The 72,089-nt window shown below is 44.7% G+C and overlaps 1 protein-coding gene and 1 pseudogene across 1 annotated transcript; both read left to right on the plus strand.

Annotated features, from left to right (window-relative positions):
* Positions 1 to 32,029: 32,029 nt before the first annotated feature.
* On the plus strand, positions 32,030 to 37,185 carry LOC141078402 (gastrula zinc finger protein XlCGF66.1-like; the record flags this gene model as incomplete). The annotated part of the gene is made up of 4 exons (XM_073565140.1): positions 32,030 to 32,179; positions 32,309 to 32,488; positions 32,572 to 32,695; positions 37,181 to 37,185. Coding segments are annotated over 4 exons (459 nt in total), but the record flags the coding sequence as incomplete, so codon positions are not given.
* An 8-nt stretch (positions 37,186 to 37,193) lies between these two features.
* Positions 37,194 to 60,460, plus strand: LOC141078392 (uncharacterized; annotated as a pseudogene).
* The last annotated feature ends 11,629 nt before the right edge of the window (positions 60,461 to 72,089 follow it).

Genomic DNA, 72,089 nt, shown 5'->3' on the forward strand with positions numbered 1-72,089 from the left:
TACTGTGAGAAGATTATACTGTGTGTGGTGGGATGGTGATACTGTGAGAAGATTACACTGTGTGTGGTGGGATGGTGGTACTGTGAGAAGATTATACTGTGTGCGGTGGGATGGTGATACTGTGAGAAGATTATACTGTGTGTGGTGGGATGGTGATACTGTGAGAAGATTATACTGTGTGTGGTGGGATGGTGATACTGTGAGATTATACTGTGTGGTGGGATGGTGGTACTGTGAGAAGATTATACTGTGTGTGGTGGGATGGTGGTACTGTGAGAAGATTATACTCTGTGTGGTGGGATGGTGATACTGTGAGATTATACTGTGTGGTGGGATGGTGGTACTGTGAGAAGATTATACTGTGTGTGGTGGGATGGTGGTACTGTGAGAAGATTATACTGTGTGCGGTGGGATGGTGATACTGTGAGAAGATTATACTCTGTGTGGTGGGATGGTGATACTGTGAGATTATACTGTGTGGTGGGATGGTGGTACTGTGAGAAGATTATACTGTGTGTGGTGGGATGGTGGTACTGTGAGAAGATTATACTGTGTGCGGTGGGATGGTGATACTGTGAGAAGATTATACTGTGTGGTGGGATGGTGATACTGTGAGAAGATTATACTGTGTGTGGGGGGATGGTGATACTGTGAGAAGATTATACTGTGTGGTGGGATGGTGATACTGTGAGAAGATTATACTGTGTGTGGTGGGATGGTGATACTGTGAGATTATACTGTGTGTGGTGGGATGGTGATACTGTGAGAAGATTATACAATGTGTGGTGGGATGGTGATACTGTGAGAAGATTATACAGTGTGTGGTGGGATGGTGATACTGTGAGAAGATTATACTGTGTGTGGTGGGATGGTGGTACTGTGAGAAGATTATACTGTGTGTGGGAGGATGGTGATACTGTGAGAAGATTATACTGTGTGTGGTGGGATGGTGGTACTGTGAGAAGATTATACTGTGTGTGGTGGGATGGTGGTACTGTCAGAAGATTATAGTGTGTGTGGTGGGGATGATGATACTGTGAGAAGATTATACTGTGTGTGGTGGGATGGTGATACTGTGAGAAGATTATACTGTGAGTGGGGGATGGTGGTACTGTGAGAAGATTTTACTGTGTGTGGTGGGATGGTTATACTGTGAGAAGATTATACTGTGTGTGGTGGGATGGTTATACTGTGAGAAGATTATACTGTGTGTGGTGGGATGGTGATACTGTGAGAAGATTATACTGTGTGGTGGGATGGTGATACTGTGAGATTATACTGTGTGGTGGGATGGTGATACTGTGAGAAGATTATACTGTGTGAGGTGGGATGGTGATACTGTGAGAAGATTATACTGTGTGTGGTGGGATGGTGATACTGTGAGAAGATTATACTGTGTGGGGGGATGGTGGTACTGTGAGAAGATTATACTGTGTGGTGGGATGGTGATACTGTGAGAAGATAATACTGTGTGTGGTGGGATGGTGATACTGTGAGAAGATTATACTGTGTGGTGGGATGGTGATACTGTGAGAAGATTATACTGTGTGTGGTGGGATGGTGATACTTTGAGAAGATTATACTGTGTGTGGTGGGATGGTGATACTGTGAGAAGATTATTCTGTGTGTGGTGGGATGGTGATACTGTGAGAAGATTACACTGTGTGTGGTGGGATGGTGGTACTGTGAGAAGATTATACTGTGTGCGGTGGGATGGTGGTACTGTGAGAAGATTATACTGTGTGTGGGGGGATGGTGATACTGTGAGAAGATTATACTGTGTGCGGTGGGATGGTGGTACTGTGAGAAGATTATACTGTGTGTGGGGGGATGGTGATACTGTGAGAAGATTATACTGTGTGGTGGGATGGTGATACTGTGAGAAGATTATACTGTGTGGTGGGATGGTGATACTGTGAGAAGATTATACTATGTGTGGTGGGATGGTGATACTGTGAGAAGATTATACTGTGTGGTGGGATGGTGATACTGTGAGAAGATTATACTGTGTGTGGTGGGATGGTGATACTGTGAGATTATACTGTGTGTGGGGGGATGGTGATACTGTGAGAAGATTATACTGTGTGTGGTGGGATGGTGATACTGTGAGAAGATTATACTGTGTGTGGTGGGATGGTGGTACTGTGAGAAGATTATACTGTGTGTAGAGGGATGGTGATACTGTGAGAAGATTATACTGTGTGTGGTGAGATGGTGATACTGTGAGAAGATTATACTGTGTGTGGTGGGATGGTGATACTGTGAGAAGATTATACTGTGTGTGGTGGGATGGTGATACTGTGAGATTATACTGTGTGTGGTGGGATGGTGATACTGTGAGAAGATTATACTGTGTGTGGTAGGATGGTGATACTGTGAGATTATACTGTGTGGTGGGATGGTGATACTGTGAGAAGATTATACTGTGTGTGGTAGGATGGTGATACTGTGAGAAGATTATACTGTGGGTGGTGGGATGGTGATACTGTGAGAAGATTATACTGTGTGTGGTGGGATGGTGATACTGTGAGAAGATTATACTGTGTGTGGTGGGATGGTGATACTGTGAGAAGATTATACTGTGTGTGGTGGGATGGTGATACTGTGAGAAGATTATACTGTGTGTGGTGGGATGGTGATACTGTGAGAAGATTATACTGTGTGTGGTGGGATGGTGATACTGTGAGATTATACTGTGTGTGGTGGGATGGTGATACTGTTAGAAGATTATACTGTGTGTGGTGAGATGTTGATACTGTGAGATTATACTGTGTGATGGGATGGTGATACTGTGAGAAGATTATACTGTGTGTGGGGGATGGTGATACTGTGAGAAGATTATACTGTGTGTGGGGGATGGTGATACTGTGAGAAGATTATACTGTGTGTGGTGGGATGGTGATACTGTGAGAAGATTATACTGTGTGTGGTGGGATGGTGATACTGTAAGAAGATTATACTGTGTGTGGTGGGATGGTGATACTGTAAGAAGATTATACTGTGTGTGGTGGGATGGTGATACTGTGAGAAGATTATACTGTGTGATGGGATGGTGGTACTGTGAGAAGATTATACTGTGTGTGGTGGGATGGTGATACTGTGAGAAGATTATACTGTGTGTGGTGAGATGTTGATACTCTGAGAAGATTATACTGTGTGATGGGATGGTGGTACTGTGAGAAGATTATACTGTGTGTGGTGGGATGGTGATACTGTGAGAAGATTATACTGTGTGTGGGGGATGGTGATACTGTGAGAAGATTATACTGTGTGTGGTGGGATGGTGATACTGTGAGAAGATTATACTGTGTGTGGTGGGATGGTGATACTGTGAGAAGATTATACTGTGTGTGGTGGGATGGTGATACTGTGAGAAGATTATACTGTGTGTGGTGGGATGGTGATACTGTGAGAAGATTATACTGTGTGGTGGGATGGTGATACTGTGAGAAGATTATACTGTGTGTGGTGGGATGGTGATACTGTGAGATTATACTGTGTGTGGTGGGATGGTGATACTGTGAGAAGATTATACTGTGTGTGGTGGGATGGTGATACTGTGAGATTATACTGTGTGTGGTGGGATGGTGTTACTGTGAGATTATACTGTGTGTGGGGGATGGTGATACTGTGAGAAGATTATACTGTGTGTGGTGGGATGGTGATACTGTGAGAAGATTATACTGTGTGTGGTGGGATGGTGATACTGTGAGAAGATTATACTGTGTGTGGGGGGATGGTGATACTGTGAGAAGATTATACTGTGTGTGGTGGGATGGTGGTACTGTGAGAAGATTATACTGTGTGTGGTGGGATGGTGATACTGTGAGATTATACTGTGTGTGGGGGGATGGTGATACTGTGAGAAGATTATACTGTGTGTGGTGGGATGGTGGTACTGTGAGATTATACTGTGTGTGGTGGGATGGTGGTACTGAGAAGATTATACTGTGTGTGGGGGGATGGTGATACTGTGAGATTATACTGTGTGTGGTGGGATGGTGATACTGTGAGAAGATTATACTGTGTGTGGTGGGATGGTGATACTGTGAGAAGATTATACTGTGTGTGGTGGGATGGTGATACTGTGAGAAGATTATACTGTGTGTGGTGGGATGGTGATACTGTGAGAAGATTATACTGTGTGTGGGGGGATGGTGATACTGTGAGAAGATTATACTGTGTGTGGTGGGATGGTGATACTGTGAGATTATACTGTGTGTGGGGGGATGGTGATACTGTGAGAAGATTATACTGTGTGTGGTGGGATGGTGATACTGTGAGAAGATTATACTGTGTGTGGGGGGATGGTGATACTGTGAGAAGATTATACTGTGTGTGGTGGGATGGAGGTACTGTGAGAAGATTATACTGTGTGTGGTGGGATGGTGATACTGTGAGAAGATTATACTGTGTGTGGTGGGATGGTGATACTGTGAGAAGATCATACTGTGTGTGGTGGGATGGTGGTACTGTGAGATTATACTGTGTGTGGTGGGATGGTGATACTGTGAGAAGATTATACTGTGTGTGGTGGGATGGTGATACTGTGAGAAGATTATACTGTGTGTGGTGGGATGGAGGTACTGTGAGAAGATTATACTGTGTGTGGTGGGATGGTGATACTGTGAGAAGATTATACTGTGTGTGGTGGGATGGTGATACTGTGAGAAGATTATACTGTGTGTGGTGGGATGGTGATACTGTGAGAAGATTATACTGTGTGTGGTGGGATGGAGGTACTGTGAGAAGATTATACTGTGTGTGGTGGGATGGTGATACTGTGAGAAGATTATACTGTGTGTGGTGGGATGGTGATACTGTGAGAAGATTATACTGTGTGTGGTGGGATGGTGATACTGTGAGAAGATTATACTGTGTGTGGTGGGATGGTGATACTGTGAGAAGATTATACTGTGTGTGGTGGGATGGTGATACTGTGAGAAGATTATACTGTGTGTGGTGGGATGGTGATACTGTGAGAAGATTATACTGTGTGTGGTGGGATGGTGATACTGTGAGAAGATTATACTGTGTGTGGGGGGATGGTGATACTGTGAGAAGATTATACTGTGTGTGGTGGGATGGTGATACTGTGAGAAGATTATACTGTGTGTGGTGGGATGTTTGCCGTGCGCGCTGGGTTATGTTCGCCATTTTTGCTGTGTTCATTGTGATGGATCTAGGCTGGTGTGCACACACACAGCAGCCCCGCCCTGCCCCAAGCTTTATTTAATTGTGCTCCTGTGTTTGAACCTGCATCGCTCTTCATCTATGTTTCCTGGTCGGGCAATGTGTGGAGGCTAAACCTGACATGTCTGCATTTAGACCTGGTTGGCCTTCATCTACACTTGCCTTATCTGGCTTCATGGGAGCGATCTAGATATGCTCAGGTACGGATTGCACTTAATGTGGTCTTGCTTTTAATGTATTTAGGAGGCCGTATGTCACAGTGTTTAAGTGTTTATTAAAAACGTAGAGTAGGACCCCCCACATGAGATTGCCTTGGCGTGGCGGGGTGGCTCAAATGAATTGATCAATTTTTTTGCCAAATATGTCATTTTGAATACAGTTAGATATTATGTGCATATGGACTCTATGCTATGCGTTCTATCCTTAAGCAGCGCTGGCTCCTCTCTTTTTTTTTTTTTGAAGAGTCTAGGTGGTGCACCAGGTCAGGTGACCTTGATGACGCAGTTTCCTTTTATTATAAAGGCCACAGCCCCAAAGGAAAGGGGTGCGGGGAGGAATCTGAGGTACCGGCCATGGTAAAGTGCCCGAGGCAGCTGGTTGTGGGACAGAACCCTGCTTACAGGGGCATAATGGCTGCATTACACTGTGTGGGGCCAAGAAAGGGGCCCTGTACTATGGGAACACTCCGTCTCCTCACTGCCTGTCCTCCATAGTGGGGTCGTATGTATCTATTACAGGAAACAGAAACGTGAGGATTCTTATACAGAGTCTCAGGGCAGAAGGGGTTAATGTCCCCTGCGCTCAGTAATGGGGAATCTCCACATACCTCCACCTGCAGAGCCACACTCCACATATATGGCTGCTCTGTGCACAGGACCTGTGATGAGGTCACAGGAGGGGAGGAGTCAGGGGTCACATGATCTCCGGAGTGAAGACGTGATGGGAAGTTCGGCTCTTTTTTAAATAGAAATCCGTTTTCCACAGTCCTCGTTTTAGGTCTTTGCCTGTACAGTGAGGCCTCATTATACCCCTGTATAAGGATCTAGTGACGCAGTGTAGACTGTTATTCAGCATTGCTGTCTCGTCAGATTGTCAGCTCTTGTGATCAGGCCTCTGCTCCTCGCTCCGGTCTCTCCTGTACAGTGAGGCCTCATTATACCCCTGTATAAGGATCTAGTGACGCAGTGTAGACTGTTATTCAGCATTGCTGTCTCCTCAGATTGTCAGCTCTTGTGATCAGGCCCCTGCTTCTCGCTCCGGTCTCTCCTGTACAGTGAGACCTCATTATACCCCTGTATAAGGATCTAGTGACGCAGTGTAGTCTGTTATTCAGCATTGCTGTCTCCTCAGATTGTCAGCTCTTGTGATCAGGCCCCTGCTCCTCGCTCCGGTCTCTCCTGTACAGTGAGGCCTCATTATACCCCTGTATAAGGATCTAGTGACGCAGTGTAGACTGTTATTCAGCATTGCTGTGTCCTCAGATTGTCAGCTCTTGTGATCAGGCCTCTGCTCCTCGCTCCGGTCTCTCCTGTACAGTGAGGTCTCATTATACCCCTGTATAAGGATCTAGTGACGCAGTGTAGTCTGTTATTCAGCATTGCTGTCTCCTCAGATTGTCAGCTCTTGTGATCAGGCCCCTGCTCCTCGCTCCGGTCTCTCCTGTACAGTGAGGCCTCATTATACTCCTGTATAAGGATCTAGTGACGCAGTGTAGTCTGTTATTCAGCATTGCTGTGTCCTCAGATTGTCAGCTCTTGTGATCAGGCCTCTGCTCCTCGCTCAGGTCTCTCCTGTACAGTGAGGCCTCATTATACCCCTGTATAAGGATCTAGTGACGCAGTGTAGACTGTTATTCAGCATTGCTGTGTCCTCAGATTGTCAGCTCTTGTGATCAGGCCTCTGCTCCTCGCTCAGGTCTCTCCTGTACAGTGAGGCCTCATTATACCCCTGTATAAGGATCTAGTGACGCAGTGTAGTCTGTTATTCAGCATTGCTGTGTCCTCAGATTGTCAGCTCTTGTGATCAGGCCCCTGCTTCTCGCTCCGGTCTCTCCTGTACAGTGAGGCCTCTTTATACCCCTGTATAAGGATCTAGTGACGCAGTGTAGACTGTTATTCAGCATTGCTGTCTCCTCAGATTGTCAGCTCTTGTGATCAGGCCCCTGCTCCTCGCTCCGGTCTCTCCTGTACAGTGAGGCCTCATTATACCCCTGTATAAGGATCTAGTGACACAGTGTAGACTGTTATTCAGCATTGCTGTGTCCTCAGATTGTCAGCTCTTGTGATCAGGCCTCTGCTCCTCGCTCCGGTCTCTCCTGTACAGTGAGGCCTCATTATACCCCTGTATAAGGATCTAGTGATGCAGTGTAGACTGTTATTCAGCATTGCTGTCTCCTCAGATTGTCAGCTCTTGTGATCAGGCCCCTGCTCCTCGCTCCGGTCTCTCCTGTACAGTGAGGCCTCATTATACCCCTGTATAAGGATCTAGTGATGCAGTGTAGACTGTTATTCAGCATTGCTGTGTCCTCAGATTGTCAGCTCTTGTGATCAGGCCTCTGCTCCTCGCTCCGGTCTCTCCTGTACAGTGAGGCCTCATTATACCCCTGTATAAGGATCTAGTGATGCAGTGTAGACTGCTATTCAGCATTGCTGTGTCCTCAGATTGTCAGCTCTTGTGATCAGGCCCCTGCTCCTCGCTCCGGTCTCTCCTGTACAGTGAGGCCTCATTATACCCCTGTATAAGGATCTAGTGACGCAGTGTAGACTGTTATTCAGCATTGCTGTGTCCTCAGATTGTCAGCTCTTGTGATCAGGCCCCTGATCCTCGCTCCGGTCTCTCCTGTACAGTGAGGCCTCATTATACCCCTGTATAAGGATCTAGTGACGCAGTGTAGACTGTTATTCAGCATTGCTGTGTCCTCAGATTGTCAGCTCTTGTGATCGGGCCCCCGCTCCTCGCTCCGGTCTCTCCTGTACAGTGAGGCCTCATTATACCCCTGTATAAGGATCTAGTGACACAGTGTAGACTGTTATTCAGCATTGCTGTCTCCTCAGATTGTCAGCTCTTGTGATCAGGCCTCTGCTCCTCGCTCCGGTCTCTCCTGTACAGTGAGGCCTCATTATACCCCTGTATAAGGATCTAGTGACGCAGTGTAGACTGTTATTCAGCATTGCTGTGTCCTCAGATTGTCAGCTCTTGAGATCAGGTCTCTGCTCCTCGCTCCGGTCTCTCCTGTACAGTGAGGCCTCATTATACCCCTGTATAAGGATCTAGTGACACAGTGTAGACTGTTATTCAGCATTGCTGTCTCCTCAGATTGTCAGCTCTTGTGATCAGGCCTCTGCTCCTCGCTCCGGTCTCTCCTGTACAGTGAGGCCTCATTATACCCCTGTATAAGGATCTAGTGACGCAGTGTAGACTGTTATTCAGCATTGCTGTGTCCTCAGATTGTCAGCTCTTGAGATCAGGTCTCTGCTCCTCGCTCCGGTCTCTCCTGTACAGTGAGGCCTCATTATACCCCTGTATAAGGATCTAGTGACGCAGTGTAGACTGTTATTCAGCATTGCTGTGTCCTCAGATTGTCAGCTCTTGTGATCAGGCCCCTGCTCCTCGCTCCGGTCTCTCCTGTACAGTGAGGCCTCATTATACCCCTGTATAAGGATCTAGTGACACAGTGTAGACTGTTATTCAGCATTGCTGTCTCCTCAGATTGTCAGCTCTTGTGATCAGGCCTCTGCTCCTCGCTCCGGTCTCTCCTGTACAGTGAGGCCTCATTATACCCCTGTATAAGGATCTAGTGACGCAGTGTAGACTGTTATTCAGCATTGCTGTGTCCTCAGATTGTCAGCTCTTGAGATCAGGCCTCTGCTCCTCGCTCCGGTCTCTCCTGTACAGTGAGGCCTCATTATACTCCTGTATAAGGATCTAGTGACGCAGTGTAGACTGTTATTCAGCATTGCTGTGTCCTCAGATTGTCAGCTCTTGTGATCAGGCCCCTGCTCCTCGCTCCGGTCTCTCCTGTACAGTGAGGTCTCATTATACCCCTGTATAAGGAGCTAGTGACGCAGTGTAGACTGTTATTCAGCATTGCTGTCTCCTCAGATTGTCAGCTCTTGTGATCAGGCCCCTGCTCCTCGCTCCGGTCTCTCCTGTACAGTGAGGCCTCATTATACCCCTGTATAAGGAGCTAGTGAGGCAGTGTAGACTGTTATTCAGCATTGCTGTGTCCTCAGATTGTCAGCTCTTGTGATCAGGCCCCTGCTCCTCGCTCCAGTCTCTCCTGTACAGTGAGGCCTCATTATACCCCTGTATAAGGATCTAGTGACGCAGTGTAGACTGTTATTCAGCATTGCTGTGTCCTCAGATTGTCAGCTCTTGTGATCAGGCCCCTGCTCCTCGCTCCGGTCTCTCCTGTACAGTGAGGCCTCATTATACCCCTGTATAAGGATCTAGTGACGCAGTGTAGACTGTTATTCAGCATTGCTGTCTCCTCAGATTGTCAGCTCTTGTGATCAGGCCCCTGCTCCTCGCTCCGGTCTCTCCTGTACAGTGAGGCCTCATTATACACCTGTATAAGGATCTAGTGACGCAGTGTAGACTGTTATTCAGCATTGCTGTGTCCTCAGATTGTCAGCTCTTGTGATCAGGCCCCTGCTCCTCGCTCCGGTCTCTCCTGTACAGTGAGGCCTCATTATACACCTGTATAAGGATCTAGTGACGCAGTGTAGACTGTTATTCAGCATTGCTGTTTCCTCAGATTGTCAGCTCTTGTGATCAGGCCCCTGCTCCTCGCTCCGGTCTCTCCTGTACAGTGAGGCCTCATTGTGCACCTGTATAAGGATCTAGTGACGCAGTGTAGACTGTTATTCAGCATTGCTGTGTCCTCAGATTGTCAGCTCTTGCGATCAGGCCCCTGCTCCTCGCTCCGGTCTCTCCTGTACAGTGAGGCCTCATTATACACCTGTATAAGGATCTAGTGACGCAGTGTAGACTGTTATTCAGCATTGCTGTGTCCTCAGATTGTCAGCTCTTGTGATCAGGCCCCTGCTCCTCGCTCCGGTCTCTCCTGTACAGTGAGGCCTCATTATACCCCTGTATAAGGATCTAGTGACACAGTGTAGACTGTTATTCAGCATTGCTGTCTCCTCAGATTGTCAGCTCTTGTGATCAGGCCTCTGCTCCTCGCTCCGGTCTCTCCTGTACAGTGAGGCCTCATTATACCCCTGTATAAGGATCTAGTGACGCAGTGTAGACTGTTATTCAGCATTGCTGTGTCCTCAGATTGTCAGCTCTTGTGATCAGGCCCCTGCTCCTCGCTCCGGTCTCTCCTGTACAGTGAGGTCTCATTATACCCCTGTATAAGGAGCTAGTGACGCAGTGTAGACTGTTATTCAGCATTGCTGTCTCCTCAGATTGTCAGCTCTTGTGATCAGGCCCCTGCTCCTCGCTCCGGTCTCTCCTGTACAGTGAGGCCTCATTATACCCCTGTATAAGGATCTAGTGACGCAGTGTAGACTGTTATTCAGCATTGCTGTGTCCTCAGATTGTCAGCTCTTGTGATCAGGCCCCTGCTCCTCGCTCCGGTCTCTCCTGTACAGTGAGGCCTCATTATACCCCTGTATAAGGATCTAGTGACGCAGTGTAGACTGTTATTCAGCATTGCTGTCTCCTCAGATTGTCAGCTCTTGTGATCAGGCCCCTGCTCCTCGCTCCGGTCTCTCCTGTACAGTGAGGCCTCATTATACACCTGTATAAGGATCTAGTGACGCAGTGTAGACTGTTATTCAGCATTGCTGTTTCCTCAGATTGTCAGCTCTTGTGATCAGGCCCCTGCTCCTCGCTCCGGTCTCTCCTGTACAGTGAGGCCTCATTGTGCACCTGTATAAGGATCTAGTGACGCAGTGTAGACTGTTATTCAGCATTGCTGTGTCCTCAGATTGTCAGCTCTTGTGATCAGGCCCCTGCTCCTCGCTCCGGTCTCTCCTGTACAGTGAGGCCTCATTATACACCTGTATAAGGATCTAGTGACGCAGTGTAGACTGTTATTCAGCATTGCTGTGTCCTCAGATTGTCAGCTCTTGTGATCAGGCCCCTGCTCCTCGCTCCGGTCTCTCCTGTACAGTGAGGCCTCATTATACCCCTGTATAAGGATCTAGTGACGCAGTGTAGACTGTTATTCAGCATTGCTGTCTCCTCAGATTGTCAGCTCTTGTGATCAGGCCCCTGCTCCTCTCTCCGGTCTCTCCTGTACAGTGAGGCCTCATTATACCCCTGTATAAGGATCTAGTGACGCAGTGTAGACTGTTATTCAGCATTGCTGTGTCCTCAGATTGTCAGCTCTTGTGATCAGGCCCCTGCTCCTCGCTCCGGTCTCTCCTGTACAGTGAGGCCTCATTATATCCCTGTATAAGGATCTAGTGACGCAGTGTAGACTGTTATTCAGCATTGCTGTCTCCTCAGATTGTCAGCTCTTGTGATCAGGCTCCTGCTCCTCGCTCCGTTCTCTCCTGTACAGTGAGGCCTCATTATACCTCTGTATAAGGATCTAGTGACGCAGTGTAGACTGTTATTCTGCATTGCTGTCTCCTCAGATTGTCAGCTCTTGTGATCAGGCCCCTGCTCCTCGCTCCGTTCTCTCCTGTACAGTGAGGCCTCATTATACCCCTGTATAAGGATCTAGTGACGCAGTGTAGACTGTTATTCTGCATTGCTGTCTCCTCAGATTGTCAGCTCTTGTGATCAGGCCCCTGCTCCTCGCTCCGGTCTCTCCTGTACAGTGAGGCCTCATTGTGCACCTGTATAAGGATCTAGTGACGCAGTGTAGACTGTTATTCAGCATTGCTGTGTCCTCAGATTGTCAGCTCTTGTGATCAGGCCCCTGCTCCTCGCTCCGGTCTCTCCTGTACAGTGAGGCCTCATTGTGCACCTGTATAAGGATCTAGTGACGCAGTGTAGGCTGTTATTCAGCATTGCTGTGTCCTCAGATTGTCAGCTCTTGTGATCAGGCCCCTGCTCCTCGCTCCGGTCTCTCCTGTACAGTGAGGCCTCATTGTGCACCTGTATAAGGATCTAGTGACGCAGTGTAGGCTGTTATTCAGCATTGCTGTGTCCTCAGATTGTCAGCTCTTGTGATCAGGCCCCTGCTCCTCGCTCCGGTCTCTCCTGTACAGTGAGGCCTCATTGTGCACCTGTATAAGGATCTAGTGACGCAGTGTAGACTGTTATTCAGCATTGCTGTCTCCTCAGATTGTCAGCTCTTGTGATCAGGCCCCTGCTCCTCGCTCCGGTCTCTCCTGTACAGTGAGGCCTCATTGTGCACCTGTATAAGGATCTAGTGACGCAGTGTAGGCTGTTATTCAGCATTGCTGTGTCCTCAGATTGTCAGCTCTTGTGATCAGGCCCCTGCTCCTCGCTCCGGTCTCTCCTGTACAGTGAGGCCTCATTATACACCTGTATAAGGATCTAGTGACGCAGTGTAGGCTGTTATTCAGCATTGCTGTGTCCTCAGATTGTCAGCTCTTGTGATCAGGCCCCTGCTCCTCGCTCCGGTCTCTCCTGTACAGTGAGGCCTCATTGTGCACCTGTATAAGGATCTAGTGACGCAGTGTAGACTGTTATTCAGCATTGCTGTGTCCTCAGATTGTCAGCTCTTGTGATCAGGCCCCTGCTCCTCGCTCCGGTCTCTCCTGTACAGTGAGGCCTCATTATACACCTGTATAAGGATCTAGTGACGCAGTGTAGACTGTTATTCAGCATTGCTGTGTCCTCAGATTGTCAGCTCTTGTGATCAGGCCCCTGCTCCTCGCTCCGGTCTCTCCTGTACAGTGAGGCCTCATTGTGCACCTGTATAAGGATCTAGTGACGCAGTGTAGACTGTTATTCAGCATTGCTGTGTCCTCAGATTGTCAGCTCTTGTGATCAGGCCCCTGCTCCTCGCTCCGGTCTCTCCTGTACAGTGAGGCCTCATTATACACCTGTATAAGGATCTAGTGACGCAGTGTAGGCTGTTATTCAGCATTGCTGTGTCCTCAGATTGTCAGCTCTTGTGATCAGGCCCCTGCTCCTCGCTCCGGTCTCTCCTGTACAGTGAGGCCTCATTATACCCCTGTATAAGGATCTAGTGACGCAGTGTAGACTGTTATTCAGCATTGCTGTCTCCTCAGATTGTCAGCTCTTGTGATCAGGCCCCTGCTCCTCTCTCCGGTCTCTCCTGTACAGTGAGGCCTCATTATACCCCTGTATAAGGATCTAGTGACGCAGTGTAGACTGTTATTCAGCATTGCTGTGTCCTCAGATTGTCAGCTCTTGTGATCAGGCCTCTGCTCCTCGCTCCGGTCTCTCCTGTACAGTGAGGCCTCATTATACCCCTGTATAAGGATCTAGTGACGCAGTGTAGACTGTTATTCAGCATTGCTGTTTCCTCAGATTGTCAGTTCTTGTGATCAGGCCCCTGCTCCTCGCTCCGGTCTCTCCTGTACAGTGAGGCCTCATTATACCCCTGTATAAGGATCTAGTGACGCAGTGTAGACTGTTATTCAGCATTGCTGCCTCCTCAGATTGTCAGCTCTTGTGATCAGGCCCCTGCTCCTCGCTCCGGTCTCTCCTGTACAGTGAGGCCTCATTATACCCCTGTATAAGGATCTAGTGACGCAGTGTAGACTGTTATTCAGCATTGCTGCCTCCTCAGATTGTCAGCTCTTGTGATCAGGCCCCTGCTCCTCGCTCCGGTCTCTCCTGTACAGTGAGGCCTCATTATACCCCTGTATAAGGATCTAGTGACACAGTGTAGACTGTTATTCAGCATTGCTGTGTCCTCAGATTGTCAGCTCTTGTGATCAGGCCCCTGCTCCTCGCTCCGGTCTCTCCTGTACAGTGAGGCCTCATTATACCCCTGTATAAGGATCTAGTGACACAGTGTAGACTGTTATTCAGCATTGCTGTGTCCTCAGATTGTCAGCTCTTGTGATCAGGCCTCTGCTCCTCGCTCCGGTCTCTCCTGTACAGTGAGGCCTCATTATACCCCTGTATAAGGATCTAGTGACGCAGTGTAGACTGTTATTCAGCATTGCTGTGTCCTCAGATTGTCAGCTCTTGTGATCAGGCCTCTGCTCCTCGCTCCGGTCTCTCCTGTACAGTGAGGCCTCATTATACCCCTGTATAAGGATCTAGTGATGCAGTGTAGACTGTTATTCAGCATTGCTGCCTCCTCAGATTGTCAGCTCTTGTGATCAGGCCTCTGCTCCTCGCTCCGATCTCTCCTGTACAGTGAGGCCTCATTATATCCCTGTATAAGGATCTAGTGACGCAGTGTAGACTGTTATTCAGCATTGCTGTCTCCTCAGATTGTCAGCTCTTGTGATCAGGCCCCTGCTCCTCGCTCCGGTCTCTCCTGTACAGTGAGGCCTCATTATACCCCTGTATAAGGATCTAGTGACGCAGTGTAGACTGTTATTCAGCATTGCTGTGTCCTCAGATTGTCAGCTCTTGTGATCAGGCCCCTGCTCCTCGCTCCGGTCTCTCCTGTACAGTGAGGCCTCATTATACCCCTGTATAAGGAACTAGTGACGCAGTGTAGACTGTTATTCAGCATTGCTGTATCCTCAGATTGTCAGCTCTTGTGATCAGGCCCCTGCTCCTCGCTCCGGTCTCTCCTGTACAGTGAGGCCTCATTATACCCCTGTATAAGGATCTAGTGATGCAGTGTAGACTGTTATTCAGCATTGCTGTCTCCTCAGATTGTCAGCTCTTGTGATCAGGCCCCTGCTCCTCGCTCCGGTCTCTCCTGTACAGTGAGGCCTCATTATACCCCTGTATAAGGATCTAGTGACGCAGTGTAGACTGTTATTCAGCATTGCTGTGTCCTCAGATTGTCAGCTCTTGTGATCAGGCTCCTGCTCCTCGCTCCGGTCTCTCCTGTACAGTGAGGCCTCATTATACCCCTGTATAAGGATCTAGTGACGCAGTGTAGTCTGTTATTCAGCATTGCTGTCTCCTCAGATTGTCAGCTCTTGTGATCAGGCTCCTGCTCCTCGCTCCGGTCTCTCCTGTACAGTGAGGCCTCATTATACCCCTGTATAAGGATCTAGTGACGCAGTGTAGACTGTTATTCAGCATTGCTGTGTCCTCAGATTGTCAGCTCTTGTGATCAGTCCCCTGCTCCTCGCTCCCGTCTCTCCTGTACAGTGAGGTCTCATTATACCCCTGTATAAGGAGCTAGTGACGCAGTGTAGACTGTTATTCAGCATTGCTGTCTCCTCAGATTGTCAGCTCTTGTGATCAGGCCCCTGCTCCTCGCTCCGGTCTCTCCTGTACAGTGAGGTCTCATTATACCCCTGTATAAGGATCTAGTGACGCAGTGTAGACTGTTATTCAGCATTGCTGTGTCCTCAGATTGTCAGCTCTTGTGATCAGTCCCCTGCTCCTCGCTCCCGTCTCTCCTGTACAGTGAGGTCTCATTATACCCCTGTATAAGGATCTAGTGACGCAGTGTAGACTGTTATTCAGCATTGCTGTCTCCTCAGATTGTCAGCTCTTGTGATCAGTCCCCTGCTCCTCGCTCCCGTCTCTCCTGTACAGTGAGGTCTCATTATACCCCTGTATAAGGATCTAGTGACGCAGTGTAGACTGTTATTCAGCATTGCTGTCTCCTCAGATTGTCAGCTCTTGTGATCAGTCCCCTGCTCCTCGCTCCGGTCTCTCCTGTACAGTGAGGTCTCATTATACCCCTGTATAAGGATCTAGTGACGCAGTGTAGACTGTTATTCAGCATTGCAGTCTCCTCAGATTGTCAGCTCTTGTGATCAGTCCCCTGCTCCTCGCTCCGGTCTCTCCTGTACAGTGAGGTCTCATTATACCCCTGTATAAGGATCTAGTGACGCAGTGTAGACTGTTATTCAGCATTGCTGTCTCCTCAGATTGTCAGCTCTTGTGATCAGTCCCCTGCTCCTCGCTCCCGTCTCTCCTGTACAGTGAGGTCTCATTATACCCCTGTATAAGGAGCTAGTGACGCAGTGTAGACTGTTATTCAGCATTGCTGTCTCCTCAGATTGTCAGCTCTTGTGATCAGTCCCCTGCTCCTCGCTCCGGTCTCTCCTGTACAGTGAGGTCTCATTATACCCCTGTATAAGGATCTAGTGACGCAGTGTAGACTGTTATTCAGCATTGCTGTCTCCTCAGATTGTCAGCTCTTGTGATCAGGCCCCTGCTCCTCGCTCCGGTCTCTCCTGTACAGTGAGGCCTCATTATACCCCTGTATAAGGCTCTAGTGACGCAGTGTAGACTGTTATTCAGCATTGCTGTCTCCTCAGATTGTCAGCTCTTGTGATCAGGCCCCTGCTCCTCGCTCCGGTCTCTCCTGTACAGTGAGGCCTCATTATACCCCTGTATAAGGATCTAGTGACGCAGTGTAGACTGTTATTCAGCATTGCTGTCTCCTCAGATTGTCAGCTCTTGTGATCAGGCCCCTGCTCCTCGCTCCGGTCTCTCCTGTACAGTGAGGCCTCATTATACCCCTGTATAAGGATCTAGTGACGCAGTGTAGTCTGTTATTCAGCATTGCTGTGTCCTCAGATTGTCAGCTCTTGTGATCAGGCCCCTGCTCCTCGCTCCGGTCTCTCCTGTACAGTGAGGCCTCATTATACCCCTGTATAAGGATCTAGTGACGCAGTGTAGACTGTTATTCATCATTGCTGTCTCCTCAGATTGTCAGCTCTTGTGATCAGGCCCCTGCTCCTCGCTCCGGTCTCTCCTGTACAGTGAGGCCTCATTATACCCCTGTATAAGGATCTAGTGACGCAGTGTAGGCTGTTATTCAGCATTGCTGCTTCCTCAGATTGTCAGCTCTTGTGATCAGGCCCCTGCTCCTTGCTCCAGACTCTCCTGTACAGTGAAGCCTCATTATACCCCTGTATAAGGATCTAGTGACACAGTGTAGACTGTTATTCAGCATTGCTGTCTCCTCAGATTGTCAGCTCTTGTGATCAAGCCCCTGCTCCTCGCTCCGGTTTCTCCCGTACAGTGAGGAGTCATTATACCCCTGTATAAGGATCTAGTGACGCAGTGTAGACTGTTATTCAGCATTGCTGTTTCCTCAGATTGTCAGCTCTTGTGATCAGGCCCCTGCTCCTCGCTCCGGTCTCTCCCGTACAGTGAGGCCTCATTATACCCCTGTATAAGGATCTAGTGACGCAGTGTAGACTGTTATTCAGCATTGCTGCGTCCTCAGATTGTCAGCTCTTGTGATCAGGCCCCTGCTCCTCGCTCCGGTCTCTCCTGTACAGTGAGGCCTCATCATACCCCTGTATAAGAATCTAGTGACGCAGTGTACACTATTATTCAGCATTGTTGTCTCTTCAGATTGTCAGCTCTTGTGATCAGGCCCCTGCTCCTCGCTCCGGTCTCTCCTGTACAGTGAGTCCTCATTATACCCCTGTATAAGGATCTAGTGACGCAGTGTAGACTGTTATTCAGCATTGCTGTCTCCTCAGATTGTCAGCTCTTGTGATCAGGCCCCTGCTCCTCGCTCCGGTCTCTCCTGTACAGTGAGGCCTCATTATACCCCTGTATAAGGATCTAGTGACGCAGTGTAGACTGTTATTCAGCATTGCTGTCTCCTCAGATTGTCAGCTCTTGTGATCTGGCCTCTGCTCCTCGCTCCGGTCTCTCCTGTACAGTGATGCCTCATTATACCCCTGTATAAGGATCTAGTGATGCAGTGTAGACTGTTATTCAGCATTGCTGTGTCCTCAGATTGTCAGCTCTTGTGATCAGGCCCCAGCTCATCCCTCCGGTCTCTCCTGTACAGTGAGGCCTCATTATACCCCTGTATAAGGATCTAGTGACGCAGTGTAGACTGTTATTCAGCATTGCTGTCTCCTCAGATTGTCAGCTCTTGTGATCAGGCCCCTGGTCCTCGCTCCGATCTCTCCTGTACAGTGAGGCCACATTATACCCCTGTATAAGGATCTAGTGACGCAGTGTAGACTGTTATTCAGCATTGCTGTTTCCTCAGATTGTCGGCTCCTGTGATCAGGCCCCTGCTCCTCGCTCCGGTCTCTCCTGTACAGTGAGGCCTCATTATACCCCTGTATAAGGATCTAGTGACGCAGTGTAGACTGTTATTCAGCATTGCTGTCTCCTCAGATTGTCAGCTCTTGTGATCAGGCCCCTGGTCCTCGCTCCGATCTCTCCTGTACAGTGAGGCCACATTATACCCCTGTATAAGGATCTAGTGACGCAGTGTAGACTGTTATTCAGCATTGCTGTCTCCTCAGATTGTCAGCTCTTGTGATCAGGCCCCTGCTCCTCGCTCCGGTCTCTCCTGTACAGTGAGGCCTCATTATACCCCTGTATAAGGATCTAGTGACGCAGTGTAGACTGTTATTCAGCATTGCTGTTTCCTCAGATTGTCGGCTCCTGTGATCAGGCCCCTGCTCCTCGCTCCGGTCTCTCCTGTACAGTGAGGCCTCATTATACCCCTGTATAAGGATCTAGTGACGCAGTGTAGACTGTTATTCAGCATTGCTGTCTCCTCAGATTGTCAGCTCTTGTGATCAGGCCCCTGCTCCTCGCTCCGGTCTCTCCTGTACAGTGAGGCCTCATTATACCCCTGTATAAGGATCTAGTGACGCAGTGTAGACTGTTATTCAGCATTGCTGTTTCCTCAGATTGTCGGCTCCTGTGATCAGGCCCCTGCTCCTCGCTCCGGTCTCTCCTGTACAGTGAGGCCTCATTATACCCCTGAATAAGGATCTAGTGATGCAGTGTAGACTGTTATTCAGCATTGCTGTGTCCTCAGATTGTCAGCTCTTGTGATCAGGCACCTGCTCCTCGCTCCGGTCTCTCCTGTACAGTGAGGTCTTATTATACCCCTGTATAAGGATCTAGTGACGCAGTGTAGACTGTTATTCAGCATTGCTGTCTCCTCAGATTGTCAGCTCTTGTGATCAGGCCTCTGCTCCTCTCTCCGGTCTCTCCAGTACAGTGAGGCCTCATTATACCCCTGTATAAGGATCTAGTGACGCAGTGTAGACTGTTATTCAGCATTGCTGTGTCCTCAGATTGTCAGCTCTTGTGATCAGGCCCCTGTTCCTCGCTCCGGTCTCTCCAGTACAGTGAGGCCTCATTATACCCCTGTATAAGGATCTAGTGACGCAGTGTAGACTGTTATTCAGCATTGCTGTGTCCTCAGATTGTCAGCTCTTGTGATCAGGCCCCGGCTCCTCGCTCCGGTCTCTCCTGTACAGTGAGGCCTCATTATACTGTCGGGATCCCTCAGATTACTCTTTCATCTGAAGGACCGATGTTCTTGGGTGTGAAGCATCATATGTCTCTAATTAAATCAGCTCCGTCGAGAAGAACTACACAGACACGGCTGTATGGTACAACTCAGGATGCCTCCAAGACGCCTCTGGCTTATCAGTTAGGCTTCCGTCTTTTATAGTAAAGAATTTAAACATTTTACAGACATGCGCAGTACAAATGATTTTACAACTTGTTTTTGACAAAGAAAGTCATTTAGGCGAAAAAGCAGAGGTATTTGACCTTGGTTCACAAGGGAGATGTCTGAGACATCTCCTCGAAGAACAGATAAGGTTTTAAACAAGAGAATGCAACATAGACAGAACTCAATTTAACTCCTTCAGTTCCTATCATTCCCCCCTTTGACATCTTCATTTTCCACAATCTGGAACACTGGATCCTGCAACAACAGCGGATAGTGGCTCGTTCACCAGGTACTATCCCAGGCCGACGGGTTGCCCAAGGGAGACAGGTCTTCTACCTTCTCCATCCCCCAGATACTGAAGCCACGTCCATCATTGCAAGAGTACGCTCCTTCATGCCAGAAATGAGATGTCAATCTAGGACTCAAAGGAATAATAGTTAAATTCTTGTTGTTTACAGTCAAACTTCCTTATCTATTTCTACATCTTTTCTTGCATACAGAGATACACCAAAAAACAAGTTTCAATAGCACATATATTACGAAGATACAAACAACAATACGTAATAGACTTAGTATAATCCCAGTTATCCAGCCTCCAATACCCTTAAACCAATTAGCTGGATTAAGAAAGGAGAATGTATCTGACCACCAACTATCCTTAGTACGATCATTGTCTTTATCGTACTGATCTCTAAATCTTTGAACATCCTCTATTTTTGATCTTAACTTTAAACTACTGTTGGGATCTATATAATGACAGCAAGCTGGTCCGATGACTTGACACATACCTCCTTGCGCTGCAGTTAAATAATCTAATACTATGGTATGCTGATTAGTGACTATAATAAGCTGATTTTGGACAGCAACGGTGGTGTTCAATATATCCAATATATCCCATATTTGGTCATCTAAGTAATCTGTAGCCCTGACTAATTTATCCCACATTTGAGTAATCATAGGATAAATAAAAATAGAACTGACAATTTTATTGGCCACACTCATCTGCACTATATGTGGTCTCCCAGAGAGGCGAGGTGTATTGTCAGCAGCTCTTTTGTACAACGTGTGTTTAGGTATGCTCTAAGTATTCAACTGGTCATTCGGAATAACAAAGGTAGCTGGAGTCAAACGACCCAGAGTACAAGCACCTTTTACCCCTACTGGCAACCATTTATATGCATTGTCTCCACATACCCAGTACATGTCACTAGGTAGGTCCCATAGGGCTGAATGTTGTAATACCAGTCTATGAACTAAATCTATGAACGCAGATACATTCTGAAGCATACACCAATTTGGAAGTTGTCCTAAAGGGCTACAATACCCTACATCGGAATTTCCACAGGTGGGAGTTCCTTTCTCATATCCAGATGACTCGTTGCAAGGTATATTACCTGAAATATTAAAACAAGTTTCATTATTGCCCTGGGGAAATAAATTGGAATACTCCCAGGACGTATTATGCAACCTTCTTTCTAGCAGTATTGGTTTGAAGGCATCAGTAGAGTGGGAAGTTACATTAAAACTAACTTGTAGGCCATACATTGGAATTTGCCCCAGGTAGGTTAATCGAGTTCTATTCCTGGGTACTCAAGCTCCCCTTTATATGCCAGATATTGAAGATATGTGTTACTTCCTGAAAGATTACCCTGCCACCAAGGGTATCCTACCCATCCCACAATAGGTATACCAACAGTTGTGTTCCATAACTTCACATTATTTGTGGCATTATTAGCAAGTGTATCAGAACAACTGGTCCAGGCAAATAATTCCTCGGGTGGCATAGGAATAACAAGGAACGGAATACTAGTGGCTGATACTGGTGAATGTGTGCAGATCCAGCAAATGATTTGACCAATCATTCAGTAATTTTTCATGATGTTGTATAAACTTATTATTCAAGGACATTGGAGAATTTAGATTGTCCCACGCAGCTACCATTATTACAGATAATGCAACAAAACCAAACCAAAACATTATGCACTCTTATGCTTTGTTAACTCCTGTGGCTAGTTTGCAATGCGATGCGTGGATCCAGGTTGGTCGTCCTTCCAACTTAACAGAAGTAGGCGTTATTAGGAGTACTTGGTAAGGTCCTTGATATCGGGGTTCAAGGGTCTTTCTGGAGTGTTTCTTGACATATACGTAATCACCAGGTTGTAGACAATGAGTTCCTTCCACACTATCTGGATCTCTGTCTGATTCAATTGTTTCAGGGACACCGAATCGTGGTACTAGTTCCATCACCAGTTTCTTTGCAGTGGCTCGAGCTGTAGCCGTTTTCACCGGGTAGGCCTCTGGCCATCCAGAGAAGAGATCTACACATACTAGGATATTTGCATACACTCCTACCTTGGTAGCTGTATGTCGTCAATCTGCCGTCTCTGAAACGGGTAGAGAGGCCTAGGTGTCGCTTTCTTAGGGACTTTTACTGTTTTACCTGGGTTGTGCTGTGCACAGATGAGGCATGATTGTACAAGTTTCGCGGCTGCGCAACTGAAGCCAGGAGCAATCCAGAAGGCATCTACCATGGCACACATGTGACTTTTTGAGGTGTGATTGGGGCCATGTGCTGCTTGCGCCATGATTGGGAACAGGGACTTTGGTGGGCACATTTTATCCTTATTCTCCCATACTCCATTTGAGTTCAGCTCAGCTCCCAGTCTCCCCCGGTGTACCTTCTCTGTTTGGGCAGCCTTTTGCTGGAGGGATTTCAGGACATCTAGACCCAATGTGGCTGGAATACGCTGACTCCCCGCCACCGTCCACTGCTCTCTCTAGGCCGCCTTGTGCTATTTTAGCAGCCTCGTTCGCCCTTCTATTGCCCTCTACCTCCACGGAGTCACCTTTGTGTGTGCTTTTACCTTGACAATGCCAACCTGGACTGGTAACATCAATGCCTCCATCAATTGTTTCACCAGCTCTGCATTTTTAATGGGCTTCGAATCTGTGAAAATATTAGCGACTTTACCTGCAGCGGCTCTACACGCCTCAGTGAGTGCCTTCAACTCTGCCTCCTGCGCCGACATGTGAGGATACTACTGCATACCCAGTGTAGAATCGTCCATCCTGGTGGTATCTGGGGCCATCTACAAAAAAGAAACTCAAAGTCTGCATTAGGAACAGGTTTTTCATGAATGTGTGCAAACCCAACTGTCTCCTGACTCATCAGTTCTATGCAGACATGTTCATGCGTCATGTCAAAGTATCCTTCCTCACTCGCTAATACGGTCACCAATTCCCCCTTTTCTGAATCCACAGGCAGTAGGGTGGCTGGATTCAGAACGTTACATCTTTTGAGGAGTGACATACTCAGGAATTAGTAGAGCACACTCAAGTCGGAGCTGTCTGGCCCTAGACAGATGTTTTGGTTGAACTTGTAGGAGTATGGCATGGATGTCATGTGGGGAATAGATTGTCAAAAGAAACGTCAGTGTCATCTCACATGCCTTCCCTATTACGTCTCCACTTTTTTCCTTGTGCTCCAGCATACATGACAGGTCGTTTTATTGTCCTTGTTTGCTCAATTTCTTTAGCTACCTTAAGGAGGTCTTTCGGATCTACATGTCTCCATTCAGGTCTGGCTGTCTGTACTGCGTCTCGTAAGTCTTTGTTCATACCGTCAATGAATGCATTCACCAGTATTCTAACATCAAGTGGGTTTATGCAAATGTACCCCATGTCTGCCCATTTCAGCTGTAACCGTCCAAGGTATATCTCTACTCTCTCTCCTCTTTGCTGTGTCACATTAGTCAGGAGTACAGACTGCTCTGATTGTTCCACTGCAGCCCATTGTCTTAGTGACTCACAGTACGTCTCCCCAGATCGTGCAGATTTATCATCCATGCCCCAAGCCTGATTCTTTGTCACATCTGTGTGTGTCTTAATTATATGATCTAGTGCGTCACCTGCCTTTAAACTCATCAACCTCTCTAGGTCTGCCCAGGTACACTTATATGTCTGCTGTACTTCCTTTATGTGTCTGTAAAACGGGAATGGTTGGTCTTCAGGGGCAGGCAGCTGCTTCAGCAAAGCTAGCTGGTCAGAGGGGCTCCAGGGATAATACACCTGTATCTTTCTTATTCTAGTCACACTTCTAGGTCCTGCTGGGGTTGGCCGTCTGATGTCTACTGTCAGCTTACTCCTCAAGGGCCAATGTCCCCACTACCCACTATCCACACTATTATGTCAGCTTCTTATGATCTTGTCTGGATAGGATTTAGTGCAATTCTCTTAGGTCAGTAGCACAGGTCACACAAGTAGCTATTCAGTCTGGATTTGTCTGAGTCTGACCACAGTGTTTACAAGTCCATCTGTTTTGTCTGGGTCTCTGGTTACACTTTGTCAATCAAACATTCATAATACACCTTCCACACTGCTGCACATTCTCAAGCATCATTTATTCACTTGCTATTTTCTTCCCTTGTCTGTGCCTTTTTGTACATCCAAACATTCACACTCTGGTATTTTTGCCTTTTTCAATATTTGTCCCACTTGTTTTACTGCTTCCTTCCTTCTCTGTATTTTGTAATTTGACACAATTTGCTATACAAATCAATCACACAACTAGAAGCAGGTTCAAACACATTAATGACCAAGCAATCACTTACAATTCCCTTCTAAATTAGGCACCATATCTTACTTTTAACTTCCAATCTTCAATTAAGTACTGTTGCTTTAAAATGCACAAATCTTTCAGCGTGTACCTTACGGATAGAATTACAGAGAATTTTGAGCACAGCTCACACTCAGCAGAGATAAGAGCGAAGGGAGAAGAAAAACTACGCAGCTCCATCCTTCACCCCTCCCGTCAGAATGCAGCGTCGTCCTTCACAGAATTCTGTAGTTCTTTAGACTTATCAAAATCAATTTCTACAAAGAAACTCAAAATCACGGGATTTCACTGTAAGGGCAGATAACTGTATAATGAGATTAACCATGTCTTGCCCTTTTTCTGGCCAAATGCATTCAGGAAACTTTACAATGTAATGCCACATATAACACGAACTATATCATTACTCAATTCATTCAGTCTCAGATGTAGATTTGAAATATCTATAACGCATCTGTCCGGGATTCCACCACAACTAGAAAGGTCACAAATCTCTTGACACAAAAATGATGTGTGATGATTCATTCATACGTGCTCATTCACTGATTTTTTTTTTTTTTTATACTCAATTACTCATCTCTCATCTTATTCAGAGGTTCTCATAGACATATATACAAGGATTCACACAGCCTGCCTATCTTGCACTTTGGATTTGATTAATACTTTTTCCAGGTTCTTTGCTGCACTACTTCCATATCTATCCTCAATTATATCACATAACCGATTTCCTTCTTCAGGTGTCTTTCCCTGACTGTTCCCCATTTTATCTTTTATTCTTATCCTGTTTCTCTTGTTGTCTTCCTGTTAGTCCCCTGCCTTAGGTGGTGTATTGGGTAAGCTCAAGACTAGGCTCTACTATACCTCGTTACCTTCTTCCTAAGGTGCTAACAGGCTAAATGGAGTGTCTGTTCCTCGGTGTACTACGTGTTTCGTGTACTTATATGCTATGTAGCATCCGAACAGAAATACTCCCACAACACACAGGATTGTAAATAAAGTGTCCATCTACTGGGGTTCTTCAGTCATATCCTGTCACAGGCTCATTTCACGGTCCTGTGCTCATTCGGTCACACTCTTATCTGTCACAAGGTTTATTCGTAAAGGGTGTTGATTTAAGCTTAGGCGGTGACCTCCCCGAAAGGACGCTGTCACATGACCCAGTTAGGCAATATCACCACTCTTTGAACGAATACCTACTGTGCAGCTTATTTTTCTACTTTCCACAACCTTTCAAATCAAAGTAGCCATTCAACAACCTCCTCTATTCCTAGTGCGGAACCGTCTATTGTGAAAAACTTGTCCGTCCGGGCTGCGCAGTATGAACTGTTCACCCAGCCTTATATTCCGTAATGTCAGACCTCTCCCATTTTGATTTGCATCAGCTCTTTTTCTAAAAATAGCTGTGCACACACAGAACCTACAGTAACCTCTCATTCGAGCAGAAATTACATATGCGTGTCACACCCGATTTCCTCAGAGTTCTTATATGGACCTGATTTTACGGCCCCCTCCTCTACTAGATTCCCCTTTATACGGACCTTAGTTATAATGATAGATTATGAAGAGCAGAGAAGAGAAAAATTGATCTCTTACCTGGCCAGGTGTTTAGGTCTGCTGTTCACAATTTCATCAGTAACTGGAGTGGTCTGTAGATCGGGTAGTCTTGGAGAGGTGCCTATATCAGGTCCCTGTTTCGGGCGCCAGGAAACTGTCGGGATCCCTCAGATTACTCTTTCATCTGAAGGACCGATGTTCTTAGGTGTGAAGCACCATATGTCTCTAATCAATTGCTCCGTCGAGAAGGATAACACAGACACGGCTGTATAATACCACTCGGGATGCCTCTCAAGACGCCTCTGGCTTATCAGTTAGGCTTCCGTCTTTTATAGTAAAGAATTTAAACATTTTACAGACATGCGCAGTACAAATGATTTTACAACTTGTTTTCGACAAAGAAAGTCATTTAGGCGAAAAAGCAGAGGTATTTGACCTTGGTTCACAAGGGAGATGTCTGAGACATCTCCTCGAAGAACAGATAAGGTTTTAAACAAGAGAATGCAACATAGACAGAACTCAATTTAACTCCTTCAGTTCCTATCACAGGGGTCTAGTGAAGGCTTTTTAGCCCTTTCCTCAGACTGTAGCTCCTGGGAACAGGCCCTCACTCCTGTCCCTTCACTATAAAGCCTGGGCTTCATTATACAACTGTGCAGGGGTCTAGTGAAGGCTTTTTAGCCCTTTCCTCAGACTGTAGCTCCTGGGCACATGCCCTCACTTCTGTCCTTTCACTATAAAGCCTGGGCCTCATTATACAGCTGTGCAGGGGTCTATTGAAGGCTTTTTAGCCCTTTCCTCAGACTGTAGCTCCTGGGAACAGGCCCTCACTCCTGTCCCTTCACTATAAAGCCTGGGCCTCATTATATAGCTGTACAGGGGTCTAGTGAAGGCTTTTTAGCCCTTTCCTCAGACTATAGCTTCTGGGAACAGGCCCTCACTCCTGTCCCTTCACTATAAAGCCTGGGCCTCATTATACAGCTGTACAGGGGTCTAGTGAAGGTTTTTTAGCCCTTTCCTTAGACTGTAGCTTCTGGGAACAGGCCCTCACTCCTGTCCCTTCACTATAAAGCCTGGGCCTCATTATACAGCTGTACAGGGGTCTATTGAAGGCTTTTTAGCCCTTTCCTCAGACTGTAGCTTCTGGGAACAGGCCCTCACTCCTGTCCCTTCACTATAAAGCCTGGGCCTCATTATACAGCTGTACAGGGGTCTAGTGAAGGCGGCTTTTTAGCCCTTTCCTCAGACTGTAGCTCCTGGGAACAGGCCCTCACTCCTGTCCCTTCACTATAAAGCCTGGGCCTCATTATACAGCTGTACAGGGGTCTAGTGAAGGCTTTTTAGCCCTTTCCTCAGACTGTAGCTTCTGGGAACAGGCCCTCACTCTTGTCCCTTCACTATAAAGCCTGGGCCTCATTATACAGCTGTACAGGGGTCTAGTGAAGGCTTTTTAGCCCTTTCCTCAGACTGTAGCTTCTGGGAACAGGCCCTCACTTCTGTCCCTTCACTATAAAGCCTGGGCCTCATTATACAGCTGTACAGGGGTCTAGTGAAGGCTTTTTAGCCCTTTCCTCAGACAGTAGCTTCTGGGAACAGGCCCTCACTCCTGTCCCTTCACTATAAAGCCTTGGCCTCATTATACAGCTGTACAGGGGTCTAGTGAAGGCTTTTTAGCTCTTTCCTCAGACTGTAGCTCCTGGGCACAGGCCCTCACTCCTGTCCCTTCACTATAAAGCCTGGGCCTCATTATACAGCTGTACAGGGGTCTAGTGAAGGCTTTTTAGCCCTTTCCTCAGACTGTAGCTCCTGGTCACCATGTGATCTCACCATAACCCTAACAAGCTAATTAAGGTGTGAAATCTTGATCAAAATTATCTCAGTACACAAATCTCCAAGGGTGCCCAAAGTTTTGCATCGCCCTTTTTCCTTTTTGCAATTATGAAATTGTCAAAAAGTCTCTCTATATATTTTTATTATTATTTTTGCCTAAAATACAAAGGCCATGTGTCATCTTAGAGGTTCGGCCTTTTAGAGATCATTTCATCTTCATCTTACTACTGCTCACAATAACGGTCATTTTGACCCGGGGCGCCCACACTTTTACATGCCGCTGTCAATGCTTCGTCCCGCTGGTGCTCAATATTTAATAGGGTCTTACTATTAAACTTAATGAAAAGTTTGGTGAATTTCTTTGAGCTGCTATTACTAGAGATGAGCGAATATCGTCGGAGAAGTTGTTATTGGCTAATATCACTTACCGAATAGCTGCATCGGGACCCCGGATCCCTGGAGCGCTCCCGATAATCAGCTGCATGTGTCGCCCTCCATGCAGGTGCTGTGACTATCACACAGCGCGACACACGCAGCTGATTATCGGGAGCGCTCCAGCACACTGAGTCCTGCACACACTGAGGCCCCTGATCATGTGACCCCTGACTCCTCCCCTCCTGTGACCTCATCACAGGTCCTGTGCACTGCACAGAGCAGTCATATATGTGGCAGACACTCCTGGATCTTCTGCTTTCTGGGCCGGTTCCTCCTGTGAGTCCTATTAACCCTTTCGCTCCCTGTATTCTCCTTTCTGACCAGGACAATATCTGAATTCGGATAGTGTGACAGGAATTTAAGCAATGTGGAAGGAAAAAATGACAATTTTACTTTTTTTCCTCACAAAAATGTGACTTTAGCCCCCAAAATTAGCAGCGTAACAAATACTTATTTTCCCCACTGTAGTTTGTAGACTCCATATACAGATCCCTTAAGTACGAAAAGAGCTGAATTCCCCACTTAAGTTATTGCATTTTGGAAATTGCCCCCACTGGGAATTTTTCTCCAGGTAAAGGCACAATTGTGTCTCCATGGGGGTTGTGCTCACAGCCCAACATCGTGTGGCCTCCAAAGAAATGCCACCCCACACCATTACTGACCCTGTTATGAAATGAGTCACCGTAGGAGGCAAAAACAGAAATACTAGCTAAGTCCAGAAAACCAGAGAAGTTGGCAGCTATCGGATTGCAGACCCCTGAACCTATCAACAACAACTAGCAGTAGCTGTGGGGGGTTCCTACGGTGCCCTAGACCCCTCAATCACAGCCGGAGAACTACATAGCCTAAAGACAGAAAGGGAAATCTAAACTGCCCCAAAGCAGACCCCAAAGCAATAGGCAGCCCCCAACATATAATGACGGTGAAGCAAGATGAAAAAACACTCACACAGATAGAAAGATAGACTGAGCAAATGATGGGGCCCAAGCTAACTAGATAGGACAGGATAGAAAAGCTGCTGTCTGTAATCCGCCAAAAACCCTATCAAAACAAGAGCCAACAGACTGATAGGGAAAAAAGCCCTGAAGACGCTAGGCTTCAAAAAGACTATATCAGTACTCAGGTATTTTCTGAAGATAGAGCAAAAAGGAATTCAGCTCACCCCAGCAGGGAATGGCAGAAATCAAGAAAACAATGCAAAACAAAACCAAAACACAAATGCAAAAGGTAGAGCAGAAAACTTAGCTTTTGAGGAGCAGGAATCAGACTGGTCTCCTAGAATCCCTCAGAGAGATCACCAGCAAGGCAGAAGGGCGTCGGCTGCCTTATATCCAGTCAGTAATTCCCGTCACCCAGTCATCATCATCCTGCCCAGGTGTTTGGTAATCAGCCTCACTACCTTCCTTCACCAGAAGCGGGAGTTCATCAGACCTCAATGGTGAAGGGGAAAATGAACTCACAACATGACCCACTGCCAAACCGGTCATGCTGAAGGATGTTGCAGGCAGCAGATCGCTCTCCACGGCGTCTCCAGACTCTGCTACGTCTGTCACATGTGCTCATTGTGAACCTGTTTTCATCTGTGAAGAGCACAGGGCGCCAGTGGTGAATTTGCCAATCCTGGTGTTCTGTGGCAAATGCGAAGCGTCCTGTGCGGTGTTAGGCTGTGAGCACAACCCCCATCTGTGGACGTCGGGCACTCAGACCATCTTCATGGAGTCAGTTTCTAACCGTTTGTGCAGACACATGAACATTTGTGGCCTGCTGAAGATCATTTTGCAGGGCTCTGGCAGTGCTCCTCCTGTTCCTCCTTGCGCAAAGGTTGAGGTAGCGGTCCTGCTGCTGGGTTGTTGCTCTCATACGGCTCCCTCCACATCTCCTGGTGGACTGGCCTGTCTCCTGGTAGCGACTCCAGCCTCTGGACACTACGCTGGCAGACACAGCAAACCTTGTCACAGCTCGCATTGATGTGCCATCCTGGATGAGCTGCACTACCTGAGCCACTTGTGTGGGTTGTTGAGTCCGTCTCATGCTACCACGAGTGTGAAGGCACAGCCAACATTCAAAAGTGACCAAAACGTCAGCCAGAAAGCATTGGTACTGGGATGTGGTCTGTGGTCCCCACCTGCAAAACCACTCCTTTATTGAGGGTGTCTTGATAATTGCCAATAATTTCCATCTGTTGTCTATTCCATTTGCACAACAGCATGTGAAATTGATTGTCAATCAGTGTTGCTTCCTAAGTGGACAGTTTGATTTCACAGAAGTTTGATTTACTTGGAGTTATTTTCTGTTGTTTAAGTGTTCCCTTTATTTTTTTGAACAGTGTATATAGATAGAGAGATTTTTTTTTCTATCTACTCCAATGTGTACAGGATAATAGAGTATAATAAAGTAGTTATGGACGTGACGTAACTAACATTGTGCAGTGACTCTGCTTTCCATATAGTGATGGATATTTCTTGTTGCTGAAACTGTGATTTTTTTTTCCACTTTACACCTTTTTTAAACCCCTCTGATCAGTGCGATCATACAACATACAAGCCTCTGATGGCTCCGGTGATGCCCTGTACTACTGTAGTGCCGTGTATCATCACTGCCTGTCGGTGTAATACTAACGGCCCCAGACACATGAGATCAGAGTTGGCTGATCGGTCATTTGGCAGACGGCGATCTCTCCCGACTCCCCCATACACACAAATATTCCAGCTTTCCTGTGGTCTGTATGAGAGAGTCGCCTCCAGACTCCTCTAGAGGAGGATTATCTACAGGAAGAACAAACGGATTATCCTCTGAAATTCAGGATGCCGGATCCTTCTCTGCCCTGACATCATCTGTCGGGAGGCCCCCAAATACATTATATGGTCGGCCAAAACCCCCGAAATCAGTGCTTTCATGGAACTTTAGTCTGTGTATGGGGGCGTTATAAGGTAACTTATTGGACGCTGCCTCTGGCCCGGCCTAATAGACCTTCATACATTGCAGCCCAGACCCCATTATTAGGCATGTAAGTATCGTAGTAACTAGGCCGCCCCATACTATCGAGTACTTGGAGGCGGGCGTCATTCAGCCAAACTCTGTCACACCTTCTTAGATGTCATGTTTGCTTTTCACAGCAGCAAATGGATAAACTGTCAGGGTTTTTGTTGCAGCCTCATCTGTGCCGTCCCTGCGGTGTACATCTATGTTCTGGGGCCCAAACAGATTCATTTCTCTTTAATAAATGTTTAACATGTAAACATTATAAAATGTGTCTTCTGCTTTTTGCATATTTTTTTCTTCTTACAAGAATTGTTGGAGCCAATTTTCCTTAGAAACATTTTAATATCGGCTTTTTCTGGAGTTTTTCCTGTAATATAGGAAAGCCTAAGGCCAGAAATAAACCCCATAAATCACTGTACATGGAGACTTAGGGATCAGATCATTTCTGTCCGTTGTGTTTGTGGAAACTAAAAATCTTTTCTAAAAGCCTCAAACTTCTGTGTGTGACTCAGAGCTGAGATCTAACGTGATAGAAGATTCCAGTGCGGGGAAGACGGGAAACCTTCATATAGACGGCCGGTGGGGATGGAGGCAGTGACCGACTCTGGCCAAATCTGTCTCTAGAGCCGCAGTAGAAGATGAAGATGTCGTCCTCATCATGAAGGAGTTATTTCTCATGTCGTGTGTAATGAATATCTCCTGCAGTATTGATAATGCCGATTCCAGTGTCGGTAATGAGACGAGAATTAGCGTTATGGAAGATGAGTCTATGAGGAACGTGTTCAGCTGCCGACTCCGAGGAGGAAACTGCTTGTTGTCTGTGGCCTAAATATATAGGTTTTATTAGTAGATGTCAGGGGAGAAAACTAAACCCTGTAAGATAATAAATCTCCTCCTATGTTTCCCTTATTATCTCCAGTAATTGTATTATTACACAGGATTCTTATGATGTTACATCCGATCATCTTCTTCTCATTCAGGTCTCTACAATATCGGATCCTCTCAGTGAAGATCTTCTACAGAAGAGAATTTTCCTGATTTCCCCATCAAGGATGGATATGGACAGAGACAAGATGGCGGAGAGGATGTTACACCTCACCCTAGAGATCCTCTTCCGTCTCACTGGAGAGGTGAGAGATTCTGATGACGTCACATTACATCATTCTTATCTATGGGAATAACAGATGGACAGAACTGGAGAGGTGAGGACTCTGGAAATGTCTGTAGTGAGATTTATTAATGTGTCTCTCCATTACCAGGATTACACAGTGGTGAAGAAGACCTCTAGTGATCGCTGTCAGGACCCTGTGTCTGAGGGATGCGGAGGACCCCTGAGCCCAATCACGGGGCCTCCACCTCACCCCTTGATCCATGAGGACATCAATGACCAGAAGATCCTAGAACTCATCTACAAGATGATGGAGCTGCTGACTGGAGAGGTGACACTGCTGGGAATGCTGGGACATTATACAGTAACACTATGAAGGGATCGGGGGGATGACGGTATCATTGTATGTGTCAGGTTCCTATAAGGTGTCAGGATGTCGCTGTCTATTTCTCCATGGAGGAGTGGGAATATTTAGAAGGACACAGAGATCTCTACAAGAACGTCATAATGGAGGTTCCCCAGCCCCTCACATCACCAGGTAATAGACAGGACTAAATACACACGGCCTATAATTATCTGTATGTAGAGAATGAATTCAGTCCCTGTATGTGTTTGCTCCAGATCTATCCAGTAAGAGGACAACACCAGAGAGATGTCCCCGTCCTCTTCTTCCACAGGACTGTAACCAAGAAGATCCCAGTGTTCCTCAGGATCATCAGGTAGATGGAGAGAAGGTGTCAGGAGATCTCCCCTATGATGTGTAGATGGCTGTGAAGGTCTTGTGCTCAGTCTTGTTTTATTTCACCATCCTGTTAGCTCTTCTCTGATCTTGCTCTTGCTTTTCTATTTTTTTTTTTTAAATGTGGTACCCAGAACTGGACACAGTGTTCCAGAAGAGATCTGACCAAGAAGGAGTAGACGAGAATAATTATTTGACGTGAGAGAGAGGATTAAAAAAGATATAAATAAACTGGAGAAGTGGGCAGCAACTAACAGAATGGTTTTTAACAGGGAAAAATGCAAAGTACTACATCTGGGCAATAAAAATGAAAAAAGCATATACAGAATGGGAGGAATAGGGCTAAGCAACAGCACATGTGAAAAAGACTTGGGTATACTAATAGATCACAGACTGAATATGAGTCAACAGTGTGATGCAGCAGCAAAAAAGGCAAATGCAATTCTAGGATGTATTAACAGAAGCATACAGTCTAGATCATGTGAAGTCATTATTTCCCTCTACTCCTCTTTGGTCAGACCTCATCTGGAATATTGTGTCCAGTTTTGGTCACCACATTTTAAAAAAGACATCAACAAACTTGAGCAAGTTTAGAAAAGAGCGATCAGAATGGTGACCGGTCTGCAAACCCTGTCTTATGAGATGCAGGATTTTGGAATGTTTAGTTTGCAAAAGAGAAGACTGAGAGGAGACTTAATAGCTGTCTACAAATATCTAAAGGGCTGTCACATTGTAGAAGGATCAACTTTATTCTCATTTGCACAAGGAAAGACTAGAAGCAATGGGATGAAACTGAATGGGAGGAGACACAGATTAGATATTAGAAAAAACTTTTTGACAGCTAGAGTGATCAATGAGTGGAACAAGCGGCCACGAGAAGTGGTGAGTTCTCCTTCAATGGAAGTCTTCAAACAGAGGCTGGACAGACATCTGACTGGGATGATTTAGCGAATCCTGCTTTGAGCAGGGGGTTGGACCAGATGGTCCAGGAGGTCCCTTCCAACTCTGCGATTCTATGATTCTATGATGTAGACTCTATACTTCTCTTAATATGTCACAGAACTTCTGTTGGCAGCGGATTACCCACGATTCTCTCCAAGCGTGTGTCAACAGAACTTGTTTATTCAGGAACAATATATGATAAGCTTAATAGATCAGGAATAAATCATTTGTGTGCCTTTATCTGTGCAGCATCTACAACAGGCTGCTTCTCTCATACACAGACACAGCAGGATAACAGGAAGTACAGTCACATGCTCTCCCTGTGTGAGCCTCTGGGAGTGTTTTTTTTAAACTTTAAACTTTATAAACAGCATACAAATCTAGCAACTAAACACTCGTAGACAGGAATGGAGTTGTTGCACTAAACATATTCCAACAACTTGTGTAATGAGAACGGTGGAGATGGCAGGATTAGAGCTGATCATAGATGGGACTTCTCCATCTGTCTGTGACTTTTGCAATATTTGTTTCAGGGTGAAGATCTGACCCATATTAATACTACAGAGACATATGTGAGGGGTGATGAGCAGTGTAAAGAGATTCCCACATATGACCACCAAGGTGAGTAGCAACCACTAAATTCAGAGAAGTCACAGATTTGTAGTCCGGCCGTATTACCATGATCACCATTTTGCCTCTAGACCAGAACATTCTCCTCCACCCAAAACTGTTCAAATCACTTTGGGCATTGAAAATCCTTTTCTATAGAACTTACAACCTGTAGGATCCACCTACCTCAAAACGCTGACCGTTACCTGCCCAGATCTGTAACTATAAAGCCAAATGATAGCGTATGTAGAATGTGCTGACAAAATAGAAAGTCACATGAAGGAAAATATTATGATGGGCCTGTAAGAGAAAGTGGAGGGTAATGATGCTGTTGGCTTCCTAGAATCCTGAGATCTAATTTCAGGGCTGAAATCTCATCTCCAGAGATCTTGATACCCTAGATATCTCCATTTGCGCATGCATGGCTCCCCGGCGGCCATGTTCACGGAGTCCACCGCACAGGAAGAAACCACGGCTATGCAGGGGCCTCTGGCCTTTCACGACATGTCGGTAGAGCACCCTCGCAGCGGCGGACACCCCGGGCAACAGCAGTGGTGGCCACCCTGGGCAGCAGCAGTGGCCACCCCGGACAGCAGCAGCGGACACCCCAGGCAGCAGTGCCAGGCACCCCAGCAGCACCAAACACTCGCAGCGGTGCACTGCACATCAGACACCCCCTCATTCCACCCTGCGGCCTGCAGCATCACCCCACTCCTGCCTCCTCGAGAAGCGACCCTGGACCCCGCTTCGCCACAGCAATAAGACGCATGGATTATAAGAAGCACCACCATTTTATTAAAAAAAAATGTTTTCCTATTTTTCTCCTCAAACTCTTATAATCCAAAGTGTTTTATAATCCCAAAAATACGGTAACATGTTTTTTATTCTAGTTCTTTTTGTACAGATTCATTTTGTATGGTAGTCTGATGATGGAGGGATCGGCCTGCCTCACTTATGTGATCTGCAACTACCTGGTAGCCTTTAAAATAAGGTCTCCATTACCTCTGCCAAATGCCTGAGATCTAAATATAAGACACCTCAGCTCTGCACTATTATAAAAAGTTATCCGTAAATGTCTAATCTTTCTTCTTGAAACTCATCTGACAGAAAATATTGGCCCTTACGATACTTTAGATTGCCAAGAGCCACCGAGCCCCAAACTCTAATTACCCAGACAGTTTTCACCAGGACAAATACACCAGCTGAGCACAGAGGACTGAACCAGAGGAGAACAAGGCTGTATCCGGCAGATTCCGGGAATAGGCTTCAAGCTTTAGGAGGGTTTGGTGCTTTCTAATTGGCTTAAGCAGGTAGCAGATTGCTACCAGATTGCTGGACAGCACACAAATCCATACTGCCAGGCTGGATGAAACTACTGGTCTCAGGCACCCTAATCTTAGTGGCTGGACAGAGCCAGCGCCACCCAGAACTTCTGGTTTCGATGTCTCTTCTATTACCAGCAACGCCTGCACCATAAATAAGGCGCTGCTTGGTGATGGAATCAAACATCGCAGGAGCAGATTCCAGTGGAGAGGGGACACACCATCTGCAGATGCCCTAATATAGCAAAATTACAGGAAACTAAAGCAAATTAAGTACAAATATTCCAAACACTGGAAAGATAATAAAGGGCTCAACTCGCTGAACAATACAAAATAAATAGAATCTCATGCAAGAACTATTAAGCACAACAAGAGATCAAAATAGAGTTTTTCAAAGCTCAAATACAATTTATTGAAATGATAATAAACAGAGCATGAGTGCTAATATAGGTTGCAGCAGACATAAACACAAGGTGATTGTGCAGCACCTTAAAAAATATGGAAAAATATAAATATTTTTGTGTAACATAAGCAGTTATTTCACAAATATAGAACACAATAGAGAGCAACCCCCCAATTGAAGTAATATATATTCCCAAATGCAGGGGTGTTACATACAATCAGTACCAAGGGTAGGATACAATCTATAAAGTGCAAGAGTGCTCTGTGCTAATAGAGCCAAAGGGCGTTAAATGTAAACAACATGTAATGAAAACTGCCTATGCGCAATACAAAACTAAATATAAGGGCTGCATAAAAGAGTAACACTTACATGTAATGTGAATGCTGCTGTCAAACCTACCGCCCCTACGCGCGTTACGCCGCAGCTTCCTCAGGAGGCGTGGTTTCAATATGCCCCGGATCTAGTATTTATAGTGCGGTCAACCAATGAACCGCTTTCCCTAGTAAGGGATGTAGATTTCAAGACATGCGCACTAGCGCCCATAGTGACGTTCAATAGTGACTCATCCAGTTCCTAAAGTCCACGGAATAAGCGGCGCATGCGCTGTAGAGTCCCCCTAACAAACAGGGAGTCTATCATCAGCGCTCAATGGCAGGAAGGCAGCTCGAGCTGCTAAGCAGCCAGAAACGGCCAACCACCTACTGAGCACGTCCGAAGACTCCTAGTGAGGACAAAACTGGGCATGCGCACAAAAGAGGACCAATTGAATATGGAATACCAATCCTGTTTATGTCTGCTGCAACCTATATTAGCACTCATGCTCTGTTTATTATCATTTCAATAAATTGTATTTGAGCTTTGAAAAACTCTATTTTGATCTCTTGTTGTGCTTAATAGTTCTTGCATGAGATTCTATTTATTTTGTATTGTTCAGCGAGTTGAGCCCTTTATTATCTTTCCAGTGTTTGGGATATTTGTACTTAATTTGTATGTTCTGTTTTATAACAGTTTGATTCCCCTAATGGACTTTAAAACCAAAGAGAAAGCTTGGCAAGTGAAAGCGTCTGATTTGTTTAAACAGAGTGTTTCTGCTAATTTTAATGATACCCAGAATGATGAAAAGGGACTGTTGTCTAAATATAAAAATTTGACAAATAAGAAAACACGCATATGGTGGACTAAAACATCTATAGATAACTACATCAAACAGAAGATTATACCTCGAGGTCTTCGTATACAGCTTTATCCGACTTTTGGGCTTGATGATCTTGAATTGATTACTAAATGGGAGAGTGTTTCCTCAGCATGCTCTTTTTCCTTTATGGAAATTATTAATACAAAAAACACTGGGATTTTGAAGGAAATTGATGAGGAACTTAATAAATTACAGGTTGAGCTGGTGGCCAAAATACCTAAGGAGACTTTGGATAAATTTTATCGTGACCTTGATCAAGATCTAGAAAAATGGGAAAATCAGATCAGTAAAAATAAAATGAGGAAATACCAACGTGACGTACAAGATTACAATCAGAAAAGAGTTTTTCGTTGGCAAAATAAACTCTCTGAGGAAAATAATATTCAATCCTCTAGTAGGAGTCCTTCAGTTTCCTCTATTTCTTCAATTTCGAGTAGTGCTGCCTCCATTCACGAAAGGGAATATTATACTCCTAGACGTGTGAGAACAAGATTTGGTGGCAGAGCCAGAGGTACAGCAAGGTACCAAACCAATTTTGGCACTAGGAAAAATGATAAACCTAAGGTAATAAATCTTTCCTCACATATTCTTTCGAACAAACAGATTGAATTATTGGAAAAGGGACTAACCTTTTCTCCATGTCAACAATTAGATTCCTTCACGGCAATAAAAGATGTGCATCTATTTGCGAGGAAGTTGATACTTAAAAGATTCCATGAGAAAAATAACATGGGATTGCAACTTAATTCGGATGAGGAAAAGGCAGCTCTTGAAATTTTAGAATCTCTAGCTGAAGAAAACTACCCCGTTGAGTCGGTGATTTCTTTCCCCGTTTCTCTGTTTAACAAATCAAAAAAATTTCCCACTATAAATTCATGTCCAGCTGTTGACATTTTTGTTAAATTAGTGACACAAGATATAGAAAAGTTGAAAAATAATTATTATGCTAGTCCAGCTAACAAAAATGAAAGAAAAATAATCGCAGAATTGCAAGGCTGGACTGATGTGATTTTTAAAAAAGCAGATAAAGGAGGAAATTTAGTAATTTGGCCATTGGAGCTTTATGAGAAACAGGCCCATATACTTTTGTCTGATGTAAGCTGTTATAAAAAACTGACCCATGTACCTTTGCTTGAATACCAGAGAGAACTTATTGATATCTTATCCAATGCTTATGAGTGTGGTGTTATTCCTAAATCACTATTGGACACTATTCAATCATTAAAACCTAAGTTGCCAACCCTATATTTAATTCCAAAGATTCATAAAAATGTGGATGATCCGCCTGGCCGCCCAATAGTATCGGGCAATGAGGGCCTGAGTGAACTCATTTGCCGAATAATTGATTTCTATTTGAAACCATTGGTGAACACGTTGCCATCTCATATTCTTGATACTATAGCGGCACTACGGAGATTAGATCAAATACATCTTGATGAAGATATGATCCTGGTCACGGCGGATGTTGAGGCTTTATACACCTCCATCCGTCATGACCAGGGACTTGAGGCGGTTTCGTGGTTTCTACAGAATAGCAATCTAGATGCCCCCTTAGTCACCCTGATTTTGAATTTATTAAAATTTATTTTAACACACAATTGTTTTATTTTTAAAGATCAAGTTTTTTTGCAAACACAGGGTACAGCTATGGGGGCGGCGTGTGCTCCTGCTTATGCTAATTTATTTTTGGGATTTTGGGAGAGGGAAATTTTTCAGTGTTCTCCAGTGACATGTATAGAGAAAGTCCATAATTGGATGAGATTTATTGATGATGTTCTGTTTGTTTGGGAAGGTTCAATAGATGAGTTGAAAACCCTGATGGTAGCCTTGAATAACAATAATTTAAATATAAATCTCACCTATTCATATGGACATAGGGTTAACTTTTTGGATATTGATATCCTAAAGAATGATGATGGCTCAATCTCTACAGATATATTTAGGAAGCCGACTGCAACAAATTCAATTTTGCATGCAGGTTCCTCTCATCTAAAATCTACTATTCGCTCAATCCCTGTGGGACAATACCTTCGAGCCAAGAGGATATGTTCGTCAGAACAAACGTATCAAAAACAAGCAGCAGATTTATATACAAGGTTTCGTGAAAGAGGTTATGGACATAGGGCAATTCGTTATGCCTATAATAAAGTCCAGCATATACCTAGGGATCAACTGCTGTATAACAAAAAAATTCAAACGGCAGATAACAATCAAGTGAGGTTGATCACCCCATTTACTGAACAATGGAATAAATTCACAAACATAATTAATTCTCATTGGCATGTACTACATACAGATCCAATTTTTAAAAAAACTTTATCAGAAAGACCTTGTATTACAGCCAAAAGGTCTAGGAATTTATCGGATCTGCTGGTACGGAGTTATTTAGCTCCTAAACAAAAAGTGCAAAAAGGGATTTGTGGGGAAATTAAAGGATTTTTTCCCTGTCGAAGCTGCAAGGCATGTGCAAATACGCTTAAGACCAACAGCTTTAGCAATTCAGATTACTCTAAGACATTTTCAATTAGAAAATGCTTAACTTGCTCCTCAAAGGGAGTGATCTATTATGCAAATTGCCCTTGTGGTAAGATTTATATCGGAATGACCACAAGGGAATTCAGAATAAGAGTTCGCGAGCATGTTCGTGACATAGAAAAAGCTAAGGAAGCCAAAGATGAAGAACAACTAAAGACGCTCCCAAGACATTTTAGAACCTTCCACAACTCTGAAGCTAAAGGTTTGAAAATTTTTGCAGTGGATCAGGTATCCTTGGGTATGAGGGGTGGTGATCTGTTTCGAGTGTTATCACAAGTGGAGAGTCGATGGATTTATAGGCTCAACACCATGGTGAGAAGAAAAACTAGTTATATTATACTCACACTCACATTGTTTGGTGGCTTTTTATTCCATGTTTGGGAAGCAGAATGAACAAACCATTGAACACCATGATGCGCTGGTTCATGCTATGAGGCTTTTGATTAGACTGTGAACTGTCATTGTCTTGGTGAATAATTTAATATTTCTTAAAAAGCTTGTATTTTTTATGGACAGCTTAAATAGAAATGTCCAAAAGTATAAAATTTGAGGAATTTTTATTCAAAATTATTAATTGGTTTCATTTTTAGCAGAGGACTGTACCAGGAGATCAGAGGGAACGCTGACATCTTCAATTTTTAAATCTGATGATCTTGAGATCTCACGGGATACAATTGAAGTGAATGCCATTACTCCAGATATATCATTATCCCTTCACAGCAAAAATCTGTCATCTGATACTATGAAACAGGTCCCATCTTTTGGTTCATTACCAACTACTAAGGAAAATAAAAGTCACAAAATAAGGATTAAAAAATTAATTGATTCTAAAGGAAAGGAGCCATTTTCATATTCAGAATATGGAAATAGTTTTCTTGAAAAGACTTTTCTTAAACATGAAAAAATTCACATAGCAGAGAATAGATTTTCCTGTTCAGAATGTGGGAAATGTTTTACTTAGAATTCACATCTTGTTACACATGAGAGAACTCACACAGCAGAGAAGCCATATTCATGTTCGGAATGTGGGAAATGTTTTAGCCAGAAATCAAATTTGGTTAGGCACCAAAGAACTCACATGGGGAGAAGCTTTTTTCATGTTCAGAATGTGGGAAATGTTTTACAAAGAAATCAGATTGGTTTCAGCACCAAAGAACTCACACAAGGGAGAAGCCTTTTTGCTGCTCACTATGTGGGAAGTATTTTAGCCAGAAATCTGATTTGGTTAGGCACCAAAGAACTCACATGGGGAGAAGGCTTTATACTGTTCAGAATGTGGGAAATGTTTTACAAAGAAATCAGATTTGGTTAAGCACCAAAGAACTCACACAGGGGAGAAGCCTTTTAGCTGTTCAGAATGTGGGAAATGTTTTAACGAGAAATCAAATTTGGTTAGGCACCAAAGAACTCACACAGCGGAGAAGCCTTTTTCCTGTTCAGAATGTGGGAAATGTTTTAACTGGAAATCAGATTTGTTTAAGCACCAAAGAACTCACACGAGCGAGAAGCCTTTTTCCTGTTCAGAATGTGGGAAATATTTTGTGAGGAAATCATCTCTTCTTAGTCACCAAAGAACTCACAGAGGGGAGAAGCCTTTTTCCTGTTCAGAATGTGGGAAATGTTTTACAAAGAAATCACATTTGGTTCATCACCATAGAACTCACACAGGGGAGAAGCCTTTTTCCTGTTCAGAATGTGGGAAATGTTTTAACTGGAAATCAAATTTGTTTAAGCACCAGAGAACTCACACAGGGGAGAAGCCTTTTTCCTGTTCGGAATGTGGGAAATGTTTTGTGAAGAAATCTTCTCTTCTTAGTCACCAAAAAACTCACACAGGGGAGAAACCTTTTTCATGTTCTTAATGTGGGAAATGTTTTCTGCCGAAATCAACTCTTAATAAACTTCAGGGAAGTCATACGGGGAGAAGCTTTTTTCATGTTCAAAATGTTGGAAATATTTTAACTCAAAATTGTATCTTCTTAAAGGTGTTGACCACTACTAGGACAACCCCTTGTCATTCCTCATGTTTGGCCATGTTAAAAAACACTCATTGTACGAGAATGATCAGTAGTAAATATATTAAAGAGCCATGTCAGACTGAGCTGCCATCATGGACAATCTTTCGCTAACTAACTTTGCAGCTAATGAGATGACCTTATGGGAGCTCTAGCCAGAATGGAGACATAAAATGACATCAGAGCCATTAGCAGGTATGGTTGGCATACACAAGGGTTAATAGGAGTAGCTGCAGTGCATTGTGAGAGTAAATAATGGTGTCATATGGTAGTAAGTAGTGTCTGTGATGAGGACAATACAGTAGTCAATATGTGAAGAGTTATGTGAGTAACTAGCATAAAAAGAGGAAAAAATATTATCTACATGCCCTCACAAATTCTCCAATAGGTAAGTTACGGATGGTATTAGCCGTGTGTGAACTAGTAGCATGTAATTCTGCATTACATCCTACCAGTTCACACATGGCTAATACCATCCGTAACTTACCTATTGGAGAATTTGTGAGGGCACGTAGATTGTGTTCGACTGAAATTTCCTTCCATTCAGAATGTGGAGTTATATTTGATAGGTTGAAGCAGAGCGGGTCCTCTAATAAATCTCTTAAGTGGGCTTTATTTATTTCTACTAAAAAATCAAGATCAGATTTGTTGAGGGATAATGAACCAGGATTAGATGATAAAAATCAGCTTACAGTCTCTACCCCATATAGACTGGATTTTATTAACATAAAAAAGGCTTTTCTTAAATATGTACCTATGTTGGGACAGGATCCAATTCTGAAGGAAATTCTGTCAAATGGTGTGAACGTTGTAGCTAGAAAATCCACAAATTTGGGCAATTTGCTATCACCAAGTCTGTAGATCACCCCTAGAAGCAGTAATATGGGGCTCAGCACAGTGGGCTCATTAAGGTGTGGTACCTCCAGATGTAATCTGTGCAGATATATGGCTAATTGTAAGGAGTTTTCGGATAATAATGGTAAAATTTATAAGATAAAACATTTATAAACTGTGCAAATATTATGTTGGGTGTTCATCACGTAAGTTAAAGTTAAAGAAACGATTAGCTGAACATATTTCTGCCCCTGTGCAGACTACTGATCGCTATAGCAATAAAAGACCTAGCGCTAGTTTATCAAAACAGTTCTCAGAAGTGCATGGAGGTGATTTGTCTACGTTGTCCGTGAGGGGCATAGAGAGAATTAACAGAGCGAAGCGAGGTGGTGATTGGTTTGCTGCACTATTATCAGCTGAGGCTAAATGGATCCTGCTTCTTGATGCTCGTGCACCGAAAGGTTTAAATTATAGATCAGATTTGCAATATATAATGTAATATGGGTTTTTTTCTGCAATACTCAGCTATTTATGTCTATTGTGATTTATTGCTGTTTTTGCATGTATTCATTTATGTCTGCAAACACATATTTCTTATTTATATGTTAGTTTTGTTTAGCAACATTAATTGCTTAGGTCTGACTAAAGGGCCTGTCACACTAAGAGATATCGCTAGCAATATCGCTATAACTTGTGACGTTATAGCGATATTGCTAGCGATATCGCTATGTCTGATACTTACCTACAACCCGCTCCCCCCACTGCTTATCGCTGATCGCGCGAGAACAGGCTGGACTGTTTCTCGTCGTCAGCTTCCTGCGGCGCTTCCTGCTGTGATGACGAGCGACGCGTGGAGCCGGGCGTGAGGACGCAGGATCGCCTGGTGTGACTGGTAAGTAGCGACCCCCGTCCCCAGCGATGTCGCTGGTGAGATCTGCCTGTGTGGCAGCTCACTAGCGACCACTTAGCGATGCACCAGCGATCCTGACCGCGTCATATCGCTGGTCGGGATCGCTGGTACATCGCTAAGTGTGACAGTACTTTAAGGTGGAGCTAATTAATTACCTGAAACTGGGTGTTCACTCTGCAGTCTCCTCATGTATTCATTTATTTAAGCTTCCTAGTTCTGATAAGATATACCTATGACTAAGGACATGTAATATCTGTCTGAAACGCGTAAGGTAGCCTTGCCTGTCATGGTGGCTGATTAATATGATTTTAAAACCTTCCCAATAAATGTGAGTTTTGTCTTTTTTCACTGATTTTGGTGCTAGAGATCCCTCTTTTTTCCTTTGGATTTATAGCGCCAGTTGAACCGCACTGGACATCTCCTGGCATCAGACCGCTTATGGACTATATGGACACTGAATATAGGCTGAATATTTTTCCCTCTTTTTTTGCTATTTACTTCTGGCGTTTTTTTTGTACCTCCGTGTCAATGTGCGGTCTTTTGAAAATACCTTTGTGCAGTTAGATTTTGGACGATTATCCTCTTTCTTCGTTGCATTCTTTCAACATGGATTTAACCACAAAGGTTTTGTTTAATAATGAGGATAGACTTAAAAAACTGGATTCTATGTTCTCCAACAAATCTAATTCTGATTATTCAGCTGGCACAGACTTGGATAATATTTTGTTTGATCTGGAAAAAACTATGCTACAAAAACTGAGGACCTGGTGGGATTCAACTATTTTGCAAAAATATGTTGCTAGATCAATGATCCCTAGAGGTCTGAGAATCAGGAAAATACCAACATATCCTTTTCCAGAGTCATTTATGACTGAATGGATTAAAACTCTTACGGATTATTCATTGCAACTAATGAAACTTATTATTAAAGAGGAAACTAATCAGGTCATTGAGTTGGAAAAATCAATTACAGAATATCATAATCCACTGAAGGATTTTGCTGGGAACCCTGAAGTCAGGGCCAAAATGATAAATTGCTGTATAGAATTAATAAAGAAGAGGAGAAGATTATTAGTATTAAGCAAATCAAATTTTCATGTGATTGTATTGATTATGAAACAAATAAAGTTTATAATTGGAAGTCTCCAAGAAAAATCAGACTTATTCTTAAGAACAAGAAGGGTCAATCTCCAAATAAAAGAGTGGAGTTTGTTACAGATCAGGAGACAGCTGGTGACACTACTGATCTCTCAGAAGTGGATACTAACCCCCGACCCCTCCATCTGCTGGAGTGCCCAATATAGGGGTACCGTCAGCGTCAAAAAACGGAGATGGCATAGGGCAGGGAAGAGGCACAGGGGGAGAGAAAAGATCCCCCAAGAGACAGTCACATCAGATATTAGACAAAGCTTTGTCTGAGGTGTCTAATTACTCCGTGATTAATCAGCAAATATATGTACTCACACTCCGATGAAAGTGTTGGAGAAAGGAATCAAGTTTGCACTCAGTGTTCGTGCCAATATGTGACAAACTATTAAAGATGTCGATAAGTTTGTCTGCTTGTTAGCAGTGAAAGAACACTTTCATTAATCTGTGGCGGCTTCTGCTCCTATGTCAGCATCTATGGCTGATCCGGTGTCTGAATTTCCTGTTATTCCACTATCTAGGACTTTGACTGAACAGATCGCACCTAAAACCTCGATGGACCTTGATACTAATCGGAGGATTGTAAAATCTATGGAACTAATACCGATACAAACTCCTAATCCAGACTTTTATCCTGTCTCAGCAAGGGTCCCCGTCATGGACAGCTTTCAGGATGTGTTGGGGAAGGAAATAAGAGAGATCCTAACTACTGACATAGGAGCTGCAAACAATCTAACAAAAGCGGAAAAAAAGGCTTTAAAGGATTTATCGTGTGATCCTAAGGTTGTGACCAGCCTTGCGGATAGAGGGAGGCTCTCTGGTTATCTTGGATAATACCTTATATGAGAGAGAAATTCAGAGAAGCAGGAGGATCGGGAAGCAGTCAGCGTCCTTACTTCTCAGGAACCAGTACCAGGCTCTCACGCAGGAAAACGATGAAGAAATACATCAGGATAAGACTTTGCCAACAAACAGCAACCTTGTACGCCTTCAGAGTCCTCCTGGATGGAGAAAGAAAAATGTTGTGAAGAAGAAACGGAGAGTGGTGGTCATGGGGGATTCCCTGCTGAGAGGAACAGAGGCCGCTATCTGCAGACCGGATATATCTTCAAGAGAAATGTGCTGTCTTCCAGGTGCAAAAATTAAAGATGTGTCTGACAGGATATCAGGACTCTTCAGACCTACAGATGACTACCCATTCCTGCTACTACATGTGGGGACAAATGACACCGCAAGAAACGACCTGGAAACCATCTGCAGAGACTTTGAAGACTTAGGCAAGAAAGTGAAAGAACTGGGAGCGCAGGTGGTCTTCTCTTCCATCCTCCCAGTGGATGGCCATGTAACAAGGAGGTGGAATAAGATTCTGCAGGTGAACAACTGGATACGTCGATGGTGCCGTCAGCATCGATTTGGATTTCTGGATCACGGAGTTAACTACTTATACGATGGACTACTTGCTAGAGATGGGGTGCACCTTACGAAGACTGGAAAGCATGTATTTGGATGTCACCTTGCTACACTTGTAAGGAGAGCTTTAAACTAGAACAACATGGGAAGGGAAGCAAAAGACCAGAAAAAGCCATACACCTGACAAATGCTATTGAGAACTCTGCTATTAGAAGTGGAAAGGAAGAACAAAGACGAAAGAATCTAATTAATAAAAATATTGGAGAAAGAGAAACCAATCACAAACTAAAATGTTTCTATACTAATGCACAAAGCATGGGCAACAAACAAGGAGAATTGGAACTACTAACACAGGAAAAGAAATATGATGTCATTGGAATCACTGAAACTTGGTGGGACAATACACATGATTGGAATACAAGACTAGAAGGATACAACTTATTTGCAAGAAACAGACTTGATAAACGAGGAGGGGGTGTCGCATTGTATGTTAGAAACGCGTATATCTGCACAGAGATTGAAGCTTCAGAGACTGGAAGTTCTGTGGAAACTGTTTGGGTAAGAATACAAGGACAGAACAATGGAAAGGACACCATTGTAGGCATTTACTACAGGCCGCCTGTGCAAGCTGAAGATATGGATGAACTCTTTATGCATCAAATGGCCAAGTTCTCCAAAAAATATGACATAGTTGTCATGGGAGATTTCAACTATCCAGACATTTGTTGGGAATCTCTCTCAGGCAAAACTAACAGGTCAAGGAAATTCTTATCCTCTCTTGCTGACAACTTTATCTTCCAAAAGGTAAGGGAGAAAACAAGGGGAACTGCTACCTTGGATCTAATCCTTATAAGCAGGGAGGAAATGGTTGAGGAGGTAAAAGTGGCTGGGACCCTAGGAGGTAGCGACCATGCTATTTTAGAATTTTGGATAACTAGAGGCGGAAGACCTGTGAAGACTCAGATGTCAAGGTTAGATTTCAGAAAGGCAGATTTTAAGGGATTCAGAAAGAGAATTGGAGGGATCCAAAGGCTGGATATCCTTAAAGACAAAAATGTCCAGGAAGGATGGGAAATCTTGAAAAATGAAATTCTCAAAGCACAGTTGTTAACAATTCCGAAAAGAGGAAAGAATAGGAAGCATTTAAGGAAACCAGGATGGATGAACACAGAACTTAAGCACATGCAAAAAAGGAAGAAAAAAATGTTTATAAAATGGAAAGAGGGAGGCATATCTAAAGAAGAATATAATGCTGTCTGCAGAACCTGCAGGGCACAAATCAGATTAGCTAAAGCTGAAAATGAATTGAGGCTTGCAAGAGATGTCAAAAGCAATAATAAAGGATTTTGGGGATATGTCAAAAGTAAAAGAAAAGTCAAAGATGCTATAGGATTTTTACAGGATGAAAATGATGAAATGGTAAGACAGGATGTTGAGAAGGCTGAACTTTTTAATTCCTATTTTGCATCTGTTTTCTCTCAGAAAGGAAATGTAACATCAACTGTTCTTCACTGTCCTATTAAGGGAATAGTAGAATCCAGGATATCTATAAACAGAAAGATAGTGAGGAAACACTTAGCTAACCTAAATGAATTCAAGTCTCCAGGTCCAGATGAATTACACCCCAGAGTACTGAAGGAGATAGCAGAAGAAATTTTTGAACCCCTCTCCATAATCTTTGAAAATTCTTGGAGAACAGGAGAAGTGCCAGAAGACTAGAGAAGAGCAAATGTTCCTATCTTCAAAAAGGGGAAGAAGGTGGACCCAGGCAACTATAGGCCGGTGAGTCTGACTTCTATACCAGGAAAGATCTTTGAACAAATTATTAAACAACATGTATGTCAATACCTGGATAAGAATGAGGTGATTAAACAGAGTCAGCATGGGTTTGTAACTAATAAGTCATGTCAGACTAACTTAATTTCCTTCTATGACGGTATCACTGATTGGGTGGATCAAGGAAATGCTGTAGATATAGTATATCTTGACTTCAGCAAAGCATTTGACAAAGTCTCTCATACAATCCTTATTGAAAAAATGACTAAGTATGGAATGGACAAGGCAACTGTTAGGTGGATTCATAACTGGCTTAGTGATCGGACCCAAAGAGTGGTCGTAAATGGCTGCACATCTAGTTGGAAGAATGTCTCAAGTGGGATACCACAGGGCTCTGTCCTGGGCCCTGTATTGTTCAACATCTTTATCAACAATTTAGATGAAGGAATTGAGGGTAAACTGAATAAATTTGCTGATGACACAAAGCTAGGAGGGATAGCTAATACTAGAGAAGAGAGAGAGAGGATTTAAAAAGATTTAAATAAACTGGAGAAGTGGGCAGCAACTAACAGAATGGTTTTTAACAGGGAGAAATGCAAAGTACTACATCTGGGCAATAAAAATGAAAAAAGCATATATCGAATGGGAGGAATAGGGCTAAGTGACAGCACATGTGAAAAAGACTTGGGTATACTAATAGATCACAGACTGAATATGAGTCAACAGTGTGATGCAGCAGCAAAAAAGGCAAATGCAATTCTAGGATGTATTAACAGAAGCATGCAGTCTAGATCACGTGAAGTCATTATTTCCCTCTACTCCTCTTTGGTCAGACCTCATCTGGAATATTGTGTCCAGTTTTGGGCACCACATTTTAAAAAAGACATTAACAAACTGGAGCAAGTTCAGAAAAGAGCGACCAGAATGGTGACCGGTCTGCAAACCCTGTCTTATGAGGAAAGGTTGCAGGATTTGGGAATGTTTAGTTTGCAAAAGAGAAGACTGAGAGGAGACTTAATAGCTGTCTACAAATATCTAAAGGGCTGTCACATTGTAGAAGGATCAAATTTATTCTCATTTGCACAAGGAAAGACTAGAAGCAATGGGATGAAACTGAATGGGAGGAGACACAGATTAGATATTAGAAAAAACTTTTTGACAGTTAGAGTGATCAATGAGTGGAACAGGCTGCCACGAGAAGTGGTGAGTTCTCCTTCAATGGAAGTCTTCAAACAGAGGCTGGACAGACATCTGACTGGGATGATTTAGCGAATCCTGCTTTGAGCAGGGGGTTGGACCAGATGGCCCAGGAGGTCCCTTCCAACTCTACGATTCTATGATTCTATGAGTATGCTATCAGATTGTAATACTTACAGAAAGTTGGGCGCTGATCCTACATCAGAAATTAATGGGAAATTGAGATGTTTATTAGGTGAAGGGGAAGCTTTGGGCATTTTTCACAGAAAAATGATTGATTATCTTGTGTCTGAAAACCCTGTGTGTGCTATTTTTCATGGCCTGCCTAAGGTGCATAAAGAGGTATTTCCCCCTGCCTTCCATCCTAGTGTGGCGGGCATAGGATCTTGCACAGAGAGATTATCTACCTGGCTGGATGAGATTCTGCAGCCATTTGTTAAGAGAACAGTGGGTTATATCAAAGACACGAAACACTTATTACAAGCACTGTCAAATGTGCCTTGGTCCAAAGATTCGATTTGGGTTACCTGTGATGTTGAAGCCCTATATTCCCATATTCCCCACCATTTAGCCACTTGGAACACTAGGGGGATCTTAAGGCTTCCCACACGGAGTACATTCTACAGGTTGCAGACTTTCTGCTTAAACATCACTATTTTAGTTTTAATAAGCAGTTTTATATTCAGGTGTGTGGTTGCCCTATGGGATCATCTTTTTCACCATCTTTGGTGAATTTATATATGCCATGGTGGGAAGAGACTTATATTCATTCGTCATTTAACCCTTTCTGTGACAAAATTTGCTGGTACGCCAGATACTTAGATGATTTGGTGATTATCTGGCGTACTAACTCACAACATGATGTACAGATGTCTTGTGTGGATAAAGATATCTGAATGATAACCCCCTAAATTTGAAATTCAAGGTGGATATTCATAAAAATTCTGCTCCTTTTTTGGATGTTTTTCTACATGGAGATGATCAGACAGGTTTGATCACCACTGCTTTATATAGAAAATGTCAGGAACACCGCACTGCACTTGCTCACTGAGCCAGGGCGCGTGTCCTGAGTACAAAGACTGTGCACAAAGATACCTGCGGAGCGAGCAGCAGTGGTGACAATGCATGCTCCAGGACCTGAATCACGTGACTGCTGGGGGCGTGGCCTAAGCTCCACAGAGCTAGGAGCTGCAGGGAAACTCCTAGAAGGGTAACTACAGGACAATGTTACCAAGGAGCATAGACAGAGACAGACACCAGATCAAGCCGGGTCAAAGCACGAGATAGCAGGACAGTATCAAAGGGCTTAGACAGAAAGAATAGTCAGGACGTAGCAATAGATCAGAAAACCAGAACAGGTATTAGACGGTACAATAGGGGTAAACTGTAACGGAGTAACGATAGCCAAGCCAGGAGGTCAGAACCAGAAAAGACAATGGTACCAAAAACGAGAGACGGAGTACAGAGTGAAGGAACAAGCCGGGTCATACACGGGAAGCAAACAAACAAAGCAGAGTACACACACACCAGGGGTCAGACACACCAGAATAGCAGTATAACTGACAGAGAATGCCAGTATGGAGTGAGCATAAATACCCCTCCCAGATCCAAAGAGAGGCCGGCAATGTTAACCCTGTCAGAACAGGACATTAACCATGTCCTAACCATGACAGTACCCCCCTCTTAATGGGGGGCCACCGGACCCCCAGGTTTCTCAGGGTACCTGGCATGAAAAGCCCGCACCAGTCGATCAGCGTGCACCGAACTGGCCGGAACCCACGATCGATCCTCAACGGAATATCCCTTCCAATGGATAAGGTACTGAAGTCTCCGGCGCACCCACCGCGAATCAATGATGCGCCCTACCTCGTACTCCAGTTGACCCTCTACCAACACTGGTGGAGCCACGGATGAGGGATCTTCTCTAACTGTCCTCACAGGTTTTAATAGGGACCTGTGGAAGACGTTAGAGATTTTGAAGGAGGAGGGCAACTGTAATCTGTATGCCACCGGGTTGATCACCTCTACAATCTTGTATGGGCCAATAAATTTGGGGCCCAACTTCATAGAGGGTATTTTAAGTTTGATGTTACGAGTGGACAACCAGACTTTTTCTCCCACTGTCAACGCAGGAACCACCCCCCTCCTCCTGTCTGCAAAATGTTTGAACTTCTTCTGGGATTTGGAGATGTTCCCCTGTACCTCCTTCCAGAGGGTTTTTAATTGTTGTATCATCCCCTCGGCACCAGGGCAATCCGAATCCATACGGGAAAATTCCCCAAACTGCGGAACAAACCCATAATTGACCAGAAAGGGAGGCTTTCCGGTAGACTGATTAACCCGACAGTTGAATGCAAATTCTGCCATGGGCAATACCTCACACCAGTCTTCCTGTCTGGAGGAGGCCAGGCATCTCAGAATCTGCTCCAATGACTGGTTGGTGCATTCCGTTTGTCTGTTAGATTCCGGGTGATAGGCAGAGGAGAATGACAACGTGACCCCCAACTTCATACAAAACGCTCTCCAAAACCTGGCCACAAATTGCACACCCCTGTCCGACACCACGTTCACAGGCACTCCATGCAGTCGAACAATGTGCTGTATAAACAAATGAGCCAAGGTTTCAGCAGATGGTAACGCAGGTAATGGCACAAAGTGGGCTTGCTTAGAAAATCTATCAACCACTACCCATACCACTGAGTTGCCCTTGGAAGGTGGAAGGTTAGTGATAAAGTCCATGGACAGGTGTGTCCATGGTTTATCCGGAATTGGCAAAGGCACCAATTCCCCGGCCGGCCAGACCTGAGAGCTTTTAGAGCGCGCGCACACCCCACAAGTATTCACAAACCTTTTTATATCAGTACCCATAGAGGGCCACCAAAAACCCCTAGCTACTGCCCCCCGGCTAGCTGCAATACCAGGGTGTGCACTTAACATAGAGTCATGAAATTCTTGGAGGAGTGTGGGACGGAATTGTTCGGGTACAAACAATTTACCTGGGGGTTTATTCCTGGGAGCTTGTGCTTGTGCTTCCAGAATCTCTCTCTGTAACTCAGAGGAGATTTCGGCTACAACCACTCCCGGTTGAAGAATGGAGGAAGGAGGTTCTGGAGGGGACACAGAATCAAAACTTCGGGATAAGGCACCTGCCTTTACATTTTTAGACCCTGGTCGGAACGTGATGGTAAATTGAAATCGAGAAAAAAAAAGTGCCCACCGAGCCTGTCTGGGGGTCAATCTCTTAGCAGACTCGATATAGGCCAGGTTTTTATGATCAGTGACGACCGTAATGGGATGAGCGGCCCCCTCCAAAAAATGCCTCCATTCTTCAAAGGCCAATTTAACTGCTAACAGTTCCCTGTTACCGACATCATAGTTTCTCTCGGCCAACGAGAACTTCTTAGAGAAAAAGGCACAGGGTTTGAGGTTAGTCAGGGTAGAAGGACCCTGTGACAATACTGCCCCCACCCCCACCTCCGAAGCGTCAACCTCGACGATAAAAGGTCTTGACGAATCGGGTTGTACCAACACAGGGGCTGTAGTAAAACACTTCTTTAATGCCAGGAAGGAATTTTTTGCGGCCACAGACCAACTTTTTACAGCTGCCCCTTTAAGAGTGAGGTCCGTCAAGGGTTTTACCACCTGCGAGAACCCTTTAATGAACTTCCTATAATAATTAGCGAAGCCCAGAAATCGCTGCAACCCCTTCAGGTCATGAGGCTGCACCCAATCTGTAATGGCCTGAACCTGCCCTGGATCCATGCGGAATCCCTCCCCGGATACAATTACACCCAGAAAAGACAGTTCTTGCATAAAAAATGAGCACTTCTCCAGCTTAGCATACAAATGGTTCTCCCGGAGTCTCATAAGCACCGTACGCAGATGATGCAAGTGTGACTGACTGTCCTCAGAGTAAATCAAGATGTCATCCAGGTAAATGACTACATAACGTCCAATCAAGTCAGAAAAAACAACATTAATAAAGTTCTGAAAAACCGCAGGAGCATTAGTGAGGCCGAAGGGCATAACCAGGTTTTCAAACAGCCCCTCAGTTGTCAGGAATGCTGTTTTCCATTCGTCCCCCTCCCGGATCCTCTATAAGGTTATAAGCCCCTCGTAGATCGAGCTTAGAAAACCATTTGGCCCCCGTGAGTTGATTGCATAGATCAGGAATCAACGGGAGAGGGTACGTGTTCTTAACAGTAATTTTGTTCAGTTCTTGAAAGTCGAGGCACGGTCGCAACCCACCATCTTTTTTCTTTACAAAGAAAAACCCCGCTGCCACGGGTGAGACCGAGGGCCGAATATGCCCCTTGCGAAGGCTTTCTTTAATGTACTCTTTCATAGCTTGGCGCTCAGGCCTGGACAAATTAAACAAACGAGCCTTGGGTAATTTGGCTCCAGGTACTAAATCGATAGCACAATCATATGGTCTATGTGGTGGGAGCGCCTCGGCCTCGCTTTCGGAAAACACATCTTTAAGGTCTCTCAGGTACTCCGGAATACCCTCCAGACCGACAGATGACACAGATACAGATTTTATCGGATTGACAAAAGGAACCGGGTTACAACACAGACCATTATCATTACATCCCCAACGGGTGATCTTCCCCTTCACCCAATCAATAAGAGGATTGTGGCGTTGCAACCAGGGCATTCCCAATACCAGTCCTGCAGGCAGATTATTCATAACGAAACAACTTAAATTTTCCACATGAGTGGAACCCACTTTCATAGAAAAAACTTCAGACATAAATCAAATTCCATCCCGGGTAAGAGGGGATGAATCCACAGCCACAATTTTAACAGGGTCTTTTAACCTGACTGTCCCTATCTTATTAAGAGTCACAACTTGGGCATCAATCAGAGTAATGGAGGAACCACAGTCAACAAAGGCGGTGGTCATAACAGGACCGCCAGCAATTTCCAATTCAACCTGGAGGACCATTTTTATACGTGAGAAAAAATGTACCTGGGAGTCTGGACAACCTCCTCGATTGTTGCCCAGACTCAGTCGTTTCTCTGAAGGTTTCTCTGAAGAAGGGCAGGAGGGACAATTCTTTTTCCAATGTCCAGAGGCTCCACAGTAAAAACATAGTAGGTTGTCTCTGCGGTGCCTTCTCTCTTTCTCCTTAACCGAGACTGACCCAACGTTCATGGGCTCAGATACGGGTGAAGTGTCACACAATTTGGGGTACAAGGGAGACTCTTGTTGCATCATTCCTCTAGCACGGAGTCTCCGGTCCATACGGACCGCCTGCATCATGGCGTCCTCCAGGGTATCAGGAGGCAGATGTAATGCCAGAGCGTCCTGCAGATGGTCAGAAAGGCCCCTGCGAAACAACCCCCTCAGGGCGGCGTCATTCCAGGATACTTCGGCGGTCCAACGTCTAAACTCTGAGCAGAACCATTCAGCAGAGTGCCTTCCCTGTGTCACACTCATCACCATATCCTCTGCCAGACGCACTCTATCAGGCTCGTCATAAATGTGCCCCAGAGCCTCAAAGAACAAGTTCACTGACATACGTTCAGGAGCAGAGGAAGACAGAGAGAAAGCCCATGCATGCGGAGCCCCCCGAAGTAGGGAAATAATGACCCCCACCCTCTGGAACTCATCCCCGGAGGAGCGGGGCCTTAGAGAAAAAAAAAGCTTGCATCCTTCTCTGAAAGACCTGAACTCCTTTTTATCCCCTGAGAAGGGATCGGGCAATTTGACTGGAGATTCGGGGGACGCTAATGACACATCCCTACCCCCAGAACTAGAAGCCCCTGCATTGACAGCCCCCTGCACAGTAACCACCAACTGTTGCTGGGTATGGGCCATTGTGCGCTGTTCCACATTGAGTTTATGGAACATTTGGGTCAGGTGCTTGACCTGATCAGCCAAGGCTTGTATGGGATCCATGAGGATAACACACGCTTTTTTTTTCCTTCAGAGGAAAAAAAAACTGAAACGGTCAGTTATAATGTCAGGAACACCGCACTGCACTTGCTCACTGAGCCAGGGCGCGTGTCCTGAGTACAAAGACTGTGCACAAAGATACCTGCGGAGCGAGCAGCAGTGGTGACAATGCATGCTCCAGGACCTGAATCATGTGACTGCTGGGGGCGTGGCCTAAGCTCCACAGAGCTAGGAGCTGCAGGGGAACTCCTAGAAGGGTAACTACAGGACAATGTTACCAAGGAGCATAGACAGAGACAGACACCAGATCAAGCCGGGTCAAAGCACGAGATAGCAGGACAGTACCAAAGGGCTTAGACAGAAAGAATAGTCAGGACGTAGCAATAGATCAGAAAACCAGAACAGGTATTAGACGGTACAATAGGGGTAAACTGTAACGGAGTAACGATAGCCAAGCCAGGAGGTCAGAACCAGAAAAGACAATGGTACCAAAAACGAGAGACGGAGTACAGAGTGAAGGAACAAGCCGGGTCATACACGGGAAGCAAACAAACAATGCAGAGTACACACACACCAGGGGTCAGACACACCAGAATAGCAGTATAACTGACAGAGAATGCCAGTATGGAGTGAGCATAAATACCCCTCCCAGATCCAAAGAGAGGCCGGCAATGTTAACCCTGTCAGAACAGGACATTAACCATGTCCTAACCATGACAGAAAACCTACAAGCGGTAATTCTACATTACATGCTACCAGTTCACACATGGCTAATACCATCCGCAATGTACCTACTGGAGAATTTGTGATGGCACGTAGATTGTGTTCGACTGAAATCTCCTTCCATTCAGAATGTGGAGTTATATTTGATAGGTTGAAGCAGAGCGGGTCCTCTAATAAATCTCTTAAGAGGGCTTTATTTATTTCTACTAAAAAATCAAGATCAGATTTGTTGAGGGATAATGAACCAGGATTGGATGATAAAAATCAGCTTACAGTCTCTACCCCATATAGTCTGGATTTTATTAACATAAAAAAGGCTTTTCTTAAAAATATACCTATGTTGGGACAGGATCCAATTCTGAAGGAAATTCTGTCAAATGGTGTGAACATTGTAGCTAGAAAATCCACAAATTTGGGCAATTTGCTATCACCAAGTTTGTAGATCACCCCTAGAAGCAGAAATATGTGGCTCAGCACAGTGGGCTCATTTAGGTGTGGTACCTCCAGATGTAATCTGTGCAGGTATATGGCTAATTGTAAAGAGTTTTCGGCTAATAATGGTAACATTTATAAGATAAAAACATTGATAAACTGTTCAACAACTTATGTCGTGTATTTAGCCAGCTGTGAAGCATGCAGCAAATATTATGTTGGCTGTACATCACGTAAGTTGAAGAAACAATTAGCTGAACATATTTCTGCTTCTGCCCCTGTGCAGACTACTGATCGCTATAGCAATAAAAGACCTAGCTCTGGTTTATCAAAACAGTTCTCAGAAGTGCATGGAGGTGATTTGTCTACGTTGTCCGTGAGGGGCATAGAGAGAATTAACAGAGTGAAGTGAGGTGGTGATTGGTTTGCTGCACTATTATCAGCTGAGGCTAAATGGATCCTGCTTCTTGATGCTCGTGCACCGAAGGGTTTAAATTATAGATCAGATTTGCAATATATAATGTAATATGTTTTTTTTTTTTTTTTTGCAATACTCATCTATTTATGTCTATTGTGATTTATGGTTTATTGCTGTTTTGCATGTATTCATTTATGTCTGCAAACATATATTTCTTATTTATATGTTAGCTTTGCTTAGCAACATTAATTGCTGAGGTCTGAATAAGGTGGAGCTAATTAATTACCTGAAACTGGGTGTTCACTCTGCAGTCTCCTCATGTATTCATTGATTTAAGCTTCCTCGTTTTGATAAGATATATCTATGGCTAAGGACATGTAATATCTGTCTGAAACGCGTAAGTAGCCTTGCCTGTCATGGTGGCTTATTAATATGATTTTAAAAACTTCCCAATAAATGTGAGTTTTATCTTTTTTCACTAATTTTGGTGCTGGAGACCCCTCTTTTTTTCCTTTGGATTTCACTTACTGTAGCACTTACTGTAGCGCTTCTTCCCTGCTTGCTGTCCATGTGGTACTGATGCTGCACACGGTTGTCACACGTGTGCCACAAGTATTACACACATGGACGTCTCCGGTACCAGAAATATCAGGACGTGTGAAACCGGCCTTATACACAGTTCTCTTTAAATGCCGAATATTTCTTCTTGAAACTCATCTGACAGAAAATATTGGTGCTTAGGATAGTATAGATTGTGAAGTCTCCGAGACCCATACTCTAATTACCCCAGAGAGGTTTCACCACTAGTTACTCATTATTACTGATGGAGACTGTGGAGTTTGATCATTTCAGTAGTTCCTAATCAGGCCCCATTATTAATATCTGACGTGTGTCACTTTATGTGGTGGTAAGTTTGGAATTCTTCACAAAGGATAATAGAAAACAAATGGATCTTACAAATTATTTTCCAGCTTCGCACTATACCCTACATACGGTTGTACTCTACTGTCTGGGCACATGGCAGTGTTCAGAAGGGAAGGAGCGCCATTTAGCTATTTGAATGCAGATCTTGCTGGAATAGTTTGCAGACACAATGTATTAGGTGCACTGTTCATGGTCACCTGGCAGCTCAAAAGATGTCCACCATGAACATGCTTGGCTCTATCTTCTCTGCTTTCCATATCCCAAGGATTGCCTTGCTCATCGCCCTTTAACACCCTTACATGGATCTGGACTTACACAGGGACCCCTAGGCTTGGACCATGGTGTTACCTGCTATTCTGTGGTGTTAGATGGCGAGAAGAATGGTCAGGTAGCTGGGTCAGAACCAGAAGGACAGAATACAGAATCAGAAGACACAAGAGTAGTCAGTAAATGGGCCATGGTCACAACAGGAAACAAATACACAAGCCGCAAGCTGAGCACAGAGGACTGAACCAGAGGAGAACAGCGCTGTATCTGGCAGATTCCGGCCATGTGCTTTGCGTTTTAGGAGGGTGTGGTACTTTCCAATTGGCTGAAGTAGTGAGCAAATTACTCCAGCTGGACAGCAGGACCAGATCCCAGATGAGATTGGACACCATATGCAGAAGCCCTAATATAACTAAATGACAGAAAACCAGAATAGTAGAAATCCCCATAAAGTGATTCCATTTTATAAATTAATTCACTGAGAGCTATAATCCTTAGGAGGAGTGAATATTTTGATTCCACAGCCACTTTCTGGAAATTAACACGCAGTGGATGTTGGAGAATGAAAATTACACATTTGCCATTTTATTACCCAGCACATAGTGCCCAGATTGTGCTCCAGGAGACACACACCGCAAATTAAGTGGATTCTTCTCACTATAATATTGTTAAATACAGGGATCCTAAATGTTGTTTGCGCACACTGCAAGACTCCGAAGTGAGAGCGGATTTTGCTGGATTGGTTTATAGAAACTTTGTTGCTTTTCAGCAGCCTTTGAGCCACTAATAGTGTGGGAACCTCTGTTTTTTCCAATGACAGATGATGGACCTGAGTGGGGACTTGTTTTTGTGAGATGAGAATTGGTATCACTTTCGCCTACATAACATTGATTGGTTTCTTTTTATTCGATATTTGGGAGGCAGAATGAACAAACAGTTGAACACCACACACTACTGGCTCATCCAACAAGGTTTTCTATTAGACTGTGAACTGTCATTGACTTGGTAAATAATTTAAGCTTTTACATAGCTTGCCATTTTTATGGAGAGTTTAAGTAGAAATGCTCAAAAATATAAAACTCAAGGATATTTTATTAAAACATAATTGTTTTTATCTTAGCAGAAGACTGTACCAGGAGATCAGAGGGACAGCTGACATCTTCAATTTTTAAATCTGATGATCTTGAGATCCTACGAGATACAACTGAAGTGATTGCTGTTACTCCAGATATACCATCATCCATTCACAGCAAAGATCTGTCATCTGATCCTATGAAACAGGTCCCATCTTCTGATTCATTACTGACTAATAAGGGAAATCAATGTCACAAAAGAGGCAATAAAAAGCAAACTGCTGCTAAAGCAAAGAAGTCATTCTCATGTTCAGAATGTGGGAAATGTTGTGCATATAAATCACATTTTGTTATCCACCAAAGAACTCACACAGGTGAGAAGCCCTTTTCCTGTTCAGAATGTGGGAAATGTTTTATCAGTAAATCAGATTGTGTTAAGCATCAGAAAATCCACACTGGAGAGAAGCCTTTTCCATGTTCAGAATGTGGGAAATGTTTTAAAAAAAAATCAAATTGTGTTAAGCATCAGAGAACTCACACAGGGGAGAAGCCTTTCTCATGTTTAGAATGTGGGAAATGTTTTAGCAGGAAATCAAATTGTTTTAATCACCATAGAACTCACACAGGGGAGAAGCCTTTTTCCTGTTCAGAATGTGGGAAATGTTTTAAGCAGAGATCAGAGCTTGTTATTCACCAGAGAACTCACACAGGGGAGAAGCCTTTTTCATGTTCAGAATGTGGGAAATGTTTTAGCATTAAATCAGTTTATGTTAATCACCAGAGAACTCACACAGGGGAGAAGCCTTTTTCATGTTCAGAATGTGGGAAATATTTTAACAATAAATCAGTGTGTGTTAATCACCAGAGAACTCACACAGGGGAGAAGCCTTTTTCATGTTTAGAATGTGGGAAATGTTTTAGCAAGAAATCAAATTGTGTTAAGCACCAGAAAACTCACACAGCGGAGAAGCCTTTTTCCTGTTAAGAATGTGGGAAATGTTTTATCCAGAAAGCGCTTCATCACCATCAGAGCAGTCACACAGAGGGAGAAGCCATTTTCATTTTCTTAGGCCGGGGTCACATTGCTTTATGGCAGTCCGTTAGATGGACTGCGTTACACTGCAGCATAACAAGGTGTAATGCAGTCCGTTAACGCTGCCATTAACCCCCATTATCGGGCGCATCGCGACGCATGCCGTAAAGCCGCATGCGCTCGCGGTGTGCCGTCATTCAGTGACTGAGCCTCGGACGCGGGCTGCAGCGTCTGAAGCTCCGTCACTGCTAGCACAGATGAATCACCTGCGCTAGTGGGTATAGCATAATGCGATTGCGTTATGCGATACAGTTAACGCAGCCCATCAAAGCTACGCATTGAACAGGCTGGGTTAACGCAATATGAACCTGGCCTTAATGTGGAAAATATTTTACTTGGAAAACAACTGTTGATAAACATCAGAAACGTCACATAGGGGAGAAGCCTTTTTTATGTTCATAATGTTGGAATAGTTTTAACCAAAATTAAATCTTCTTAAATGGGTTGTCTCTTGTCATTCCTCATGTTTGCTGACAAAAGGATAAAACTAAACCTTATTAGTTCCAAATGTAAAACTATACCCATAATTCACCCCCTGAAGGTTAGTCGGTAGGTGACTAATAGAAAAAACATATATCCCACATCTCAGTATATAGGGTGAGGTGACGTGTACACACTCACTCTCCAGGCCTCTCATTTCTACGGGTTTCATAGTCCTCACCAAAGGCGACTCATCAGAAAACTATTTAAAATTGACCTATATTCAAGCGAGACTAGACAAAAAAAAAAACTAAAATCATGTATTGTTATCCGAAACAGTAAGAAAACTAGCCCCATATTGGCAGATCCCAGACCTCAGACTATATACTGTGTAAGTTTATAAGCCACTCCAGTGTCAGGAATAGATAGTATGTCATTGGAAGCCAATTATGTTAATAACCCCTCTGAAAATTTTTGCATAAATGGCTTGGGAAGGGGAGGCAATATCTGTTATGTTTACAGGAAAAAGCCCAGAGGAAACTCTTCTTTACTAAACAAACTTATTTTGAACTTAATAACCAATCAAGTAATAGACTTGACTTGCTTTCAGTCTATTAGCTTTGGAGAATTCTCGGGTCTTAAAATTAATTGGGGTAAATTGGTAGGTATGTAGATAGTGGATAATATAACAGTACCCGTGTTGTTTGGTTTGCAAGTAGTACAAAAATGTAAGTATTTGGGCATTGTAATGAACCAAAATCCGATTAAAGACCTTGGAGACAATATATACCCCCTCGAGGGTATGATGAAAAAAAAAGTTTGAGATATGGTCTTGACTCCCCGTATCTGTAGTGGGCAGAATTGGATTAATTAAAATGATAATCCTCCCAAAGTGTTTACATATGTTGGAACATGCATCAATTAAGGTCCCCAAGAGTTTCTTCAAGAAAATGCATACCTTGATGGCAGCGTTTATATGGGGCTCATCTAGACCTAAAGTGAATATTGGTTCCCAGCAAAGGCCCAAAAGGCAGGGTGGATATGCGGTACCTGACCTTTTTTGTATTATCTCGCTGGCCAACTACGATATTTAAAATATTGGTTGCTCCATGATAGACTCAATAATGCAGAGGCTCATCTCATTCATTTTCTCGGGGGGCACACACCATGGGCAGTATTGGAGGGTTCATACAGACCACCTCAGGGTCTGCTGTTTGCACATAGTTTAGTAATGCAGGATTGGCAGGAAAGTAAACATACTTTAAAGTTTTCTGATCAGATCAGGGAGATTCAGATATGGGATAAGCCTGAATTTTTCCATCTCCATAATTTACTGGATCCAAATTTCTGGAAACAAAATGGTATAACAACGCTCAATCAGATCTTTGCGCTCTGCAAACGACTTTCGACTAACCTCTGCACTAATCCGTACCTCCCACTCCCAACTCCAAGACTTCTCCCGTGCTGCTCCTATCCTCTGGAATGCTCTACCCCAAGAAATCAGGACTATCCACAATTTGCATAGTTTTAGGCGCTCCCTCAAAACACACCTGTTCAGAGCGGCCTATCACATTCACTAATCAAAGTCATTCTCTGTGTAAGTGTGCGTGCGTAGCCCATTCACTATCTCCATCCATCCTTCACTCCTGCAAGATGGCTGGACCTTCATTGTAAATACACCATTGTAAATACACCTGTACTCTGCATCTCCCTCACCTCATTGTAGATTGTACGCTCTCACGAGCAGGGTCGTCTTATTTCGTCTTATTTTGCTTTAATTATTGTATTGTTAGCGTTGTTACTTATGACTTGTGTTTTGAAACTGTTAAACTGTAAAGCGCTGCGGAATATGTTGGCGCTATATAAATAAAGATTATTATTATTATTATTATTTGAAAATCACATTTTATTATCATTTGAACAATTTCATATAAAATTTGGAATCCTTCAAATAGAGTTTTATAGATATCTGCAGATGAGACATGCCATAATGTACCAATTCCCACTTCCTAGAATGTGAATAGATATCCACTAATAGGAATATTTGTCAGCATCGGGATTTTTCTCTAGTCACCAACCTCGGGTGGAGCTCACGTGGAGTTTCTCTTACCTAGGAACCTAGGATTGGAGAAATAAAATGAGAGACACAGGTTGCTTGTCTATCAAGTAAATCTCCTTTATTAAAGGGACCAGGCTTGATCTTTTATAGCATACCAGAAGAGGAAATGAACAAATATGGACAATTCCGTAACATTGTGTAACAATTGGCAAAATACAGATAAGGTTATACAATAATTGGCAAGAAAGATAAGTTATATAATGATATGTCAACTATATCATGAGTAATGAGATATAATTTAATTGGAGGTGATGGGAACATGTGGGGTGTGATGGTGTGATATGTTATGTGGATATCATTTTTTGTATATTCCTATTTGTAACAATTCCAGTTATTTTCATAGTGTTTTTCTTATTACATTGTAAGTCTACAGCCTCACTGTATCTGTCTCTTGATGACCCCCTGTAGTGCATTAATCCCTAAGGCCCGCCCCAACTTGTTTGACTACCCCTGGATAAGGAAGGGGGTGGGGGAAGAACAGCAGCTGGACAAGTCAGTTCCGGTGTGGACAGGATCGTGTACAGACAGCACTTCAGAGAGAAGGACCCATTTTATCCTCTGGTGCTAGAGTTTTGGAATCTCGTTTCCCTGGACATTTTATCCTGATACTGGACTGCATTCTTATTCTGGACTATCTTATCCTTTGTGGTGGACTGAATATGGACCTTTTCGTATTGTTATCTGAATAAAGGTCTTGGAATTGTTCACTCTTCGCTTGCTCAGTGGATTGTGTGATACCAGAGAAGGACCCAGTGACAACTGGTGGCAGCGGTGGGATCAGAGCAGAAGGAATGGAGGACAACGGCCCATCAACATCTGGAACCAGCACCGCAGAGTACAAGAACGACTGCGGTGAACCTACAAACAAAGGCCCGTGAACTGGGAGTCAGCTACAAGGGACTCTCCAAGGAGCATCTTGCAGGCTTTGGAAGGAGCTCGCCTGCAAGATGACGCTGAGGAAGGATCCCCACAGCATATGGAGGAAAGACTCCAGCCGGAGGTAAATACCCAAAAAAGTCAGTGGGTTGTGTGGTACGAGGAGGAGTTGGAAGTGCTGGGAGAAGAGGCTACGATAGAAGATAAGAGGAAGGACATTCATAGAGCTCAAGAGAGGGCATTGCTGGAGAGGCAGCTCGCTGTGGAAGCAGCTAGAAGCTCCAGACAGACTGTAACCCCAGCACCCACCATGAGGGAACTCCCCAGAGTGTCCCGCAAAGACTTCAAGCCGTTTAATGAGGCTTCAGGTGACATTGAGGACTTCTTCCAGGACTTTGAGCATCAGTGTCGATTAATGGAAGTCCCGGAAAGGGAGCGAGTCCGACATCTGGTGGGGCTCTTAGAGGGTGGAGCTGCCGCAGCCATAGCTATAGAGCTATAGACCCTCAGTGGAACTGTGAGTATGCGGAGATTAAACAGACTATTTTAGAACATTATGCTGTGACCCCAGACACTTACAGGACCCAGTTCCGTACTTTAGCCTGTGATGAGGAAGTGTCCTTCAAGATGTATGCCCACAGACTCAAACAAATATGTCATCGCTGGCTGAAGGGAGAGGAGGCCTTAACTTGGGAGACCTTCCTCCAAGTCATCCTAAAAGAGCAGTTTTACTTCAAGTGCCCCGCTGAGATCCAGGAATGGGTGCATGAAAGGAGACCAGCCACTGTGGAGGAAGCTGAAGCTCTAGCTGATGAGGCTCTCACCATCAAGCCTCAGTGGAAAAAACTACTACTCAGTGAGAAAACCAGCCCCCCAACGCTGGCGGCCCCTGGTCCTTCGGCCTCCAATATTCACCATCCCACTAGACCATCAACTCATGGTGACCTTCGGGTGACTGTGCCTCACATTACTCCCACTCCACCTTCGGGACTACGACGTGGAGGAAGAATCCTAGAGCGCAGATGTTATGGGTGTGGGCAACCTGGACATTTGCAGTCGGGCTGTCCCTCCAGGATTCGGAGGGAGCCCCACCTCGTCCAGTGCATCTTGTACATTCCACCACACCTGAGGAAGAGCTACCACCACCCCCACCAGAGTGGACCACCGACCACGGCACCATAGATACCCCTCCTGGAGTGTACGGACTCCGGCCTCTGTCCTTTAGCTACTCAGAGCAACGGCAACGCCACCTGCAGGATGTCTTTATTGATGGATACAAATTTATTTAGAGATACGGGGGCATTCTTGACTATCACTGACCCCCGTGTGGTTTGACCCGAGGCAATTTACCAGGGTCCGGGAATTCCCATTGTCCTGGCGGGGGGTGCCAGTAAATATATACAGCGAGCTTCTGTGCATTTGGATTATGGTTGTGGAGAAAAACTGTGTTGGATTGGAGTTATGGGAGGACTTCCTGCAGATATCCTCCTTGGGAAAGACATTGAGGAGTTACAGTGCCCATTTGTGGGAGCAGTCACCCGACTACTGGCCCTTCAAGCACTACATCATCCGGACCCCACCGGGCAGAGTCGGTAAGCAATACTTTCGCTGCTACTACATTGGGAGAGTCTTGGGACAGAGAGGAGTTTAGGAGAGAAATAGAGGGTGACACTACCTTAGCAGCCCTTAGGCGAAAGGCAGAAACTGGGCACCTGGGAGATAATGGGGATGGCTTCACTCGAGAAAACAGACTGTATTATCGTGTAACAAAGGGCAGTGACCAGGGCAACCCTGACACAATGACCAGGCAACTCATTGTCCCTCAGAAGTACAGGGCACAGCTACTTCAACTGGCCCATGACATCCCCTTGGCTGGGCATCAAGGGAGAAAAAGGACTGAAAAGAGACTCACCCAAAGTTTTTACTGGCAGGGCGTCTCGCAGTCGGTAGCCCATTATTGCCGCACCTGCGATGTGTGCCAGCGAATGCAGCATCCAGGAGCTCGACATAAGGTACCCATGCAATCCCTGCCCAATTTGTGACCACGTTAGACTTGAGCAAGGGGTACTGGCAGATACCCCTAACGGAGGACGCTCGGGAGCGCTCAGCCTTCATTACTCCATTTGGGCTTTATGAGTTCCTGGGAATGCCCTTTGGGATGAAAACTGCCCCCGCTACTTTCCAGAGACTGGTGGATCGACTTACAACAATGTCAGGACTTTGCCTGTGCTTACTTAGACGACATTGCCATTTTTAGCACAACCTGGGAGGAACATCTTAAACACTTGGGCATAGTGCTGGACTGTATCCTTACTGCAGGACTGACCATTTGCCCTGATAAGTGCCAAATAGGGATGGCTGAGGTGCAGTACCTCGGACATAGAGTAGGGGGTGGAACACTAAGGCCTGAGCCTGCCAAGGTGGAAGCCATTAGCAACTGGAGTAGACCCCAGACTAAAAAGCAGGTACTTGCATTTTTAGGAACTGCTGGTTACTATCGCAAATTTGTTTCTAACTTCAGCACCTTGGCCAAGCCCCTAACCGACCTGACCCGCAAGAACATGCCTAGGAATGTGACGTGGACGACGGCATGCGAGGATGCCTTTTCAGCATTAAAGACTGCCCTCGTCACTGCTCCTGTCTTGGCTGCCCCGGATTATAAACGCAGGTTCCCCGTGCAGACAGATGCATCCACCTTTGGGATTGGGGCAGTACTTAGCCAAGTGAATGCTGCCAGAGAAGAACATCCTGTTGCTTTTGCCAGTCGGAAACTACTGGATCGGGAAGTTGCCTATGCCACTATTGAAAAGGAGTGCCTTGCCATCGTATGGGCGCTAAAAAAATTGCAGCCCTACTTGTACGGCAGAGACTTTACAATTGTTACAGACCACAACCCCCTCACATGGCTGAATCGCGTATCAGGGGACAATGGAAGATTGCTGCGGTGGAGCTTGTCCTTACAACCCTACAGCTTCTCCATCCAATACAAGCGGGGAAGCCAACACCAGAATGCCGATGGTCTGTCTCGACAAGAAGAACCATAGGCTCCCCAGGCCAACCTACCCCTGCCACTGTACAAGGAACTATAAATAACGGAGCAATGTGGATTAAAGTGAGCAGGCCAGAGGTCTGTGTAGACTTCATGGCGTGCTCACTTATTATGGGGGGGGAGAGGTTATGATGGTGTGATATGTTATGTGGGTATCATTTTTTGTATATTCCTATTTTTAACAGTTCCATATTCAGTCTGTGATCTATTAGTATACCCAAGTCTTTTTCACATGTGCTGTTGCTTAGCTCTATTCCTCCCATTCTATATATGCTTTTTTCATTTTTATTGCCCAGATGTAGTACTTTGCATTTTTCCCTGTTAAAAACCATTCTGTTAGTTGCTGCCCACTGCTCCAGTTTATTTATATCTTTTTGAATCCTCTCTTTCTCTTCTCTAGTATTAGCTATCCCACCTAGCTTTGTGTCATCAGCAGAGCGATCAGGAGAGCGAGAGTTCAGCGAGATGATCCTTAGTTCATGTGGTTTTGGCTAGTGGGTGGCGCTCATAGCATTCCGGCAGTGACAAGCATAGAGGTCTGCTGGAGATCACTGGTTGTCATGCCAACCCGTCGGTGACCCATGATCATGTGAAGGGGTCACCGATGGGCGGGATTTCCGATGCGCTTGCTGGAAGTGCACATTAAATGCTGCTGTCAGAGGCTGATAGGGGCAAATGGCAGCTGTTCAATACAGCTGACATGTGCCGGAAAGGATGTGAGCTCACCGCCGGAGCCCAGATCAAAGGGAGGAAGTACATTTACGCCCGATGTCAGAAAGGGGTTAAAGGGGATTGTCTTTACAGAGACAGAAGTGGTAATTAGAGTTGAGCGATACCGTCCGATACTTCAAAGTATCGTATCGGATGGTATCGGCCGATCTTTAAAAAAAGTATCGGTATCGCCGATTCCGATACCGGAAGTCCCATTCAAGTCTATGGGACTTCCGGTATCGGAATAAGAAAAACCCTTTCCTGCCCTTGTACAGCCTCTCTGGGGTCTGTACGGGCCTTTCGGGGGGCTGTGCCGGCCTGCCAGGGGGTCTGTGCAGGCTCCGGTGGTCTGTGCCGGCCTGCCGGTGGTCTGTGCAGGCTCCGGGGGGCTGTGCCGGCCTGCCGGGGGGCTGTGCCGGCCTGCCGGGGGGCTGTGCCGGCCTGCCGGGGGGCTGTGCAGGCTCCGGGGGGCTGTGCCGGCCTGCCGGGGGGCTGTGCCGGCCTGCCGGTGGTCTGTGCAGGCTCCGGGGGTCTGTGCCGGCCTGCCGGGGGGCTGTGCCGGCCTGCCGGGGGGCTGTGCCGGCCTGCCGGTGGTCTGTGCAGGCTCCGGGGGTCTGTGCAGGCATCGTCCGATGGGACTACAAGTCCCATCGGGCGATGCCTGCTACCATGACAGTGATTGACACATTAGCCAATGATGGGACAGTAGTAGTCCCATCATCCGGCTAATGTGTTAAATGTAAAAAAAAAAAAAAAAAAAAAAAATTACATGCTACATACATACAACATGCATACTACATACATGCTACATTCATACTACATACTACATACATGCTACATTCATACTACATGCAACATACATACTACATATATACTACATGCATGCTACATACATACTGCATGCTACATACATACCACATATATACTACATACATACAATACATACATAGACATACAGTACATATAACATAGAGTAACATACTTACCAATACTTGTCACATTGTTCCCCGAAGCCATTGTCTTTCCGGAATAAATATTAACATAACAAACCACAAAAATACTCACCCACGATCCGAAGCAGTCCACGAGTGTGTCCCACGACGATCTTGGGTAGAGAACTGCAGCATCAGATGATGCTGCCGTTCTCTACGGGCTGCAGGAATCCAATGACGGAAGGTAGGTATCCTTCCGCACTGTATTCCTCCGCCACTTAAAAAAAAAAAAAGTCCCTAGTCTCACTTTATGCCATTGCTGTGTGGGAAATTCCCAAGTATATATGTAGTATGTATGTAGCATGTAGTATGTATGTAGCATGTATGTGGTATGTATGTAGTATATATGTAGTATGTATGTAGCATGTAGTATGTATGTAGCATGCATGTAGTATGTATGTAGTATTTTTTTTTTTTTATTTTTTTTTTAACATTTAACACATTAGCCGGATGATGGGACTACTACTGTCCCATCATTGGCTAATGTGTCAATCACTGTCATGGTAGCAGGCATCGCCCGATGGGACTTGTAGTCCCATCGGACGATGCTTGCACAGACCCCCGGACATCAGCACAGCCCCCCGGCAGGCCGGCACAGCCCCCCGGCAGGCCGGTACAGACCCCCACAGGGTGCACAGACCACCGGCAGGCCGGCACAGCCCCCCGGCAGGCCGGCAGAGACCCCGGGCAGTCCACACAGCCCCCCGGCAGGCCGGCACAGCCCCCCGGCAGGCCGGCAGAGACCCCCGGAAGGCCCGAAATGACGGCGCATCATGATGCGCACACACCGCGCATCATGATGACGTCAGGCCGTCAATCAACTGAACTTCCGATTCCGATGCCGAATTCCGATATTGAAAAAATATCGGAAGTCGGTATCGGAATTCCGATACAGCAAGTATCGGCCGATACCCGATACTTGCGGTATCGGAATGCTCAACACTAGTGGTAATCAATCATGTATACGTACAAATAATTACAGAAATACACAGCTTCTAATGATAGTTGCTGCCCACTGCTCCAGTTTATTTATATCTTTTTGAATCCTCTCTCTTTTCTAGTATTAGCTATCCCTCCTAGCTTTGTGTCATCAGCAAATTTAATCAGTTTACCCTCAATTCCTTCATCTAAATCGTTGATAAAGGTGTTGAACAATACAGGGCCCAGGACAGAGCCCTGTGGTACCCCACTTGAGACATTCTTCCAACTGGCTGTGCAGCCATTTGCGACCACTCTTTGGGTCCGATCACTAAGCCAGTTATGAATCCACCTAACAGTTGCCTTGTCCATTCCATACTTAGTCATTTTTTCAATAAGGATTGTATGAGATACTTTGTCAAATGCTTTGCTGAAGTCAAGATATACTATACAGCATTTCCTTGATCCACCCAATCAGTGATTCCGTCATAGAAGGAAATTAAGTTAATCTGACATGACTAATTAGTTACAAACCCATGCTGACTCTGTTTAATCACTTCATTCTTATCCAGGTACTGACATACATGTTATTTAATAATTTGTTCAAAGATCTTTCCTGGTATAGAAGTCAGACTCACCGGCCTATAGTTGCCTGGGTCCACCTTCTTCCCCTTTTTGAAGATAGGAACAACATTTGCTCTTCTCCAGTCTTCTGGGACTTCTCCTGTTCTCCAAGAATTTTCAAAGATTATGGAGAGGGGTTCAAAAATTTCTTCTGCTATCTCCTTCAGTACTCTGGGGTGTAATTCATCTGGACCTGGAGACTTGAATTCATTTAGGTTAGCTAAGTGTTTCCGCACTATCTTTCTGTTTATAGACATCCTGGATTCTTCTATTTTCCCTTAATAGGACAGTGAAGAACAGTTGATGTTACATTTCCTTTCTGAGAGAAAACAGATGCAAAAGAGGAATTTAAAAGTTCGGCCTTCTCAACATCCTGTCTTACCATTTCATCATTTTCATCCTGTAAAAATCCTATAGCATCTTTGACTTTTCTTTTACTTTTGACATATCCCCAAAATCCTTTATTATTGCTTTTGATATCTCTTGCAAGCCTCAATTCATTGTCAGCTTTAGCTAATCTGATTTGTGCCCTGCAGGTTCTGCAGACATCATTATATTCTTCTTTAGATATGCCTCCCTCTTTCCATTTTATAAACATTTCTTTCTTCCATTTTAGCATGTGCTTAAGTTCTGTGTTCATCCATTCTGGTTTCCTTAAATGCTTCCTATTCTTCCCTCTTTTCGGAATTGTTAACAATTGTGCTTTGAGAATTTCATTTTTCAAGATTTCCCATCCTTCCTGGACATTTTTGTCTTTAAGGATATCCAGCCATTGGATCCCTCCAATTCTCTTTCGGAATCCCTTAAAATCTGCCTTTCTGAAATCTAACCTTGACGTCTGAGTCTTCACAGGTCTTCCTCCTCTAGTTATCCAAAATTCTAAAATAGCATGGTTGCTACCTCCTAGGGTCCCAGCCACTTTTACCTCCTCAACCATTTCCTCCCTGTTTATAAGGATTAGATCCAAGGTAGCAGTTCCCCTTGTTTTCTCCCCTACCTTTTGGAAGATAAAGTTGTCAGCAAGAGAGGATAAGAATTTCCTTGACCTGTTAGTTTTGCCTGAGAGAGATTCCCAACAAATGTCTGGATAGTTGAAATCTCCCATGACAACTATGTCATATTTTTTGGAGAACTTGGCCATCTGATGCATAAAGAGTTCATCCATATCTTCATCTTGCACAGGCGGCCTGTAGTAAATGCCTATAATGGTGTCCTTTCCATTGTTCTGTCCTTGTATTCTTACCCAAACAGTTTCCACAGAACTCCCAGTCTCTGAAGCTTCAATCTCTGTGCAGATATACGCGTTTCTAACATACAATGCGACACCCCCTCCTCGTTTATCAAGCCTGTTTCTTGCAAATAAGTTGTATCCTTCTAGTCTTGTATTCCAATCATGTGTATCGTCCCACCAAGTTTCAGTGATTCCAATGACATCATATTTCTTTTTCTGTGTTAGCAGTTCCAATTCTCCTTGTTTGTTGCCCATGCTTTGTGCATTAGTATAGAAACATTTTAGTTTGTGATTGTTTTCTCTTTCTCCAATATTTTTATTATTTAGATTCTTTTGTCCTTTCCACTTCTAATAGCAGAGTTCTCAATAGCATTTGTCAGGTGTACGGCTTTTTCTGGTCTTTTGCTTCCCTTCCCACGTTGTCTTGTGTATAATATGTTAATATATGGCGAATACATATTTATTGTAATACATACATGTTTTAATATATTAATATGTATTTATTTTATATATTTATTCATCAGTAAGTGTTAGTCATTTAAAATCCATAATGCATGTAATCTTCATTGTTGTAGTTCTTTATAAAGTTTTTGTCTTTGTTCAGACCAGTGGTTTTCCACAATGCATACAATCAGCCAAGTGTACTGAAATTTGCTTGTTGCAGAATATACATTCACGCTGAACAGTGGTTATGAAGGTAGTCATCACCTCCCCTGCTGCGCTGTGTTACGGCGGCCTCCACTTTACCCACACCACTCCTCGCCCTGGCAACAGACACGGTGGAGGAGTGGGTCTTCTCCTTTCTTCCAACTGCACCTTCAACCCAATCACACTTCTTCCCTCCCTAATCCTCCCCTCTTTTGAAGTCCACTCTGTCCGCATCTACTCTCCCTCCAACCTCTAAGTGGCCGTCATATACCGACCTCCAGGCCCGACCACTGCCTTCATTGACCAATTCTCTACCTGGCTTCATTTTCTTTCAACTGACACCCCCACTATCATCATGGGTGACTTCAACATCCCCACTGATACCCTTCAGACAGCAGCCTCCAAACTCCTGTCCCATACTTCATCCTTTGGACTTACTCAGTGGTCCTCCTCAGCCACCCACACAGATGGACACACAT

This window comes from Dendrobates tinctorius, unplaced genomic scaffold (assembly GCF_039654945.1).
Source record: "Dendrobates tinctorius isolate UK_male_01 unplaced genomic scaffold, ASM3965494v1 ptg000551l, whole genome shotgun sequence".
Taxonomy (NCBI): Eukaryota; Metazoa; Chordata; class Amphibia; order Anura; family Dendrobatidae; genus Dendrobates; species Dendrobates tinctorius.